General features: G+C 36.5%; 2 long non-coding RNA genes across 2 annotated transcripts; both read right to left on the reverse strand.

Moving 5' to 3' along the window:
- Positions 1-8970: 8970 nt before the first annotated feature.
- LOC137480968 (uncharacterized) lies at positions 8971-55869 on the reverse strand. Its single transcript, XR_011003218.1, has 3 exons — positions 55765-55869; positions 10301-10387; positions 8971-9634 (listed from the first exon to the last, which is right to left on the reverse strand). It is a non-coding gene; the product is annotated as an uncharacterized lncRNA (long non-coding RNA).
- LOC137480966 (uncharacterized) lies at positions 26688-28465 on the reverse strand. The gene is made up of 2 exons (XR_011003217.1): positions 28292-28465; positions 26688-27329 (listed from the first exon to the last, which is right to left on the reverse strand). It is a non-coding gene; the product is annotated as an uncharacterized lncRNA (long non-coding RNA).
- Positions 55870-72089: the final 16220 nt, after the last annotated feature.

Consider the following 72089-nt stretch of genomic DNA (forward strand, 5'->3'; position numbering starts at 1 on the left):
GTGATGTAGCTGGGCTCAGTGAGTGAGTAATAGTAATTCCATTGTTCTCTTTTATTTATGCCTTGGCTGTACCAGGCAGATGAGGTAAGTTGGGGCTTTTTATATGTTATTATTCTGAACTGGCAATACATAAAGGCTGATTACACAAATATCTGTCTGTTTCTGAAGCACTGTTTCACACCTCCTTCCAGCTCATGATCAAAGCGTTTCAACATTTTATTATGAAATCATGAATCCCTGCTTAGTTTGCATATGAATTATAGCCTTTTAAAAAAAACCACACTGGTGTACAACAGTGACAGTGCCTTTTGAACCAAGGAACAAAACAAGGTGTTACACATTACTTCTGGAAGGCAATGACTTGCTGATTAATTCTGTTTGCTGGAGTACAGTCCAACCTCCCTAGTGAATACATAAGCCTTGAGACCAAAGACACTTTTTTTTTTGTGAACAGGCCAGTGATTTTTTCCTCTTGTAAGAAACTGAGCTCTATTAAGAAGTTGAGAAAATGTTGTCATGTAGCTGTAACCAAAACAAAACTATAAGACCTTCCCTCTGCCTTTCTGAAATGCAGTAGCTATTCTAAAAATGGAAAATAATCCAATTGTCTAATTACTAGCATCCCACTCTACAAATTCTGCATTCTGAAAGTTGCTGAGTGGGTTCCACCCATGTGAATAAAGCACATTGAAAGAAGACAGTGAAGGAGAGCTCCCTAAGCCATACACAGGTTATGTTCCAGCAGCTCTTAGGAGAACTGCTACAGAGCTTTAAGATTCACACTTACTAAATTTCAAAGATCAAAAAAACTCTTGATGTTCAATCTTTCTACTTCAGAAAGAGAAGGGGTCAAGGTATCCACTCTGATTTTTTACCTTCTGAGAAACTTGCATTTCAGAGTCACAGGACTGTGAATAGAAGATATAACACTGAGTTTTTTAAGAACAGCATCCAGTTGCTGATGCTTATGCCAAGATGTGGCATTCCTGTATGACCTATACACCTAATAGAATGCCAGTAGTCGATCTTTTACATATACCATGTTTTCCTCACAGTAGTCTGAAAAAGTGCAATTCCTGTAAAATATAAAATATGCTAAGGATTTTCCAAGTTTGTTTTGCATCATACATATATGAACTGTGAATAATCTTATGAATAGAAATAAAATTTTATAAGGCTTTACTGTCAATAATTTGCAACTATTAATTTTGTTGGAAGCCATACCATTTCTGTCACTCCAGTCAAAGCAGGATTTGGCCCATAATTATTGACTTTTTTTTCTTTTTGGCAATGAAATCTTCTCCCTCTGTTTCCTTCTCCGTATTGGAAGATGCAGATCATCTTTATAAATCTGATAATGTCACCAAATCAAAATTTAAGGTAGGACGGCAAAGAGAAACTACTTCTGTTTCATGGCCTGCCAAAAGAATAATCTAAACTCTGATTGCTGCACTTCCCCACAGCTGTACAGTGAAAGATCATGTGGCCAAGGCAACAGCCAAGCCGAGAACACTTGGTTTGTTAAAAGATTTTTCAGATCATCAGTAGGTGGCTGAAGTAATTAAACTTAATACAGCATTTGTTTTCTGAACAGCTAAAGGCTTAGCTTGTCACACTGAATCGTATTTTCCTCTTGGAGTAAAGGCATGGAGGTTATCCAAAAGCAGATTCAACTGAATGGCATCTGTGTAACCTGGCTCTGTCTCACTGCTGGGCTCTGGGGCCATGAACACTCACACATCTTTTGTTATGATATCAGCCAAGGAGTTCTTTTGCTGGCCAATTCAACACATTTGAAACATTCTGTAAAACTAGCTACCACTTCAGATGTTCTCTGTGAAATAACTCTGAATGTGCATCTTTGACCTTATAATCATTTCTTCAGCCCAGTCTAAAATTGGGTGGTTTTAGATTCTGTGCATTAAAGTAATTACATTTTTTACCCTAGCACATTTTAAAGCAGAGCAGAACAGCATTGCAGTGTGTGAGACTAGCAATTATGCTTTTATCAGTATAAATACATTATTATTGAAATGAATTAATTAATATATAAAACCTCCATGTGAAGGCTTAATAAAAGTGCCAGACCAGAGAAGGGGAGATCCCTGTCTGAATGTCAAACTTCAGAAAATAATCCATCTGGTTCTATTCACAGACAGACAGGCCGCATCTCAGAGTACCTTGCAAAATCACTGCTCTCCATGCATGAGACACAAACTCACAAAGGCAAGAATTCAGAGTTGAGCCTTAAGCCCTGTTCATAATTTGTTTCATTGTTCCAGCACATATGAGATATGTAAGACCCCCAGCAGCTTTGAGGCTCCTGTTCTGTTCCTGCACAATAGGGGTGAGTTAAAGATTGCATTGTGTCCATATCCCCTCAGTTCTGGTGCCTGTGTAAACTTTAAAGGAGATATTCAGAATTATCTGAATGAGGCTTTGTGATAATGTTGAAACAACAAAATAATATTTGGGAAAAGTAATAAAATCCTCTCTCAAACTACGATACATTAAAACTGGCTCAGTATATCATGCAACTCATTATGTGGAATTACACCATCCTTCTGAGCTATGAATTTACATAGTACTGGCAGCCATAAGAGATAAGAAAAGACACTTGTAGCCAGTGCTGTAAGAAAAATATTTTTAATATGAGAAAATAAACTTTTTCATATACTTTATATGCTCAACCTAGTAAATGTCTATTTCAAAAACTAATTTTGTGTAACAAAAATTTATCAAAGCTAATGTTATGTAATTTGGTTTTGTCAATTTTTTACGCTATTATCTTAATAATTATTTTGTAGTCTCATGAATCCCTGACTTTATGGGACAGATATTGCATTAGCTAGACTCTAATGGATCACAATGACAACTACTTTTAGAAACACTCCTGTATCACATGCACAGAACTCATCAGCATGGAGAATTTAAATATTAAATACATACAGAAAAATATCACAATTAGATGCAGTTACTACAATAAGATGCATTCAAAAGGCTTAGAAATCCCCATTCTTTACCTATTTTCTACTTAAGTGTATAGAACATAAGAATCTTTCTGTAAAATTTGTAAAAATTATACTTTCATTATTATCAATGCAGAATTGAGCTGCAGGTTGCACAAAAATTTAGTGTGCATCCTGAGGCACTCAGAATTAAAAAGGCTACCCAGGAACACAATGGGACTGCATTATGCTGATGCAATTAGGATATTATACCATTTGCCACTTTGCTGGCCCATGGAGACTTGTATTCTCTGCCTGGAAATATCTGATGGTTTTGCAGGTTAACTAGAGATAAGATTGTTCACAGTTCTAGAGCTCCAGGTCAAGATGACTTCTAGGTCTCCCAAAACTGGAACATGTAGAGAATTTTAGTTAAGTATTGCTGGCTTGAGGACATCTTTAAGAATGAGAAAGGATCCACAAGCTCAGCACAACCAGTAGAAGTCCTAGGGCCCATGTTATTTTCATTTCAGATTTCTGAATTATGAAGGCAAAAGGAGTGTAATGAGATTTTATTACCCAGAAGCGAAGCTGTAAGTAGCAATGGTTTAAGAAAAAATCCTGAAGAAACATAAGGTGGAATAATGTGCTCTTCTGGGAGTAAAACAACCTTCAGCTTCTTTAGGGTAGGTAGATGCTGCTTTCTGAGGGCTCTGGCTGCACTTAACTTGGCTGAACTTCTCAGAAAAGCAGTTGTACTTCTCTTTAGAATACTCCTGCTGCCAGAATGCTGAGGGTACTCTTCTAATTCAGGAAAGTGGACAGGGAAGAACAAAGGAGGAGGATATAAACACTGCCTGATTAACACAAGTGTATCTTACCTTTAAATTTTCTGAGAAATGTTTCGTTTCCTCTTGTTCCCCAGCTGCAGTTGCAATTACTAAATTTCTGCAAAAGTGAATGAGGAAAAACTGTTATTTTAGGGCTCTAACTTGGCATTCAACACTTGAGACTTCTGTTGGTGAGGTAATCTTAGCCTGCTCACACTTGTTGTTGCCATATGGAATTTACAGCAAAATTTGACTCTGGTTTCTTCTCTGTTCCCTATTCTGAGCTACTACTTCCACTATCAACTGCATTTAATACACGTTTCCAAACTGTGCTTACAGTGGCAGCAGTATATCTAGGTCAACTTCTAATCAATTACTGTAAGAGTCTTCCTGACAAACCTGCTGCACTTTTGCTCTCAAAAATGGAGACTCATGGGAACCAGATACTTCCCCAGATTTTCTCATTACTGTGATGTTTGTTACATTTCTTGAATTCATTCATGTATATCACACTGATGGTCAGTTTGCACAGACATTCTGCAATACAGCTAAAAAATGCAGCCATTACTATGATCACAGAAGCATTTGATGATTTTGTAACTTTAAAACAAGCTGTTGTAGCAAGACGGTTCATAGTCTCACAAAAGAATGTACAAAACCAAAAGGTCGGAAGCTCTCTCATGGTACTCCATCCTCAGAGGCATGTAGAAGATCAAACACACATACTCAAAAAAATGTTTTCACTCAGAATTTCAGGTTCTGCTCTTGGGCACACTTGGACCATCATTCACAGAACCAACAATTTAAGCTTTCTTCCTCCTACACCCCATGGTTTGAATGAACTTGCATTTCCAAGCACAGCTGGTCACTCCTCCTTTTCTCCAGTGACTTCACCTCTTTTGCCCAGTATATGAGGGAGCTGGAACAATTCCTAAAGTATTTTTAATGTATTTTTGCTATTTTGTGAATAATTTTGAAAGGAAAAATTGTCTTCTACTGAGGTTACTCTACATTAGCCTAAGGAACTTTGGGATTGTCTCAGAAAACATTTAACAAAGTAACAAGAAAGTTTTGTTCAGATAAATAAGCACTTAAAATTGGGAATAAAGGTACCAAGGTCCCTAATCCCAGTCCCATTCAATGAGATTCTGGTACTTAATTCCCATGGTTTGCACCTTAGAGATTTTGGCACATAGGAAATGAGATGAAAATTGGTTTCCCATGAAACTTCATGTCACGTTTGGTACAGGAATGGTTTGGCAAACATCCAAGCAAAGACACCTGATTGCCACAGGCGGGAGGTGAGCATTAGTTCCGCAGCTTCTGCATCAGCCACATTGCACTGCTGAGCAGAACAATTGACAAATGCTTTTAGAAGCTAGACTCCAAGTGCACAGAAAATGGCTATGGGATTAAGCCATATATGATTTTGAAAGATATTTTTTGTCTCTGAAGCATCTGTTCTCATTATGAACTCATTTTTTTATCTATGCTTGGGTCAATTTCTTAAATCTGAACACAGGACAAATATTTCCACTGGCTTACATGGGTGATTTAGTCTGAAAATAATACTTTCAATATGGTTAATTCATCAGGAAAATAAAAAATACATTTGCAAAATTTTAGTACATGTCTTCCTTTAGTACTTCTCTTACTTAACTATAAATGTAAATTAACATTACTTTGTAAATTATGCTTATAATTATCTATGTAATCTCAGCATCTTTAATAAATTAACAATAAGAAGTATCAATGAAAAACAACTTACATCCACTTGAAATAAATTAAGCTGCTATTTATATCTGATACATATTCTTCCCAGTCATGATGTGACTGATGTAAGACCATCACTTCAGTCAGATATTCCTGTCTCTCAGACATTTCCTCACTCTCTCTTGCCAAAGTCTCTTGCTAAATGTTCATGAAAGGTCTTTCTAGAGACTGCTCTGCTGCATGAGGTCCTTAGCATGACTCTCTTTATTTAAGCTGAGATCATATCTACTGATTTTCTAGCTCTTCTCCTCCAGGTTCTGTGCTGCAGTCTTTCCTTTTTGAAGTTTCTATTTTCATAGATAACCATTACTTTCTTATATTTAATTCCTCCTAAGTGCTGTAATTTCCCAAATGTTTTTAATTCCATAAGCTGTTTCCTGTGATCTTCTCCAGACTACTTCTCAGCATGGTTTTCAGCTTTCTCTGGGGCTATATTTTTTTTATCCACCTCTTCCTCTCTTCTCTCTTCCCTCAGCATACAACAGCACTGGCCTCCTTCAGCCATAGCTCATTTGTCTGTTTAGCATCTGTTTGTCATTCATACCCCTTGATGTTAGAACACTCATCTTTTTCATATTCCCATCTACAGCCCACTGTGAACAGTTGCTCAATGCCTTAGAGTCACCATAAGCATTTAGTGCTATTTCTTCCATTAGGATATTTGTATCCTTATCTCCAATGCTCTCCTTTTTCCCCAGGAAGTTTTAATATTGTCATCACTGGTTTGAATTTACTGTTTCCTGCAGCTGATCTTTAATTAGAAAGCTGTAATGGGACAGTGTACTTGCAGAAGCCTCATTTGTCCAGACTCCATGTATAAGAATCTGTTCCTAAATACAGAGTTTGTCAAAATGCAGGTCTTCCATTGCTTTTATTACAGATAAGGGAGCCCACTGAAAATGTCCTAATTTGTCACGATACTCAGAATTCACAAACACCACAAATAAACTGGCATCACTTCATGAAAATAGCATTGTAGAATTTACTTTGGAGACAACAATTGCTATAATTGGTAGTAGCCATGCTCTTCTAAGCTTTCTCTGTTGTGTTTCTCTATGCAACTGTGAATTAATGCAAGCTAAACAAGGTAGAATTTTTACAGAATGTTCTATCCTGAGGCTAAATGATTTTCCCCCCATTGCCCTGAAACTATTGTAATCAGTATTTATTCTTCAAAAAACTGGAAGGCCATAATCATATATCAAGGCCCTGTTGCGACATGTAAATACACCCATTTTTTATACAACATAAGAGAGCTTGCAAGCCATGCATGTGAGTGATACAGGGAATACAAAACAGATGAGGAAAGCCCAAGGTAACAGTAAGATGATAATGGCTGGTGTAATAAGCAGTGCTACTGCACCTCAACTGCTTGGCTATGATTAAACTAATGTAATAACTGCTACCATGCTAAGAAAAGGCATCAATAGCAGAATGGTGGTTTATTGTCTGCTCTCTTCTGAAATTTACTCAGCACCAAAGTATTTATTAGAAACATATTTATTGTGTACTCACTTTTGGATGTGCCATATGTTCCTCTGCTGATGATGTAATAATTTGTGTTTATTTTTTTTTTAAGTGCTGTATAAAAAGACTAAAGATGAAACTGGAACAAGTCATTAGATATCAGTCCTGAATGTGAGATCAGTTTCATGGAAGACAGTCATGCCTTCAACAAGAAGTTTGCTCTAATGAAATGAAGGAGATCAAAGATGATAGAAAGCAAATCTATGTAATGAAACGGTGATTTAAGAAGCCTGGGACATTTATTTTATTTTATTTTCATTCTAAGATAGGTTACTTGCCTTACAGTTTGGTATTGTTTATTCTGGTGTCTGTACATGGTTTTGATTACATTAATTACATTATTGGCCAAATTCTAAACTGTTGTAAATCAAAATTACTATTCTGACTCCAGTGAATGACAATGACTTATACCAGCTGATAATCTACCCTTCAATGCCTTACAAATGCAGGATAAAGATTTTGCAAGCCTTCTAAAAAGTTTCTTTGTTAATGAAAATGTTACAATTTATTGTCGTTTTGCAAATGGATAGAATTTCTTGCTGTAAATACTTTAATTACCATTATAAAATGAATTGAAATTTAATTAAAGATGAAAAAAAGCACAGTGGAAATTTTTAAAAGGATAAACCCAGCGAGAAACACTCCCAGGTTTGAATGTCATTTTAACAGTAATTTGAACCAACATCTGAAATGTGTTATATAATTTTAAACATATACTAAAAATTATTTTCATCCAGCTTAGAGCAAGTGCAGACTCAATAGCTGTTCCACAGCTTTCAGCTATTCCCCCCCTCAATCTCTAGACATAAACAAACAAGAATGCTAATTTAAAAAGTTACTTCAGGCAATAATCTTGTCAAAGAAGTTAAAGAGGGTTAGACTCAATCATCAGAAGGTAGGACAACATCTAGAGAAAGCATTCATTATATAAACACATTGCATTTATTTAATCAGTGATTCTCCAACAGTTTGAAACACATGCCTTGGATATCATTGAAAAATGTTACTTTTTTTCTTAATAGACAATCAAAGGTGTGTTTGATTCTCTTGAGGTATAAAATGAACATGACACTGTTGTAAAAGGCATTTATGATATTAAATAGGTGAGCAGGTTTTACTGAAGATTTTTGTTCCCTAAATTCCCTAAATTATCCTTGTCTCTCAGAGGCTGTCACCAATGGTACCACATGCTGTTTTTCCACTGTGGCAGTAATTTTACTGGGGTTTATGGAGGGCCCAGTACAAATGGGGAAAGTTAAACCTGATTTCTAAAAGGTCTTCAGACTAGTTTGTGTGCAGGCACTGTCAGCGTGTCAACAGCTCGGCTGTGGGCTTCCTTGGAAAAGGAAAGTAAACTCAGCAGGTTTTATTGGGTACAGCTGAAGGGTTGGACACCAAATGCATCTCTCAGGGTCTAAGCAGGCTACACACACATCACCTCAAAGAAGGTGAGCGAGGCCTTTGAGCAGGCAGAGCTGTGGTGGGGCCATGGACCAGGGATGGCCACAAAATGAGCATTTGTATTGATGGTGCAGTTCAATATGCCAGTCCAAATGAACTTAATGGTCTGTAATTTATGCCTTTCTTTTTAAGACAACATGTCCTCATGTTTTTCCAAGAATAGATGTATAACTTAGTATTTTTGGCACTGATCCACTTTACACATTTCCTGATCTGCCCTTGTGTTACTGGAAATCATTTTCCAGGATGAAAGCTCATCCTGGTTTGTGCAAGCAATAAAATCAGTTCAATTGAACAGAGATGATGGTGCCACAAATGTGTATGTTGTGTTGAACACAAATGTTGACATTTATCAATATGATTTAGAACCAACCAGATAAATTTCTTCTAGTAGACCAAACTTGTAATAGTATATTTGTGTAACACTTGCATTGAACTTAGAACAGTCTGTGTTCTGCATAATGTTTCAAAGAGGAGACCAAAACGGTACATTTCTTTCCCATTGAACAAAGATTTTATGTTTCTGGCAATGGTTTTGTAAGATAATGTATTTGTTAGCCAAAAAAACCACTCAGAAAATAACCCTACTCCTACTTTGATGTACAACTATAACAACAGGTTTTTTTTAGGTATGGATATGACCCATCTTCTTTTTACACATTATATTATTTCATTTTCTCAAATGTCAAAGATACTTATCTTAGTGAAGGGCTTCTTCATAGATCACGTTTCCCTATTTTTTTCTAGGCTACCCTCAAGATGAATGAACTTTATGTTTCCAGGAAGTTAATTTTTTTATTTAAAATGTGAAATCTTGTTGAGTTCCAGGGTTAAGTGCATGGCTTCAAAACATATGGCTCTCTTATTTCTAGCTATATTTAACATTCTTTTATCTTGAACCATTTTACACAATTTCTCAGAAATGCCATTTGTTTAAAAATAAAAATAAATTTCTGAGAATAAAGTCTCCAGCAGGACCTCTATTTGAATACAGGACACAACCCTGGCAGCAATTTAATTCCAGCTAGTTGGAGAAATTCCACCTGGACTAAGTGTCCCACAATCAAACTGGTGTGTGCTCCAGAAGATGGTCCACTATCAGATGACAACTGAGAGTTTGTTGCATTTCTCTATGCATCAAGAGAAATATAATCATTTATGCAGGAATTTTACATAGGCAAGTGGGCCTAAATTATTCCACTTTGTGCTGGGCCTTGTTGTCAGGGCACTTCATGGGGCAACTTTTACAAAGGCCCAGGTCAGACTGGGTTTCCCACTGAATCTGGCAAGAGTGCACTAACTTCTAGACTATATGCATTTCATTAATAAACCACTCCCAGATGTTTCCCTGTTAAATATTTCAGCTGGAGAGTCAGGACCTCCAAGATATAAAACTAAATAAACAGAAAGTATTTGAGTGTTTCAGAGTTACTCATAAGAGGAAAGCTAAGACATGCTTTTGGGAGCTATGTTACTTCTATTATCATTAGGAAAGAGCCAGTCCTGAATAAACACAAAGAATTTGAGAGCTACAATAATTAACACACGAATACAGCTGACTTTGTAATGGCCAGTGCTGTTTCATTAATGAAAGTGTTCTGTTAAACAATCTGGATAAGATCCAGAGTGTTCCCACCACAGAATAAGTGATACCTCTTGCACTACCTTGCATCAGGTGCATAGCAATGGCATTACACAGCAAGATAAGGCTATTTGATCTATTAAAATTGCAAGAAATAAATAATTACTGAGGATACTTACAATTAGGATACTCTTTAAAAGGCAGAATTGAGTGCCACTTCCCTCTTATCCATTGTGTCTCACATCCAGTCAGTTCTGCCTTTATACCTGCACAAGAGAAAAAGGAATGGTTTAAGGTTTTAACAAAAAAACAACTATGTAATATGGCCTAATCAGTCATAGAGATATGACAGCATCCTCCTGCCTTGCAGATTCTCAGTGAATATTCTAACCACCTCCTAGACACCTTCTGTACCAATTTTCTCAACTACTCCTATTAAGATTTTAATGTAGAATTTCTACCGTTCTTTAGAGATAACATAACACTATAATATAACATAATAATTCTATTCTGCAATAGATTTATTGAAGAAATATTTCTACAGTACTGTAGAAATATTAACTGGAGCTGAAATTCAAAATGTGCTTTCACATAGGAGGGCATAATCCCAACATTTCACATTCTAGAGCAGAAACAGCTCCATTAGACCAATCACCATAATCTAGATGCAACTATCTTTGTTTTTCCTCAAAAAGTTCTATTTTTATAACTTAAGACTGTTGTATGAACCTTTCTGTTTTTAACGAGATTTTATTTTCTGTCAAAAGACATCTTTTTCTCAAATGATTCTTAATATTGCCTTACAAAACATGGATTTGTCATGAGAAAAGGTAGCTAAAGTGCATTGCACAGCCTCTTGTTTCCCGTAATGTTCCACTGAATTTCATAGAAATAATCTACTGGAGAACTACTACTCCCTGTGAATAATTGTGAGACTCTGCCTGCCACGTATCTATCATGATCATCTAAGATAGCTATAGCCCACAGTATTCAAAATGGGGAAAATGGCATAAAACTGCACAACATCTACAAAAAAACAACTAAGATTGATTTTCTAGTACCATTAGTTCTACTGCATTCAAGTATGCTAAAAGTGAATAATAATAATAATAATCTTTAAAATTACAAATAGAAGTCTAACTAAGGCTACGAGGACATAAAAAAACAATGATGACAGACTACCGTGAGGACAGTTCAAAAGGGATATAATGTATTTGTGAGATTTAAGTATGTGCTACTAATACTTTTATTAAATGGTAAACCTATACTTTGGAGATTTTTGATCATGACATATATTGGAATTTACATTAAGGAGAGATGGCTACTCATACACATTACTGTTTATAAATAATACCTCTTTTATGTAACATGCAAACTACCAGAATTATTTAAAGGAGTGCTGATACTGAAAAATGAGTATTGATTAAAAGACAAAAACAACCCCCAAGAAAATTAAGCATTGAAATCAGAAAAAAACATTAAATAAAAGAATGAGCAGTACCCGTAACTTGGAGTGCCACTTCCTAAGAAACACATACAGTAGCAAAATCTATTTTAATTGCATATGGGGACTTTGCCTGGATTATGCCCAGGCACATGACAAACCATTACCAAGTCCCCTGTTGGGAGTAAAGGACAAAAAGGGCTTTTACTTGGCTTGTTGCCACTCTTCTCAGGAACAATAAGTCAGTCACTAGTCACAAAACAAGAGTCCCCTGCATCAAGCCAGCCACCCCCAGGGAGGCTCTGGCTGGCAGCAGTTCCAGGCAGCTCCAGCTTCCCAGTGCTGGGGGCTGCCAGCCCCTCTCATTGGCACCAACTAAACTGGGCTCTCCAGTCATCCCCTCTCTTTAAAACTCTTCCTCATTGCTCTGGATCACATTCTTTTCAAAAGTAATTGCACAGCAAAGAGAGGCAGTTTAAGACTCCAAGCCATGTAATATTCTCCTGATTAAGGAGTAGTCACATTCTATATTTCCAAATGGGACGAGTTTCGTTGCCTCTGGCAAGAGCAATATGTACAAGGCTACTGCATCATGAGTAGGCTCAGAGTGATCAATGGTTAACTGGCCAAATAAAGGACAAACACTACCACTGGGGCCCCAGCAAGGGTCATGATAAAGGATCTGGAAGGATTCTGATTCCTTAAGAGCCTAGAAGGCATAGAGGTCCTCTGAAAAGTGAGTTACACAGTCCCTGTAAGCACCCAACGAGTGCATTTTGAAGATCCCACAGACGTCAGCAAAGGCTGACCACAAAATCAAGGGATCTTCTCAGCCTGGTGAAACAATCTCAGCCACCCAGAAGCTCTGTTTTAATGAAAAACGGGGGAACAAGATACAAAAAGAGCTCATTTGCAGTACACATTTTAAAAAATATTTTTGGTAAGTATCTTTAAAGACAAGGGAAGGAGTCCCTTGTCTTTCCCATTGTGTAATTTGTTCTCATGATACTACCATAAGGACTTAGCCTCCCTCCACCTTCTGAATTCCTAATCTGGTGATGCTATTGCTCAAAATGACATTTTATTTCCCCAAGAACTGCACATGAGTCGAACTAATGCCTGATAAGGAAGATTCATTGTGAATTTATTCAACATTTTGAATCATTGCACTAGAACATGTTCTTTTATTTTCCAGTGCAAATCTAAATTTTTTTTTGCATGGAATAGATAATCTTATCTGTGGACTGGTATTGTAGGTGAATATTTTTCCATTAATACTTTATAAGTTTTTTAACTAATCTCAGAACAATCATATTTGCTTTTCTTATAGCATGGTATCATGCTATATAGTTTTATATCTTTTAGGATTTGTAATTCTCCATCAGATATAGTAAGATCATCTTACTATAGATATAAAGATTAAAAAAAGGAAAATTATTATATGACTTTAAATACATCAGAAAAAAACACAAATCAAGACCGCAAAAATTCTCATGGTTATGATTTCCCTATTTTTATAATAGTATGTCAAATATTTTACATTTTACATACCATTGCACAATGAGAAAACGGCTGAATTGGTACTTTCCCTTAGAATTACATCTGAAATGTAAATGTAAATGGTTGATTCCCACCTTTTCAAAGTTCCTTGAAAATGCAATGTGCATTAGTTAGCACACAATGCACTAATTAGCACAACGAATGCAGGTTTATATTTGTAATCCTACCTAGAATCTATCTCTGCATTAGTTTCAGATAAGAAACAGATAATAGAAAAGCTGTACATTGGATTTCTCTGCTGAAGTTAATAGCACACACAACAATATGAGCAATTTAACTCTTTTAAGCAACTTTGATCCCCCCATTGTGTTTCATACCTTTGTTAAAAAAGCGACAACAACAATTTCAGTACCAATAATAAACCATAAAAACAAAAGTTAAGAATAAAACCAGACATCCTAAGTGCTAAGTCTTTCATGGAAAGAAGGATGAGGAACCAAGGAAAAGGCCCCCACATTTGCTCAAACACCACCTGGTAAATTGTTTTTCACACAACTTCAGAGTAAACATTCTTTGGTCACGAATTAGTTCCAGGTCTTATGCAGAAATGTTAATGCAACATATCTCAGATATGTCCATTTAATTTTTTTAAAATTATATATCCTGACACTGAAAACAACACTAGGTCCAAATAAATGTGCACAATTTTGGGCAGTTACTTTTGGAGAACTTCTTTGTTTTGCCAGTTTCTCTGATTTTGTTCTTCAAATGGTATCCAGTCCCCAAGGCAACTTTGATAAAGTCAATGAAATTATACAGGTAGAAGGGACAAAAATGCAGTCTCTGGATTTCAAATAGTGACAACACCAGTCTCACCATTAAGCCTGACACAAGAACCTTTTAATTTAAATGTAATCTCCAAAAGACCAAATTACCAGCAACATGTTCTCATTAATTCCTGTAAGGGATGCTCAAGCTTTGACCCCACATTGTTCTCCTTATCGAGAAGTGGCTGAGTCATAGTATTAATAAGCCATCACTCCTTTAAGTGGTCATTCACTGCTGGGCGGGGAAAAGATAGGCTCATCCTTTTGAAGTGGGAATGGGCAAGCAAGGCTGCTGTAATAGGCTGTGATTATTTTCACTATGAATGCTCTCCCAGCTTTCAAAAATTAAAAGGAGCACTCATTTTCCTGCTTGAGTATTTCTCACACTGGCAAAAAAATGAACCCTTTGAAATGTAAATGATTTAATCTTTGCAAACCCCTGCTTCAGAGGGAGGTACAGCTTCATTTACAAAATGAAGACATTTTAGGAAATGATTATCATTGTAAAATTGAGGTCAGCAGGGAGTCCGAGTTCAAACTCTTAGAATATCAGCAGTGTAACAAGTTTGATCTTCCTTACTGCATTGCTTGCATTTGCTTCTCTGGGTTCCAGCAGAGAGCCATTGTCAGTTGGAACTTGTTCCCACTCATTTCCCCTGGTTAAATAAAATAGTTATGCTTATTACATAGAGTTAGTCAGCCCAATAAAATTTAGGGCAAAAGTAAAAATAAAAAAGGCAATTTGAAATTTATTTTGATTAATGTATGCACTATGTGCATGTTCAACTTAGAACATTTAAAGTATGACAGCACTGTGGATATTTTTTTAATGTTTAGTTCAGGCAGTAGTGTTGGGCAGTGTTACTATACTGTAACTGAAGGAGACCACCCATAATGGTGAGAGACCATTTCATTTAAAATGTAAACATTAAATCCTTAATCTCTCTTCTACAACATCCAAGTAGAATGACAATTATTGTTGCTGGCACTATAGGGTTTTATGGTATCAGTCAGACTTATTATGAACTGATGGAGATGATAAATTTGTATAACAAAGTGCAAATGATAACAGCTGCCATATGACAACAGCCATAATGGAGAGCTTCCCTGCACTGGTGGGCATTTCAGCTGGAAGGGAAATCTGTCAGAAATGAGGATGAATCTGAGCTAAACACAAAGTGAGAAGTTATAGACTTTTATGGGTGATCTTGAGATATAAGTTCATAATAATTTAATGGGTGTTATATACTTATTTCCATGGAATTATTAATCTTTCTGCCATTCCTGAAGAGCGACTTCTGTCTCCCAGCCTGATACATTGAAAGGGATAGCTAAAATTAGAATGGCAAAATGTCATCTGCCTAACAAAGATCCTTGATATTACACCCTTGAAGTTATGCTTCAATAGGACCAATGAAATGCTGTTACTGTATGAAAGAAATACACCCATATATCTACAACATGCAAGAGAAAAATATCAAATTAAACAGAAATCAGCACCTGTCCAATACCTCGAAAAAGGATAGGTAAGAATGAAAGGCTGCCTGTCAAAGTGATACAATTTGAAGTGAGTCTAAAAGCTGGGTAGCCAGGCTTGCAGGACACTTACCCAAACCAAACTTAAGGAGGTTTGTCTTTGCTAATGACAAAATCCAAAATATTAGTAGTGGTTTTTAACATCTTTCAAAAAGAGAAGAAAAAATTGATTCTATAAACAAAACTGCACAATTTTTCAAAATGACCACAATGCTGAAAAATATGTAATAACATTTCCAAATAGATAAAAGAGAAAGTCTGAACACCATCCACCACATATCCAGTCTCAGTGCTTACTGGTTTTTCTGGTTCGAGCAGGTGTTTTGTTTGTGTGCACTGGAGTGTGAGGCAGCTGTAGCTGTTCTCTCGAGGTATGAAGGGCTCCATTATGAGCACCACCCCTCTCCCTTTCCAAGGCAAGTTCACAAGCTGGGCAATTACTGCAGTGGAGAAAGCTCCACACCCTGGCTTTTGGGTCAGGACTTCTTTTTCTTAGAGGAACTATACACCTGACAAGTCGTGCAGGTGCAAAATAAAGGAGTGTGATCAGAAACAAACATAGAAAAAAGTTATGCACAGTAAATTGAGGTTTCAAAGCATATGGCCAAGTGTGTCTTGCTGACTCCTGGAAACTTTACATGAGTTCTGGATAGCACTGGCCTGAAATACAGCTGTTCAGCAGAAGACTGACTTTTTTCTGCCAATATTACTCCTTTAACTATTTAAAGGTATCTAGGAAGTTTTAGACTTGATGCTCATAACAGAAGCCAGAATGCAAGAGGCTCTAGAGCTGGATGAACTTAAACTTTAGAATATCTAAGTTTGGATGAACTGATGCTGAAACAGATAATTAAAAGCTGTTCCAGACTGTAAACTCCCTGGGAGAAAGACTACTCCTTTCATTTGTATAAAAACATCCACACACAGCATGGGCAGTGAGATCCCTCAGCCTTCCCCCATCTCACCCTCTCCAGCAGAGGAGTCAGGTCACAGGAGGGAGCAGGATTCAATGTAGGCAAACTTTACTGAGCTGGAAATGAAATCCAGGAAATTCACAAAGATTCTGAAATCAGAATTCTAAGCAGACTATGACTTTAACCAGAAGATTTCTTATTTATTTAATTATTATTATGAACTCTTTTTTATTGCCAACAATACTTAAGATTGTGCCTCCCAGTTATTTTTTTCAGAACGTTCAGATCAAAGGTAGGAGCACGAATACTGCATTAACTCAGGGCAAGATGTACCAGTGGAACTCTTTAGATTATGCTTCTTTAGCTCCACATTCTGGGCAACTGATGCAATATTTTATACAATATTTTACCATGGAGAAGTTGAAATCAATTCTGTATGACATCTTCTGAAATTATGAAGCAGGGAGCTTAGCTACTTGCCTGGAACTCTTTAGGAATGATCTGCCCTGAACTTTTTAACAAATGCTGTACTTCATCATTAATTCATTCCTTCTGAATTTCTCCAAAATGCTCCCAAGTAATTTTCTTAATATTCTCTTCAGTGACAAACATTTTGCACATTAAATCTATTTTTCATATTAGCCCAATGATCAAGAAGGCTGGTGTAATCCACTGGGGGAACATTTATTCCAGTTTTCATTCATGCTTTAGAGTATTGTCACAGCCCAGCACAAAAGAATAATCTGATTGTTTCTCATAAAGCAAGAACAAATCATGATTGAAGGATTTCTTCTATTTAAAGCTAGGCTTTGCAAAGACTATTGAACTTGCTAGAAGAGTCACCTCCAATGCCTACACTAACTACACAAAGCTGCTGCACAGTTGCCATTCAAGGGCTAATTTAGTACCAAAAGGCCAATATTGCTGACTTGCAGATTACAAATATCACGAGATATTAATTTATTTATATTTAAATTAGGCTAAAAGATTAAGAGAACTTTCAGTAGATCCATTTACAATTAAAATGAGGGTAAATTTGAATTACTTTTTTATAATCTGGCTACAGCTGGGGTTTAAAAGAGTTGCCGCCAGAATGATGCAAGGCATTTGTCTTTGACAAAGTAACGCAAAATTTGTGTAAGTGGGTGAAACAGCATTAGATGATATCACCTCGTAGGTCAGCTGGAAAATACAATATGTATTCTGATTATGAGCAAGCAGAGCGAAAGGCAGAAAGCAGGTGCTGAGGGCTCGGCTTTGGGGCCGATGGCGGGCCGGGCCGCGCTGCCAGCCCCGGCCCCCGGGCAGAGGCGCCGCTCCCACAGCCGCGCTCCACTCTGCACCCTGCGTCCAGCCCGCCGCTGGAAATGTAAAACCAGCACACAGAGCACACTGCTTTGGAGGTCTGCCACTTGCATTCAGGCAACCATTTGTACTTTTGCAGGCGTAATCAATCTCCTGTTGCTATCAGCGGGGAGTGGGGCTTTGCTGCTTTATGGCTTAAAAGTAGTTTTGTGCAAATTCTGCTTCCCTCCCCCCTCCCTTTAGCTCCACCACTCACAGGATTTCCAGGGACATGGGCTAGAGCTGAGAAAAGAAGCTTGTTTGATTTAAGCACAGAGGGGTTTTTTGTGTGTGTGTTTATATTTTCTCTGCATCTATTAAGGGGTGAGGGGGAGAGACTTCATTTATATGTTAATATTAGCCGGCACCCTGACTAAACTGACAGAACTATTTCATGGGAAGCTGACAAATTTTGTCAGCTAGGCTATCTTTCCACATCTCAATAGTGGCAATAATCTTGATTAGCAAAACAATTGGGGGCCAAAGAAGTCCTGCTGTTCCAAAGACCCTCTTCTCAGGTTACAGTTTGCTAATGTGATGAATCCAGAGAGTCCTTCAAGCTTGAAAAAATTCCCCAAAGCAGCTGAATTTAGGCAAATGAAGGGAACCATTTTGGAGGCTGGACAAAAGGGGTTAATTTGATCGACCATGTCTCCATAGTCTTATAACAATCATTTACTTAACAAGCATATAGAGAGTCATTCCATGGAAACTGGTGGAGTTAACAGAGGAAGTTCGAATAGAATATCTGTTTATCCCAGATGTGTGGGAATTTTAGCCAAAAAACAACACCACATAATTGCTGCCTGTGGTATTGATTCTTACACAAGAACAACAGCAGAACTAAAGGGCTCTGAGCACGTCAGGAAGGCCTGGGCTATGAAGTAGTACAAGCTTCCATTTTCATTAGCTTGTTGCATTGCTAATAAAATAATTAGAAATTAACTCTTTCAGGGAAACTAAATGAATTCAAAAGGTTTGTGCAGTCCTGTTAGCAGTGCAATTTAAGGCAACCACTTCTGTTTATAAAAATAAAGTGGTTTTCTAATATTTTTGATGCATATTCATTATCCTTTTAAACATTGTATTGTTGCTTGTTATTGTATTACTACATAACAAGCTATGTTCTGAATTATATTTATGCAACTCAAATCCAGTGTATTTTTTCTAGAGCAATCAGGCTGCATTTGTCTCGAGAACAGGACCAAATAGTTACTAGAACTGTAAGCAGATGGAAATATACTTGGTCCATGTCAGCATAAATATATAATCACCACATAAAATAGCCCTCTTACTTTTGGGTCCTATCTCCTACTTATTTATGAATGCTTTTAATTTGCAAATCTGTCCTAAACTGATCTAAAATAATGAGATTCTATTTTACTCTCTGATGCAAATTTTAAACTTACATTGAAAACTTTATTTTAAAAGTACTAACTAAAGCTTCCTCTCTTTTCACACACTTGTTCCCTCCTGCCCAGCAACATCTTTGGAATAATTTCTAATTCTGTTACTGAAATAAAAATTACCATTCATGTCATGTTTTGTAAGACTTAGGGATTTGACCTGGTGTGTACACACTGGTGAATATTAACGTAAATATACATTTTACCAGACATCAAATACAGGGTTCTTAAAAACTGGTGAACTCATCTGTCTTCAATGAGTTTCAGAACCAAACCTTACTTATAAATTATGCAAGTATGAAAGAAGAGAGAAAGAGAAACTCTGGCCTTTTTTTCTTCTTGTTCTTTTGCATATTTGTGGTGCTGTACACACCATCTAGAGGGAGTCCATTCTTTAAAAGGTGCCAGTTATGATTAGGAGTATTTTGAAGCAGTCATCAAACTTCCTCACTTCAAGTTATTTTCTTGGTAACTTACAATGAAGGAAGTCTACAACTTTATTAACTTTAATGTAAGTAAATTTTTAAAATTTTCCCTCAATTTTGTGATAGGATGTGAATGGGAACATGTTTCTAAAACTGATTGCTTGCACACTTGAAGATGAATACATGGACAGAAGGATTTATCCAAACAGAATTGGTCCACAGTCTTTCACAATGACAAAGATAGGGAAAAAGTATGTGCAGAATTTCTACCCATATAGAACCTTCAACACTTACATTGGCATAGATTAATGCTCATTTATAGTCAATTTCTAGGATGGGTATCTGAACTGTAGCATCAGAAATTCCTCGCTTCCTTTCAATGCAATGCCTTTAAAGATCAGGTAACAGAGATTACTCAGAAAAACTCTGCTTGATGGCAGGTGAAATTTTGCCCAAGTTAAAAAGGTTACCAATAGCATGGCACACTTGCAGCCAATGAAGCAGACATACAAGAATGTATCTGTCCCCACAACTGCTTGAAAACTCTGCACAAAGCCTCTATTTTTTCAGCATTCTCTGCTTCCAGATGTTCAAAACTGGGTTAATTTTTTAGGAAGCTGAGGTGCTCTGTTTTATACCATCTGCCACACACTATCATAGTGAGAAAGAGAAGGGGAAAAACTATGCCACAGACATCAAACTGTTACATGATCATTAAGAATCTTATATTTTTTCATCATATAGATCTCTATGTATACACAAAAATCCATCCTGTAACTGTCTCATTTGAGGCTGCTTTTAACAATAACACAGGTTGCAATGACTGACAGCAGAGAAGCTATGCAGCCCTCAGGCCATGAAGCTGATAGGGAACTCAATCCACCTCTGATAAGAATTTTTTCATTTTCATTTGTTCAGTCTTTCAGAACATCTAAATCTGAAGTTTTGACCCAAACAAAAGCTTCCTTATGGCCTCAAGCTTGGTTAGTTTCCTTTTAGGTTAAGGTTTAGGTTAGGTTAGGTTTCCTTTTAGATTAAGGTTAAACTTTCAAGCAACTCCTAAGACTGAAATTTTTTGTATGACTCGAGTGGATCAAACCTGTGGTCATGACCATGCACAACTTGGACTCTGGCAATGACTCTGGGGAAAGTTTTCCCTGGAAGAAGGATTCTCCCCCTCCAGCCAGCCATTGGCACAGACTGGAAGGCAAAGTGCTTCAGGCTGTGTGACTGTGCTGAAGTGCCTCCTCTGAGGGACCTGGACATGGCACAGTGCCTTTGGGTCACTTCCCCAGCAGTTCCTGTGGGACAGGATATTTCCTTAGGAAAGTTTGTTGGTATTTACACAGTGAGATCAGACAGTGACTGGCCATATCTCCTGTTAAACCATAATTGTTCAAGTGACAGTTCAGATCCTCTGCCTCATACACTGGCATTGAGAGAGACAGACAGAATTCCCATTAAGGCTTGGTTTAGGCAGGATATCTGAGGCCTCTGGCTGTAAAAAGATGGAACTAGCATAGGTATTAATACTACTCTGTGCTAATATTTCCCCCTTGTGATCCTTTAATCCCCAAAATATGATAAGTGAAGAAGAAAGTGACAATAAACATGCTTTGCACAATTTAAGGAAAAGAGCTTTGGTCTGATTCCAGATATCGTCAGCAGGATGAACACAAAGGACAACATTTAGTTATAGATTAATAATCCAAGTACAAATAGTTCTGAACAAATAGAAAAAACATAAACCCACAATATTAAGCAAACCATGGGACAAAGATCACTCAATTCTCAAAGCTATATTATTTTTAAGTGGGGAAACAAACCATACAGAAGGCATTGAACTCTGTGATGTCAACATCAAGGTGAATCAGCCTGAATGAAATGTGCCACAAAGAGTTATGAAATGTAAAATCCAAGTAAAGCATGTGGAGGTTACATGAACAGCAGAGAACTCACTGAACCAGAAAACAGGCATTTTTTTTCAAAAGTTCTCAAACTTCTTTAAGTTGGAAAGTATAATGCAAAGTTATGCATCAAATAATCAAGACAATTTCACACAAGACTTTACCTAAAATAAAGAATTAATTGCCAACTTTTCTAACAGTAAATGAAGAAAACAAAAGACAGAAATATTTCTTCCACTAGGAAAACAGCAACACTTTTCTCTAGAGTGACACATTTTGAACCATTGCATAAACTTCCACTCACCTTGCATAGTCTGGTTTTGCATTGTGTTTTTCAACTGGTCATCCTGTAGCTCATGCACCATTACCACCAAAGAATTATTCTAAGAAAGTTAAATGCAGTACAGGGCCAGAACTAACATGTAAAACCTGCTCACTCACTCTTCATTAGAGAACTAGAGATAAATATGAATTGAGAGTTGAATTTTGCCCTGAATTTTGCATTAATACTTGGACAATAGTTCTCTTATGTCACTATTCTAGGGCATAAACCATTTTCTGTCATCCACTGATAACAGCAGAATGCTCATCTGTCTGTCATTGTGATAGAGCCATTTAGTCAGAAAAGTTTGTTAGATGCAATGAATGCTAGGCTATCAAACTAACCATAATCTATCCACCCCAGACAATCTTCAGACTGTGTTCCTCCTCTAAAAATTATAAGATACAACATTGTAGATCCAAGGTCACTGGCACATGAAAACCTTCCCATTTTATCAGGTTTTTTAATAAATAATTCTTCCTGCAACTTTACCTGCTCACCCTCCAATATGGATCTTTACAAAATAATCCTTATTTTGTGAGTAGAAAAAACCCAACACATTAACATTGATAAACTTATAACACAGAGACAAATAATTTTGTGCTCTGGACTTAAACAGAGATACTTTCCTTAGTGTTGTAGTTTACTTCAGATCTTTCCTAAGATCTGTTACCTAGTAATATTTTATGTAGGTGAAGTGTCACAGAAATGGCTATACCCCTAGTGAAATATAAACTGAAACTTGCACAATTGTGCATTTTCTTTTGACAAAAGAAACTTGGTCACATTTCTAGCTGTTTTTCTTTATGAATGTATTTCATTTTGCCTTATAAATGCATTGAAAATAAACTGAAAAAAATCCACATATTTAAATTTTTAGTTCAGCTGCATAAGTCAACATTTATGATAAAATACAGTAGAGAAAAAAAAAATCATACTTTAAATTATCCAAATTTATGCAAGAAGATTTCTGAACAGTATGAAGTCTGATAACACTTGTCATAACTGAAGCTTTCCCAAGTACTCTTAGCTTCAATTCTCAGTATTTGGCTAAATTTGTAGTACTAGGTAAGACACAAAGCAGCTTTCTTTTATTTTCTAAACAGATGATTTCTTAATGAGATATGAATGAAACTTTGATCTTCAAGGTGAATCATTCATTAATCATAAAAAAACATGATTAAATCAGGGACACATCAGCACATATTGTAAAAATAAAAGCTTGCACAAGCCTTTTACTTAATATTAACTTCATTTTGTTTTTATGTGAATTCTTGGAAGTTGGTTATCCCAGCTTAAAGTTAATATTTCCTTAGGAAAAAAACTGTATCATGTGATTATAGTCTTCATGTAGTTAGGTGGCTTTATACATGTGTTAATGTTAATGGTTAAACCACTTCAGAAATGACATTAAACCAGAGAGCAGTGCAGAGAGTTTCCACTCATTCCGTTGTGTCTTTGAATTCTCTGACACGTAATACAGACCAAAATACATAATAGGAAGCACAAAGAAAATACATTCAGAGAAGCATATGCTGCTTTATGGAACTGCACATGATAGAGAAGGAAAAGAGAGAACTATTTGCTGTTCTCTTAGGAAGATCTGTTAGCCAGTCTAGTTCCTGCTCACAATTTAGAGTAATTCTCTAAATAGATCATCTTTCTGTTTTTACTGTTTAATCTGTTTTTAATAAATTCATTCAAAAATATTCAAGCTGCAACTATTCATGAGAGAGGAGGAGGAGGAGTTCTACCTTTGGTAGTTATCACCATTTTCACTAATAACCAGTAGGATTTTTTTGCAGGGGACAGGAAAAAATAATAAAGGAATTAATCAGTAAAGAAAAAGTTTGTATTCTGAGAACAGTACCTATAGGTAGTACCTATCTCCTTCATACCTATTTTATATTCACTTTAAATTTAATAAGCCTCAAGTTCTCACACTTGGAGGATTTCCCTCCCACCAGAACAAGCATAAGGTCTAGTAAAGGCAGCTTTGAGAGGAGTTCCCTCATCTGTCTGGAAAAACAACAGCTGAAATGTGAATGCATTAGCAGGAAAACTTCAGCTGACAGAAGCCAGCATCCACCCCCAGGAATGCACCAAAGTAGCAAACCTGCCATTTGGACAAGAATGTCTTTCCTTTTCTTTATTCTCTGAAGGAGCTGCAGTTTAAAAGTTTGGAAAGCACACACAGAAAACCACAGAACACCTGTATCTCTGCGAGCACTAACCTTTCAGGAAACCCTGACAGTCATAGCTACTAATGAAATATAGTTCAGTGATTTTTTTTTCCTGCAAGGATATATATGTTATGTATAAAATACATTCAACAGTAGGTCTTCACCTGCTATCAACAGGTCATGCATGCAACAAAGAGCCATGTCTAATTCTGGCAGAGACTTTGCATCTGTAAGACCTCAGAGGCTGCAGGAGATACTGTCAGGCTCAGGAGAAACAAAACATCAGCCTGAGGAAGCACCTGAGTCCCCCAGCACCACAGACTCCTGTTTCAGGAAAGGTGTAGAGGGAAATAGAAAAGAATGGAAAAAACAGGAAAAGCTTCAAGAGGGTGGATAATAAAAATCAGTATAACCAGATAAACCTCACTGTTTTATCACCCAGGTATTGCATACTAAATGTCATGCAGTGGTAAGTTATGCTGAAAGGTGACATCCAGCAGTCAAAAAAATCTTCCTCAGCAAAGAAGCTCCTAGATTCAAGAAAACCAGTGAGAACACTCAGGTTTGCAAGTAGGAAGGCAGGTTTTAAGGAAACATCCTGGCTAATCATATAGGAAAGAGCAGAACTGAAAATCCAAACCAAGAAAGCAATCTGCACCCACAGGAAACTTTGGTCCCAGGTGACCACTAAAGAGTCGAGACAATCATGTCCTTACTTTCAAAGGTTTCTAAGAACTGCTCCAGTGAAACACATGAATGAAATGGAATGGAAAAAAAACCCCAAAACTTCAAAAGACAGTCACTTTGTGTCACAAAATCCATCTCCAAGTTTTCTACAATTTACGTGAAGAAGTGACAAGTCCTGGAGGGCTGCTACAGTGCCTTTCCCCATCTTCTCCCCTCAACCTCAATAATGGTCTACGTTATCCACATTGTCATGTGATACAGTCATCAAAAAGTGATGTACCTGCACACAACACATACAAAACAATATAAGATATTTTAAAGAAGAAGAGAGAACCTTAAACATTAATAAGTAGCAAATCTGTGAAATCAAAGCATTTTCCTCCTTTTTTTATAATGCCCTTTCATTCTTTTTATGATTTGTCTTTGAAAGCTCTTAAGCTCTTCCTGTGGATGACAGTAGATATTGTTCTTCCATCCTGCTGCAGACAGCACAAGGGAGGGAGGGAAAAGGAAAAAAAACCCTATTGTACAGCTTTTCGTCTCTGAAACATGATTTTTATAATTAATATATACAACTGAGAAGAGAAAGGTACGTTATAATGAAGTGCAATTAAGAGGTGTTTGTTCCTGTCCCACACATAAGATGACTATAATTTCCTTGGCTGTTTAGAAGTCAACCATTATCATTACATTTCACACATCTTTTCTACTTTTTTTTTGCACTTCTGATTTTGTTTATTTTCAATTAAAAACTCCAAATAAACATACATACAGAAAATCTGATATTCAAGTAACATCATCTTTTAATTATATTGTGCAGTGATTGTTAAACCTAGTGGTTATACTAACCTTTTTGGATTTAATTTCATAGGCATGAATGGATCTGTCAATTTTGCATTAGACTTAAATTCATGCAAGGGAGATTAGAATGTGCATTTACGCAGCCTATATTGCATGTAACCACAGATGTATTATTAGAAGAGTAATTTAAAGCTATTCTTTTGGCATATTTGTTTTTAAATTCCCCAAATCCATATCACAGCATAGTTTTCTACTTTAAATTTTGCATTAATATTAATTGCATTACTGCAGTGACTACCCTTTTAAATCTCACATACACCCACACAAAGAAGCAATCACTGCCTGGGAGACCTTATAGAGTGAAGACATTAAAGGGACAAACTGTGAAGAACAAGACATATTCTCACTGATGTGATGGTGACATTTTTGTTAGCCTTAAATGCAGCTTCCTTAAGAGGGTTCCTTCCCATTTATGTCCTGGCTGAAGTTGGGACTAGTCCAGCTGAAGCCACAGTAGATCAAAGCTGGGAGTCTTGGCTGCCCTAACCCAGCAAGGAGCCCTGCAATGACTGTGGAAGTTCAGACTGACAGCTGAGTCTGTGTTTTGAGCTGAACTGCCATTAAACAAATGCTTTCTTTCCAGTTTAGATCTGTAAAACCTTTACAAAGTGAGCTCAGAAGGAGCTACAAAGGACTGGTCACTGACAGACAAACAGATGCAGACAGACAAATTGAAAACTCAGGCCTGATTAAAGCCCACAGAAACATATGGAAAGATTAACATTGAGCACAGTGGGCTCCTGCACAGAGGCAATTTACCTCAATTGGAAGTATGTGTTACCTTATCTTCAAATAAGAAAATAATTTTTCTGTTTAAGTACTTCTATTGCTGAAAACATTCTTTGACACTAAAATTACTTGATTTTTTTCCCCCAGTTTTGCTCATGTGCTACTATTTCTGCTGAAAATTTCGATAGACATAATTGTATTTCTTTATGTGCACGTGTGCCAATTAAGCTAAATAACTCAATTGTTCTTGCAATGAGTATGAACTCATTCACCAGAGCAAATATTTTCTTTCAATTGTTTTTGTATGTTTTTATTTCTACAGAATACTTCCTGAGAAAAATAGTTCAGCTTTAGTTGTAACATACTACTTCCACTCTATGAAAGACACAGTTGTGGTTGCTACTGCTGTTGTTTGTTTTTTTTTTTTTTTTGGTGGCCCTAGTTCTAAAAATATCTGAAGAGATAAATGTATTATATTTCCATATTGGAAAAATACATATAGTCCTTTTACCACTTTAGTTGATTAGCTTATCTTCATGTTTGTGCATTTTCCCTCTCTTAATTTACTGCTCCAACAAGTGATCAGCATTATTAGATTGACATGGAGTTGAATAAGTTAGGAGATGGATTCCTATACATTACATTCCTCAGAAGAATTTACCCACATTATTGTCCATTTGCTGTCTATTTTAAGTGCACTGACTTGTAGTCGACATTTTCCTGACTTTAATACTGCTTTCTTAAAATATAAATTGATGGGGAGGCATTTTGAATAGTCTGAAATATTGCTTGAAACTATGCAATAGAATACATTATCAGGTTAACATTATCTGCCATCGATACATTATTTTGTATTGTTTCCCCTTTATCTTCTGTTTTATATTAGAAGAAGTCATAAAAACTTGTATTGCAAAAAGCCAACAATTCAATTGACTCTATTCCAGCAGTTAAAAAAACTTCAGTTTGCCAAAGCACGGAGCATATCCCAGCTGCTCTCTGGTAAGATGTGTTAGAGTGACCATACAGATTTCTCACTTGCTTGATGAAAGACAGACTTGGTGGTATTTGTACTTTATTCACTGATTAGAAGCAAGGAGCCAGCCAGAGCCACATCTTTCAACAGCTACAGAAGATTAAAAGTTATATTTTAAATGTGAGAATACAGCACCAGTTGAAAAAGTTTCCAGTCTTGCTAATTTTATCCTTTGGGTTGCATAAAAATAGTAAAAAAAACCCCAAAACCTTCCTATCTTGGTCTCCTTTCTAGACTTCCCAACCCCCTTATTAGCCCTTCCTTCCATCTCCTTTCCCATTTTATTAGGAATAATCTATAAAGCATCTAGAAGCTGTTGAAAGGAAAAAACTGAGTCTGCATGAGCTAACCAGCAGCTGCCCAGTGAAGCTGCATTCAGCCTGTACACAAAACTTCAATTACTAGCTCTGCTGAGTTCAAAGGGATTATTTCTGGGAATAAATGTTCTGGTGCTCTAGCATGGACACAACCTGATCTATATGGAGCAGTGAAAGGGGCTTTGCTCCTCCTCTCTCTTGCCCTTTTTGGTAAAATCTCTTAACATTTACGTGCTACCAGATTATTTCCCTACTTCTCTTAAATCCCACTCACTTTTATAACAGTATGGTTTACACTTCCAATTATCCTGTTAATCAGCCTTATAACATCTTAACACTTGTGCTATAATACGGAAAATACTGAGAATTTAACATTTCAGGACAATGAGCAGTGTAAATCATACAATTCCAATGAAAATCATAACTTGGAGTGTTCCATTGGTATAATCGTATTGTTCTAAAGGAGGGATTTCACACCCCTCCTCCTTCCAAGGTAGTCTTTAAATTCAGGCACAACCCACAGCTCAAGTTTGCTTTGCTCAGAAAGGCTCTGAATGTTCCCTGCAGCACAGCAGGAGGCTGCTCTAAGGCAGTTGAGATTGGTGGGTGGATAGAGAAGGTATGAGACCACAATTACACCCCATTCCAGTGATGTGTCTGGAGCTGCAGTGACTCCAGACAAAGAATTTGAAGTGTATGGGAGCTGATATCACTTCAAGACAGACCTAAAAATACCTGTCAGGGCTGCAGATTTGAAGCAATTACCAGGAACAATTCAGAGTTTTCCTGCTGGGAGCCAAAGATGCTGCAGAATCATTTAGAACAGGCTGTGTGGAGTATCTGGTTGTGAGAGAAGTGAAGCACAAATGTTTCTGAAGTGCACTGGAGGGGATTCATCAGCACCAAGACAAGATCTGAAAGTCTGGAATAGTATTTAGAAGTGGACAGGATCTGACCCACTCAGGATACCCAACGTGTAAACTCAAAGTAGCTAAACTCTGCCATTTCCATGAAGCTAGGAAAAGTCTCTTAAATTCACATGCCAGCCTCCTGGAAAGACAAAAAGCATAGTCATGTCCTAGTCACCATGAAAGGAATTTGCTTTTATGCCCTGGGAGTTATTTGGACTCTTCTGAAACTAAGCATCATTGAGATTAGCTCAAAAATTCAAGACAAACAGGAAGTTTATTAGATGCACACCATTAATTTCTGATTTTGGCTAAAGCACTAGGTACAAAATTAATCTGTTATATAGGAAACCGAGTCAAAACAACAATCTAAACAACTACTGAGTGCCTGAAACTGCTTCTTGCTCCTATTTTTTTTCTAGTGGAAATGTCAAACACAAGACCTTGCAAAGAACACGAGAGAAAGATTTATTGAGAAATCATCTCTGGCTAAGCCCAAATTAAAAACTCAGTCCTTTCCCTGAATTGAGAGGGACTCCAGTTTCTGCTAGAAAAAGGAGTAAACCAGTGTTTGCTGATCTACCAGGGCATAACACTAAGGGCTCAGTCCTGGAAACAGAAAAAAAAATCCCATTTGACTTCCCCATATTTATTTCTTGATCAAAATATGAAACATGTTAAACCCCAGAAAAAACATCTCAGAACATATGATATTATTACGTACACATGATAGGCATACTGGACCATATGGACATGTCATGTGATGGACATGAGTTTATCAGCTTACCACTGAAAGACATAAATGAAGTATTGATTTGAGCACTATTTGGACTACCCTGACATTTAGAGATAATTCTGTGTGATTCCTAAATAATAACAAAAAATCCTTTCCATTTTCTCTTTGCATTAAGGCTCAATGTAGACCTAACTATTCAACAAAATGTGTCCATGTCTCCCAGAGTCGCCTTTATTTTCTGAAGTGTATCTGACTTTTCTATGAGCTACCTTAGAATAAAACCATGCAGTAACTCAGAGATTAATATACACAGTGAGATGCATTTCACACAAATGTCTGTCTCCCAACACGTTTCTACACCAAACAAATGTCTCTGGAGGCCAATGAGATAATCCCTGAGTCCAGCGATCATGTGCAACTTGCTTTTGCAGTTATTTAATTTGAAGTTACTTTCTTCTGGCAAATCCTCACACCAAACTTCCTCTCTCCCTGAGTTACCAACACCTGCTGTACCAGAGCACCCGTCAGGTTTCAATGCCTGAGCTGCTCAATAAGCTTCACAACCTTCCTGTGTGAAGGAAGTACCAATTTATTATCTCCCCCTGAAGAGGAAGAAAATGTTTACACCACGGAAAAGCTGGTTGCAATGTTTTTCTTTGAAGTCTGCAGCACAGACCTGTGACTTAGGTATTTGTGGTTTGAGAAATTTGTAACTTAAGTATTTTTACCATCTGTTTATTTACACTGGAAGCTTTTCAGTACTCATTAGGAGCACATCACTCATCGTACACTCTCATTTGCTCTGAAAATTAGGTGCTTTTTATTTATTTATAAAAGCTTTATTGCTGAGCTGCTTCCACTGTTTTCTCCTAATTTGTACATTCTCCTAATCTCTACATGAAGAATTATAAGTCTGAAATGTTTCATTTTTTATTCAGTGATCTGGAATGCACACAAATACTGCACCCATTGAAGCAAATGAGGAGTTTTTCATTTCAGTGACAGAATATCACTTGGAAATATTTTGAGCAATAATATCCTCACAAGCTGGTTGCACCACTACTATGAAGTTTTCTGTAAACACCTTTGCCTATCCTCATACTCTCCAATTTTACTTGTCAGAAGAAATACCACAGCTTTTGTATTAGCTGAATTATGGAGAATATGAAATTATGGAAAAACTGGTTAAACTGAAATAAGCTTTTTTTTACTACCATCAGTGAAGGTAGGATTTCTTGATGGCAAGGAAAAAACTGCTGAAAGCTTATAATCATCCAGAATCTGACCCTTATTATGGGAATCCAGTGACTCTGATGAAGTCAGGTTTCTACAATGAAATTTCCACTGGTCCCTAAAGATGGGGAGAGTAGAATCCTAATTCTACTCTTTTCTTTTATTAGCAGCTAGAAAAACATTAAGAAGTACTCAGAATTAAGACAGATACAGACACCAGAAAAATACAAGTACAGATGTTGATGTCAGCTTTGACAGCTACACTGCTGACTGGCATATGCATGTTGACAGCTGAAGATGAAGGGCTAAAGTAGGAGGAGAAAAATATTCCAATTCAATTTAATTGCTGTAAGTGACTAAGACATAAGTAAACTATAACATGAGCTATGAAACAAGAACACCAGATGCACACAAATTTAAGTAGTTTGTGAATTTTTATATTAAATATATACCAGTAAGTAATCAAAGGCATCCTCTCTAACTGCAGATATATTTTTTAAATCAATCTAAGGAAAAATACTGCATTTACCACGATGAAAATGAAAGAACTAAGTTCATACACAGAAACAGTTAATTACATAATGGATTGTTTCAGTAAATGCTGATAGCCCAAAAACTCTTTAGCCTAGAAATTATCTGGGTAATACATTCAAGAACAGCTATTTTGCTATACTTCAGGGAGCAGCACACATTTCCTAGATTTATCCCTCTGCTCCCCATTATCCCTTGTTCATAAAATATTCCCAGTTCAATATTTTATGAATAAAACCACAAAAGATAGATTTCTGTTTCTCATGAACATTAGTTTTTCTTAATTTGATTTGCCGTGTTCTTCTTGATGCACCCTTCTGGCTAAGGAAAGTGCTTGGAGATCTTGCAGAACTTTGGCAAAAATATTAAAGTTTCTGGAAGGTTTTTCTGAAATCACTGCCAAACTTGTTCAGCAGTTACCATATTTGTGACTATAAGTGAGTATATAATTTCATAATGGAGCTTCATTGATGCCTATTCAAAATTACTTATACATTAAGACTACCAAAATAAATAAAGATCAAGCTTTCCAAAACATTAGTTCTATTCCACCATCAAATTAAACTACAATTTCAAATACATTTTTGAATTCTTTTAGCTGCAGCTGTCCTGCTTGACACTTAAAACAATTTTAAAAATACAGAAAAAGTTTAGGATTTGTGTAATTTTTTTTTACTCTCCAGGTTAAAAAAAGTTTCTTCTCTGACAAAATAAACAAAAAGAAATCAAAATAAAAATATCTGTTTGGCACAAAATTAAATGTCTTCTTTAGAGCATTTTAGCTATTTATAAAAATAAAGGCTTCTGTAGGTTGGAAATATAGGGATATATACATGCAAAGAGTGTGGGAGGCAGATTCAGCATTTTGATATTTCAACATGTCTTTTTTTTTTAATTGAGTATGTTCACCAAATTTAACCTGAATTCATCATTACTTTTACTGCCAAGAATCAAAGTGCTCAGTGATCTAGTATCTATCAGGAAAAAAATACTAAGAGATGTCACCCAGATATCTACTGTGACTTTAAGTATCCCAAGAATAGTGCCTGTTGGATTGTGTGTTTTAAAGATTCATCATGGAAGAGCAAAAATAATATTTGCAATAAACTACATTTCTTTTCCCCCCCACCTCATCCACAGAACCATCTTCAAACCAACTGTTCTGGAGCAGATATATTACATACCCACAGGCAAACCACCTGCATGGGCAGACAGCACCTGAAACACACAGTTCAGAGCACAGGCTTTCCTCGTGTCCCTTCTGGTCCGGATCCTGGGCTGCTCCCACACAGGGAGTGCCCGTGGAGTGTGGATGGACGGGGCCACTGCTGCTGAGCACCCTTAGATCCTGTCCCCTCAGGGTCCTGCAGCTGGAGCTGGCTGCTCCCTGACATTCTCTTTGCAAAGCTCCCTCCCAAGGCAAGCTTGGACCATGCACATTGTCCTTGTAAATAAGGGGCAGGCGAGCTCTGAGTTAGGCTGGAGTTGACTCCAACCATGGGACAGTTTGCCCAGGCCACAGCCCACACTCTTGAGAACTTCATGGTAAAGTAAATTGCCAGCCAGACTGAACAGTCCCAACTGGCCATGAGATCTCTACTTCAGGGTGGAGTCAAGTGAGCCCTAAGCCTTGCAAAACCACTGCTGGAATAACACTCCTACAGAGCACTCTGCTCTGTATTTCTCCATAGATCACCAGAGGACTCTGAGCTGCAAGCTGTTTATGCAAAGAGCTGGACCCCACTTAAATCAGAATCCCAAAATCAGTGGACAGGAAAACTAAGGAATATTATCAACTAAATTTTTAAAATATTGGACACACACACATGCACACAAAAGGTCAATCAGGCAAGTCAGGGGGAAGTCTGTTTCATGGGTGCTCCTATTTTGCAGTCTCAGTATTCATGAATGAAACATATTATTTCAGTCCTCAAATCTGTGTACAATTTACTATGAAATGTTGATTCATAATTCTTCTCAAGCTTTTAATGCAGGAATTATATGTATATTTTAAGATAACGATACAGGCCACTTCATAAACACTGTCTTTGATGCAAAAGATCAGACAACTGTTACTGGCTTTTATTAGTGGAGGAGGAAAGTGAGGCTTGGCGTCAGCAGACAGACTATTGTATGTACAATATCTGTGACTTAAGTTTACTCCACGTTGGCTCCTTTGTAAATTCCCCAGGCTCTATGAAATCTAGAGCTGGGGCTGATAAAACACTGAAAAATAAAAACGCATCCAAAAAAGCATTTTATAAATGCAGCATATTTTATAAAAAGCAATTTCAAATCTGCTCCAGGTAGACACATAAAATCTTATGAATAAGTTCAAAGCATGGTTAGAAAACTTTTATGCACTCCCTTAAAATAAAAAAGAATGCATATGCATGTTTGGAGAATCTTTGATATAGGTATGTGTGGGCACACTACTGAGTCTGAATTAGTTGCCTTGGTATGAATATGTAAACGTCAGGTTTTGCTAAATAAATAACTTTTATTTTTGCTCTGACAAACAGATGCTGCAGCAACAGATACCCTAACTCTCTACTTGATTCATGGTGCTGTTCATTTTCTGGGAAGTTCTGTGTGTAATTAGCCAATACAGGGAATTGCCCGAGTAGCAAATTGATGGAACCACCCCTCTGACCCAAGGGACCAGGCTGCCTGGGCCAGGGGTGTAGGTGGTGGAAGCCAGGGGAAAGGCCATGATGTGGGAGATCTGATTCACTTGGCCTCACAGAAAATAACTGTTCATGAGATCCTTACAAATGAAATATAAAGGTGAGTTCTTGTGATGGAATCTCAAAGAAGCAGCTGTGAAATGGTGCTGTTGCTTCTCCTTGACAGTGAAACCCCCACACGTCTGGAGGATCACAAGGGTTTATCATGAGCTGTTGGTAATAACCAATGTATTTTTTATATAATATATCTATAATTATTCCAGTACTACTTATGACATTGAAATAGATTAGCCTTAGTTGATGAAAAAGTACTTCCTTTCATCCTGCTCACCATCTATCAGGAACAGAGACCCCCTTCTGCAAGCCTGCTAAATTCCTTGTTTAAAGGGAGACAGAGGAAGGAGGTGTTAACATGCTAACTCACTCTTACAGAATCAGATTTTGTGTATTCCAATAGATATTTTTTAATCACTGTTACTGCAAACCTGTATATTATTGGCTTAATGCACTTAGTATGTACAGAACAGTATTTTCAGCAGCCTTTTAAGGTATGCTGCCATTAAAGTATGTAATTAACACTAGGATACCCTGATTCAACCACATGACAGTGAGAGCAGAATGTGAGGCAAGGAATCTTCTACTAAATCCTAACCTTGAAACCCACCTAGGAGAGCCATGCAGCGGCTAAAGGAATCAGTTACCCGGAGCTCATCTAAATGAGTCTCATTCTGGTACCCACCACTCCATCACTAGCTCTAAGGAAGTACTGGGGTTTACCCTGTAAAACCTGTGGGGATAGAAGTGAATTTCACATAGAAAAAAGGCAAAGTTTACAAACAATCATCTTTAGAATGAATGACAGTTATTATGCGGTATAACAGAAAGAGCCCAGCCTTAGATAAATAGACATTTCAACTGTTCTGTGAAAAATATTTGAACACTTAATAGGAGTGGAATTTTGGTTAAGATACTTGACTAAAAAGGAGGGAAACTGCATTCTCCTCTATGCTTGGTCCTAGAGTTTCTGAATAATGGTCTATAAATCTTTGATTCAAACCATAAATTCATGCGTTTTTCTAGCAAGAAGCAGTGGCTTAAGCACTTACTACTCAATTCAGTGCTTCTCTTACTGTTGTTTCTGATATTCTCCTGGCAAACTGGAATTGGGTATAATGTTGGTATATTATTTTATATTGGAATAATATTGGTATATAATATTGGTATATAATTATATACTAATTTTATATTGGTATATAATATTGGTATAATATTTTATATTGGGTATAAAATTGGGTATAATGAGGCAAAGATGAACATTTGAAAGATACCTCTGTTTCAATTATCATATTTGATAAAATATCCACTTTTGAGTATGGTATTAACACAAATCTTTTTCTTACTCTGTGTTTATTATCTATCTTCCTACAGTCTGGAACAGGATTTGGAACTGAGAGTGACTCAAAAATATACATTTGGAAAGGCATAAAGTAATATTCTGAATAAAATAATCCCTGACAGTAGCACACGGAGCATTTAAAGAGACAGATGAGCAGATAAAGTGACGTATTATGGGCCAATGTAATTTCATCAATCACAATTGGAACGTGGCACCCTTTGGAGCAGAGCTGGCATGTGGGAGCCTCTTGGAACAGTGCAAAGGGGAAGATGAGGAATCATTCATCTGTGCTTCTGACCTCCAGAGAAAAGCAAAAATATCAGAGGCTAGGAAGTAGCTGTTTAGCATCCCTTTATTTACCCACTTCATTTAGTAAATGTATTAAATTAAACTGCAGATGTTCTGCTGTCAGCACAGCAGGGTAGAGGCAGAGTATTAACAGGCTCTTTCCTGATAGAAACATTTTATGCACTGTAAATAAACAAACACCATTTCGTTAATTACTAAATGAATTATTTTTCAAAAAAGCTCCACTAGGCTCTTTATAGCCCAGGCTACTGTAGTTCCTATTTTTAACAGAGACCTTGCAATCAAAGAGGGAAAACGTTCAAGCTCTTGGAAATCATAGCTCTTTGAACAACTAATTATCACTATTCTAATCATGTTTTAAGCTAAATATTCTATTAGTACTTCTAAAATCAAAATCACAGTAACTAGACTAGGAAACCGGACTGAAAGGAAAATAACTTAAGAAAAATACCAGCAATATCAAGTTCATATAACTAATTTCATTTAAAAAAAATAATTGTTATTAATGATCAGAGGGTGATTTCCTAATAAATTTAAACACAAAAACTCATATCAACCATCCATGTACTCTTATAAGAAATCACAATGAAAGGCTTATAGAAAGAAAGTCCATTTATAGTTGAGAGAAAAAAACACAGAGAAAATCAACCCCAAAGTAAACCTTGTATCTGATAGTTACATTTCATTGCATCATTGTGCTCATTTGTTCCAACTTGCTGGCTCAATAAAGTTTTTTAATAGACAGATGGCTAATTTTATCATTTCAACCCAATTTCTTACTGGACCAACTCCAAAGATCCAGTGTTAGTGTAATGCCATGGATAAAGGTCAACAGAATAAGAGGAGAACATATGCTAATGTCAGCACTTCACGTAGTCTTCTTTAACAGAATATACAGTGCTAAGCTGAGGGATTTGCACTGGCTCAACACTAACACCATATGGGTGGCCTGCTGAAAAGTAATGATGGCCTAAGCACAGAATCTTAATCAGGTACTGATGGCCAATGAATCAAATAGCACCACACAAGTAATCACTAAGTGATTAAAAAAATTACAGAAGATGTATTGCTGAAATTACTCTGCTAACTAGAGAAGTGATTTTGTCTCAGCTAAAGCTTGTCACCTCTTAATCTTAACCCCAATCTTTTATCCTCATACAAATCCTTCACAAATAAAAGGAACTCAATTTTTGGTTGTTATGAACATTCATGTGCATAAGGAAAATGTACTTGCAATTTAGTAATGCTGCATTATCGATTTTAAGAATTTATGAAAGGTGCACATCAAGGGCTGTATTCCTCTCTGTTAACTGCCAGTAAGTAATAGGAAAAGTTCTTGCAAATTTCATAGACAAGCCTTTATTTATTTTCAAAGAAATTATTTTACGTGATGGAATTACTTGATTTTATTAGGTAAGCAAGGCTTGGCTCTGTAGTCTGTGCCTAATAATTGTACCACACATTACTGCTGCACACGTTAAAATGCTGCTCACTACACACGGCAGGCTGCACCACCTCACAGAGACCTGTGCTCTGTGGAGACACGAGGGTACCTGCACATCCTTCATTTTCTTTAGGAAAAGAAACGCTGCCTGCTTAAGATAGGCTTGAATATAATGGGAGGTTATCAGAGGCAAGGCCATAAGATCAATGATTCAATTTCCCAAATAAATAAATAAATAATCTCTTAGTTGAGGAGTTGCAGACAGTTTCCTCGAAGGAGGGGTTACAGAAATGCCTGAGAAGTTGCAGCATTACATCTATAAACCCAGAAAATGAGTTCACTTACCCCATCTTCAATTCCACAATGTATTTCACAGGGAACACACAGCTAAAGCAATCTGCGTAATCTAATCTCAAAAGGAGCAGTCTCTTCCCTTTCCATCGTGTCAGATGGCTATTTTCATTTTTTCCTCCTCCATTTGGTTCAGCAGAATATAGAAAATTTTCTATTGCTGATATGAAAAATAGAATAGCTTTACATAGGATCAGCAAGAAGAGAGGTTTACATCGAAATTAAATGGAGGGTAGGAGGGAAGAGGTTTCTAGAACTGCCTCCTTCACTCTCACATTAGATGTTTTGTGAAGAAAGACACTGAAACTTATCTGCTTCAATCTGCAAAGAGATGAGATGATTCCAGTTTTGAGCACACAGATGTTTGGTTTGGGTACAGTTGATTTACATGCATTTAACTGGGGGACTAGGGGCCTGGGGACAGGATGTACAGAAAAGAACTCAGACCAGAATGCTTTTTCTTCAAAATCTTCTGTAATCTTTTAAAAATGAGCAGTTACACTTGAAAGAAATAGTTTCAAATAATTGACCTTAGTTCTGAAGAAGTGGGTACAATGTTAACTGATATGAACACAAGATATTTTTTTAAATAGAGGTTTTGCATTAAAGTTGTATCCTTCTTTTCATGGGGGACAGTTTACACTAAGAAACACTTCACCATGTAGATGGGCTACACTCACAAAAGGAGAAAAGAGATTTTAGAAGTGTTTCAAATCCTCTTTTATAAAACCTTGATCAATTCTAAACCCAAAGTCCCTGCAAAGAACTTTGTTCCTTAAATTTCACTTCCTGAAAATGACTACCAACCCTTTCAGGCATGCCCACAGGAATTTATTCAAAACAAAACGAGTAAGTGGAACAAAGCCTAAGATTCTATCTATAGAAACCAGCCTTCAATAATGCCAGGAAAATACTGTCAGAACACAACATTTGTAAATAAATGCTTCTATCATACTACTTTGAAGAGTTTATTTAAATATCCATAAAGTATTGCATTTTATTTTTATCCAATAAGTACTGAAAGCAGATTCCTTTATAGTGGAAGAGTTGTCTGATTTATATTTAAAATTAATCTGGGAAAATGAGAGACTCATACTCTAGAGTAAAACTTCTGCTTAAAGCTTAGAATCAATACAAATAGAAAACTGTTTTCAAGAGATAAAAGTGATTTGCAACAGAAAAATCTCAAGGTAACTCAAAGATTTTTTGAAGCTAGCCAAGGAATTAAATCTTACAGGCTTTTTAATATTCAAACCTGAATAACTATAGTCTTTATTTTTGCTGCTAATATGAAATGTTCTCACTAAATTTAAATATTGTGAAAAAACATTCAGACTAAAAACAAAACACAGCTTAAAGAAATGTCAGACATGTACAAAATTACTGTGAAAGAGGAAAAAGAAGAAAGAAAGCCCCCCAGAAATTAGGCCAGTTTTTAGGCTACAAGCCAACTGTTTGCTCTACTTTGCTTTATTTATTAGTTCTTAAGGTATTTAAAACTTCGGCATTAAAACTGGAGAATGATTTGCAAATGAATGCAGTTGCAGTTGTGAAAATATAACTCACAGCTGAATGTGGGTTATTCAGACAAATGGCTGCTTTGTTAGAGGAGGGGAAGTGAAGTTCTGTGTTAATTTATTACAAACTGCAGCATTTCAACCCTGATGTCCAGGCAACAATGTTTTTTATTTCAAGTAATTTATAAGTACTTCCCATAGCACTTAACAGTGATGTCTTTGGCTGTTTCACCATGGTACTAGAGCGTATATGTATTTACTGTGGGAATTTGTTTTTAATAAAAGTGTTGTAAGGCATTTTTATTCCTTCTCTTTGTTACATTAGAAACATTCTCTGCATAAGTAATGTATTTTTTCCAATTTGAAAGGCAGCAGATTATGGCCAGCACTGTTTTTGGTTGTGTAAAATGATGACAGGCTAAGTGATTTCTCAACCAAAGCAAGTTGTTTCACTTGTCATGATTTAATTCCCCCCCTCCACTTTAATACTGGTGATGGTGCATGACTTCTTTAAGGTCCCTGTGTTGGTGTTATCTTGTCAGTGCCCAGATAAAATCTGGTCATTATGAAAATGAGAAAACGGAAAAAGAAGTGACTTACCAAAAGTAACTGTGGCATCTTTGAAGAAGTGATGACAAACCTGTCATGTCAAGAGCTAAAATTGCTTCAACAGTTCATGATAAAAGAAAAAAAATTACAGGTAATCTTCATTTAACTTCAGTTTAGAAGAATATTCAAACAATGGATATTGCTGCACTCTTGTTAGGTCCTAAAAATCTAGACATCAGAAATGCCTTCATTCATTTAGGTAATGTATCACTCAAAATAGTCCTGGAATATTTATCCTTAAACTCCTATACCACTTGTTTCAAAGGGTTAAGTTGTTGCAACTCTTATGGAAAATATAATAATTTTAATGTAACTTAGTTTTGAATGTCATGGTCCAGAGGCTTTTGCAGAATTACTACAGCAGTAGAAAAAATTACAGGCCAAATACATCCTCATTGAAGTCCCTTAACACTGGTTAGTACATGTAAATATGTGACATTTGATTTCTTTTAGTCCTAGATTATGTTGCTTTAACAAGAAGGATATTTATAAATAATATTATAATAAAGTTTCTGTAAGAGTTTTTTTACACTTATAAAGTAAAAGTGTTGATAGATATTGGAACATATAAGAAACCTGCAGGTAACAAATTTGTTTCCTTGGACAAATGTAAAACTATCAACTTTCTGAGCCTCTGCTCTAAGGTTCAGACTCCTGCTTAAACACTGAGGGTGGGATTCTTGGCAACGTTAGCTATTTTTTAGTTTTCCTTTTAACTTTTTAGAAAAAACCCTCAAAACAAAAAGATTGCTGAAGTGAAAACCTCAATTCCTCAGTTAGCAGACTCATGCCTGGAATTTTATTGGCCAAATCCTAACATCCAGTCCACTGTCAGCTACTTTATATCTACCGCAAGCCACTTTGACATTATTTATCAGAAACATTCTTGAGCAATTCTTGCATAAAAATTCTGCAGAATGCTTCTCACCTTTGGTAAAGAAATATTGTTTAATAATTTTGTTTTATGTATTTATTTTATCCTCTTCCAAGCAGAGAGAGGAAAAAATAAAAAAAAGTTCTCATAAAAATGCTCTAAAGATGTAATGCTGGGAAATATGAAATTTCACCTCAGAATCTAAGTGCATATTTGGCATTGTTTTAGAATAATTTCCATAAAGCTAAGCAAACACCTAAAAGTTCTCTCCCCAGTGGAAACTTGAGACTGTCACATTTTCTGTTACCTTAGTGCTTTTCAGTAAAAGGAGATGGAGTTTTTGGTTTGGCTCAGCAGTTTATCTCAACCTGTTTTTTTCTTCTCTTGTACAAAGCCAAATATATTTATATCCTACTTCTGAATTATTCTAATATATTATGTATGACCAGATCATAAACCCTGACAGTAGCTTTTCACATTTAAAATGGCAAAACAGACTTCTCTGCTCTCAATCTGAGTATCCATCCCCACAAACACCACACAGAAACAATGTGGAGAAGAAAACCCTGCAGAACCACCTGTGTTCCCCAGGGATGCAACTGAGTTACCACCCAGTGGGCAGGGAGTGCCAAGGGAGAAGCAAAAATACATGGGGCAAAGTTAAAACAGCAGACAGCAAATTTCTGTGCATTTGTGAGGCTGGTTCCCAGTGTTACATCACGAACTAGAAGGACTGTGAAATTTGGTTTATAGATAATTTGTTTATCTACAGAGCTGGAGAAATTGGAAAGCAAAATACCAGCTTGTGGTTGCTCCAAATGTTCTCAGCTCTCTAGCTGAAGCTGGAGTCAATGGACATCCCTTACAACGCAATGTTTCCAGTGAAACTTCTGTACATTAAAGTTGATTACAAAGGAAATACCCCAACAACTTCTAGAACATGTCAAAATCATATGAATTTCATTAACACTAAGGGAGTTTATTAATTTTGTGCACATCCACTGAAGTCCTTCAAAACACAAAACCAATAGGGTATATCAGAAATTAGTGAGACGCAAAAAGAGGCATTTGGATGATAATGGAACTCACGAAAGAAGCACTCCTCCTTAACAGCAGGACTCAGTGGGGGACAAGGCATCTGTTTCATGAAAAATTAAGACTGGATTATGCTGCTTTTCAATGAGAAACAAAACTAATACCTGCTGTCATTTACCATGAAAAAAATTGTCAGAAAGTACCACATCTCACTGACTCAACAGCTTGGTGATCAGAGGTATTCATCAAACTTTTAGAAACATCACATCCTGAATGAAAAACCAAACCAAACAACCCCGGTGCCAACCATGATGATTTTCCACGCCGTCAGTGCACCCTCTCCACTTTTCTAGATGGTTCCTAAAATACATAAAGAATTCCTCTGGGGAAACTTCAGCTGCCTGAAAAGGTACCTGGCATTTATGCAACTTTATGCCTCTTTCCTCTCATTCTTGGATTTTTGTTTGCCTGCTATTAGTATTTTTGCAAATGGAAAGGTGTTTACAGATAATTCTTCCTCACAGTCTCTAAGAATTGCATTCAATAAATATTTTAGGAGCACAGCTACTGAATAATTTTAAAAGTGGTAAAGAATAGTGTTTAAATAACCATCCTTCAGCCATTGTCACGTCTCCAGCTTCAAATGGTTCTTTGTGGAACCACTTTATCGTTTTTAAGCCTGTGCATGCTTTGAGGTTTTTTTTTAGGAGTGGGTAAAGGAGACAGATGAAACCAGTGAAGAGAAAATAACCTACTTGCAGAGTGTGCTTTTGGCAGATAAATAAGCTTATGTTAAGTTACATCTTATACTCCACTTAGGTTGCTTCAAGACAGTCTAGACAGTCACACAAGAAGTTATCCAAAGAAACTCTGAATCATGCTAAGTAGGGCACACACAGTGTGGGATACACCCGCATTAAACTGTCTCCACATACTTCAGCTGCCTTGCATGCATGCATGCAGATACAATTTTAAATACTACCAGAGTTTTTGTTCTCCTTGTTGTGCAATGCAGTTCTTATTGCCACAACCTCTGTAACATACCGGGGAAGGTTCCAGGAATTATGAAATAGGCTGTAACATCAGAAAGTCTTGATCTGTCTTTTGGGATCTCCAGTGTTCAGGTAGTGTCCAGATTATTTCCAGACATTTCATCATACCATGGTGATTGGAAGTATTGGTTTTATTCTGCATAATTCAATTGTCATTTTTTCTCTCTACAGAGCACTGAAAATACCTGGTACCTTATTCTACTCCCAAGGCACAACTCATAACTGCTGGGATCATCACCACCAAACTGCAGACTCACACTAAACTGCTTCGATGCATCTCCTGGGCAAAAAAAAAAAAAAAAGAAAGTAGAAAGGGTCTATTCCATGACATTGACACACAAGTAAAACATGAATTTGCAAGGCAGTGCTTTTTTTCCTTCCTGTCATAGCTGACAAGTCCCAAGGTTGAGAAATTCAGGACTAGAATCATGAGCAGCTGTATTTTTAACTCCCCTGTCATATAAATTGGACATCAGAACTACACCATTTTGAAGGAATTTGGAGCTCTCAATTTTGAACATGCATTTAAATCACTGGGATTAAAGGAGACCCCTCAGAGACCCCATGAACAAACCAGCAGGATTCCTATTTGAAGACAAATAGAGCTCATTCTTGTTCTAATAAGCATGCTCACAATAACTGGGCACTGCATTAAAATTGTTACAGATAAATGACACTAGAGTTTGAATGAATCAGGATGAACAAGTACATTTCTAAACACTAATTCTTCAAGATCCAGTGGTCCAAATCCAAGCTTATATCAGAACACTCACTGATAGAACCAAAAAGTCCTAGAAATACAAGCAAAAGCAGAAACATGTACACTACAGTCTATATTTGTAGTGCAGATGACAGTCAAACAAAACTAGACAGAGTGGGAAGAATGAGGAGGGAATCGCAATTTTCTCTTCCAAGACATCTGATGGCTTCTCCTTGACATGGTCACTGATATTTTTAAAGCCTGCAATTATAAGAACTGTGCATTTTTAAGTGTATCTCTAAGACAATTGTAGCTGTACCTCCAAGAGAGATTGTAAATGTCTGTATTCTTCACTTTTATTCAGTTATATACATTCCAGTGAGCCGAAAGAATTACAAGCCTTCTGCAATGGACACTGAGAGGCACTGACACCAAAGTTTTGCTCTTTCTTCCTGTGTACTTTTCTGTAGTCTCATACTGACTTTAAAAAAAAATCAGCTTTCCACAACAACTTATTTCTTATTTTTGAACATACCTTAATGGTAGACTGACATTTCAGGCACTTGACAAATACAACCATACAGAGGAACCAAGGTGAAGGACAGAAATAAAGCTCTTCTCGGCCTCGCTGCTGGGGAAGCCATTTTGAAATTATCTCTAAGCTACAACTGAAAAGCAGGATCTTTTAGACATTTAAATATTCCACATTAGCCTAATCAGCAAGACAAAAAGCTGTGTTTTGACTCTTGCATCTTCACCTGTTTGGTTTCCAACACCTACCAGTCTCCAGGAGCTGCGACAGAGGTACTCCTTGCACATTCTCCTAAAAACCAATTACATGCACTGCAAACTTTTCTGCTCTGCTCTGTGTTGTTCATCAGTTGCTTTAACACCATTTAAAAGCCAACAAATGTACATACACAGATTTCTGTGGTCAGGACATCTGCACTTTCTCAACTGTTTCTAAAGCAGAAAAAAATGCCTATTAGTTTAAAATTTGAAGAAAAATTGCCCACAGGAGGAATGGGCATTAGCCATGCTTCACTTCCCTCCTTTTTGTTGACATATGAAGCACTTTTTTTCTCTTTCTTTCTTTCCAATTCACAGTGAGTCTAAAGAGGTGAATCAGTGCACAGAGAAAAAGAGAGAAAGAGAGGAAAAAAGAAAAAAAAACCCACAACCCTCTTTTTCCAGGGTGGGTATGAAATATGAAGGCCCAACAATTGTCTGAGCTCAGTGCATTGGAATAACATTGGTTAAATTATGGATAGTTTTGAATAGTGTCACTTTTTTTTTCTCTGCAGATGGTTGTTCACACAAGGAGTCTGGCCTGCATAATTGTATCACTAATAAGCAGTAAGGCAATTAGTTGTGTAAGTGTGCTATAATCATTCTAACAGAAGAGATGACGAAGAGACAAAAAAAGGAGGGGGGACAAAAAATGTCTTTTCTCAATTCATCAACTGACAGCCATAATTAGATATATATAATTGAAAATTCCACAGTAGGGGGGCCAGCTTATACAAATGAATTTTCTTTGCTTCTCTTATGCATTTTTTCCTTTTGCCTGAACATTCCCCCCAAGAAAAAGGCAGAAAATTTGTCATTCCAGGGGAGCGTATACTGTATGAACCACAGGCTGCTCATTCAGAGCAATGATGTCAGAATAACATCTTTCCCCCCCACTAAGAAATAGACAGCTTTGAACTGAGCCTTTATTAGCTGTTTTCAGTCAGTAGTGAAATAAAAAAACCCAAAACCAAAAAGCCCACAACACAACAAAAAGAACTCCACACCAACGCAGCCTTGGATGATCTATATCAGTTTGCAGAACATGAAATGTAAAACTCTGAGAGGAGAGGTCACCTTTTTTTCCTATTGACATGAAGACGGCTTGTTTTTGGTGCTGGGGGAAGAGTTCTGAGTTATAATAGAGCATTACATCATCAAGTATTATGGGAAGAAGGGGATTTCTTTTGAGCGAAGCCTGATTATCAAAGGCTATAATTAAATTTGGGCTAAAAATGCCCAAGTGCTTATGAGTTTGTGGAAACTATGCACAGAGCAGCTTTCCACTGAATTAATCAGCTTGCAAGTTTTCATTATTCTGGAGCTTCTCTTTTTAAACTGTAAGCTCACAATCACAGCTTTTTTTTTTTTTTTATCAACAAACTCTTCTAAAATTTAATTGGACAAACCTTAACTGATTTTTTCCCCTTAAAGAAAGAGAATGTTAAGGCTGGAGCTTGTTAATTAAGTTCTTTAAGTGCCCCCAGCTGTGCAATAAATTTTCAAAGCTCCACCACTGCATTTTTTAAAATGTTTGCTCCCGTGTTTTTTAGTTAAAATATTTTTTAAAAAAAGAAAAAGAACAAGCAACAATAACAGAAGACTTCGGAAAATTCCTATACATACAGATGATTCTGGATGTCAAAAACTGAACTAGTAGCAAACTGTGGCTGATTAGAATGTAGCTGCAACTACAGGAATGTTTTCAAGGACTGAAGTTAATTAATGTCTTCTGAAATAACTTAGCACCTCTTTTTATTTATTTTCTTTTTCTTTTTTTTTTTTTAAAGAAGGCTCTGTATTAGATGTGAATAATTTGAAGTACCCAATATAGTTGTTCCACAACAAAATGCTGCTATCTAACATCAGTGAAATGTTTTCTGAAACATTATGCAGAAACTTCCACTAATTCAAGGACCATATGCTTGGCAGCATAAGTCAACATAGTTCTATTATCTTAAAAAATATCAGTGGCCAGAGTTCAAATCTGCAGGCCTCACAATGAGAGGATGAAGAGGACATGAAAACTTGAGTCTTAACATCAGGTCACGTAAATATATATTTTCATGATTTATTAGCTAGCTATATATGTTTAATTTCTTAATGTGCCAAAATATTCAACACCAAATTCTCCTGTACACAAAAATTTAATTTACTAAATCTATACCTGGCAGGGAAAATTTATTGAACATTGTAATCATTATAGCTACAAGTAACAAACTTTTGGCAACTTGGGGCAGCTCAGAAAGTTTGTTTCTGAAGTACGGAAATAGTATTATATGATCCAAGACTAGAAAAATTATTGTCTTCTTGCCTCTTACATACAAAATCACTAATGGTCTAATGGGAGATTATCATGTTCTCCCTGATGAAAAGAGTTGATCCTGGAGAACCTTAGTACTGACTTTTACTTGTTTTAGTAGCCAAATTCACACTATCTCATCCAAATGTTCATTGTTCTGGAAGCCTGACACATCCTACCTGGCATTGAAAAGGCGGGAGAATGCAAATGAAGACAGCAATCTTACAGGCCAGTGATAAAACATGAGACAATACTTTGCCAGCCCTTTAAAAGCCAAATATGTCAAAAAAAATACTTTTGTTTGTGTCAGGTGAGGCCCCGGTCTGCTGAGTTTCCCAGAATCTGTCATCTCCAGACAGAGTGAAGTTCGAGACCTGGTGAGGCCAGGCCACCTCACCAGATGGAGGATGTTCCTCCAGCTTTCCTGCTCACAGGATGTTGTCCAAGCTCTGACAGAGGTGTCCTGTCCCAGGCAGGAGGGGGGACTGCCTTGAGCTCGCACATCCTCCCAGCACTGAGGTCATGGCAGGGCGAGCAGTGCACGGGGAGTTTTGCCTTCCCCTTGGAGGTTTGCCCTCTCAGGCCCACCCTAGGCCTAAGAGCTAGCCAAGTTAAGAGCTTTTGTTTCGCTGTGCTTTTACCCAAAATTTCATATTGCCATTACAGAGCCAGGGGTTGTGTCAAAAACTTGGAATGAAATCACTGAGCACTGGAATCCCAATCAGCCTTCTGGAGATCTGCTGGCGATCACTGCCAGAAGCATCTTTGAATGTTTTTGGCTATTAGGAATCTTCTGATTGATCCCAACACACCCATGGATCTTATTGACTGTGTGAAAAGACCTATCACTGTAAGAGTACATTTCTCAACCTACTGTATCTATCACATTCCAGAGGAGAAAATAAATATTTAGTTAACGTCCTTACTTGTTCATTATTTCAAGCTGCTTCTTCAGCTCGTAAGACAACATTTTTCATTAGCAAAAACAAAATAGGATACACACAAAGAAATGAGACTTACTTGGGAAATGCCATTCTGAAATATAACAACTACATTTTTCCTTTTGTTAGAGCAGCTGCTTCAGGTGTTCTCTTTCTTGCAAACAATATAATTTATCAGATATTCTAAAAATCAATACTTAAGAAGTTCAATGAATGCGCATTCTACCGTATTATTTTTCTTAAAGAATTAAGGGTTTTATTTTATCTTAAAAGATTCTTGGCTGCATTTCCATGGTGCACAATGACACATTTGGCTCTTTGTGTTTCTAACTAAATAATGACATAGTTCCTTTAAACCATGAAAATGGTTGCGTTTGACCAAACAAGAAAGGATGAACTTCTTGGAAATTCTTTTGACTGGATCTTGAATTAGACCCAGAACACTGGGACGAATCCTTTCTTCCTGCAGACCCCTGCTAAACCTGGCTATAGCTGCAGTGGAACTACATTGTTTCCTCCTTATTCACTGGGTACAGTAGTATCAACACAAACTGTACTCAACTGCTGAAAGCTTGATTCTCAAACATATGGATATGTTGAAAATTAAATTGCAGGGTTTATTTGAATTTATAGACAGCTCGGTGAATGTATTTTTGAGATACAGTCTCCATCAAGGAGATAGATGTCACCTGCCATGAGGAACATGATTGTATAATGTTAAAATGCCACATTCTCTTTGTAGGTAATTCTATTCAATTGCTTCCTGCAAAGATTTGGGTAATGAACACTTGAGCATCTGTGGTGTGGCTTTTTTTTTTTCCTTTTCCTACTCCCCTTCTCCCCCTTCTCAGAATCTTTCTCTGGATTTGTATTTTTTCACTGAATATAAACCCTGCCCTGATTCTTTTTACCAAGTCCCATTTTGCATTATGTTACTGTGGTGTTTCTGCTCTTTTATTAAGATTCCCCAGCACTTCTAAACAGAGAAAATGTTGCAGGACAGAGTAAAGAATATCCATGTGAAACTACTGAGCCTGTGAGGCAAATAATTCTCTAGAGTCAGCCAACAATGTGGGAATTTCAATTAAAGAGTTGCATTATCTTGTTTGTTTGCATGCAAAGATTTTCTTTTTTTCTTTTTAAACATCTAGTCAATGGCAATTGTCACTTCATTGTACAACTTAAATCCAAGCAATATTTCTCATATCTAAGTCATTTTCTGGAGAATGGCATCTGATCTGAAATACTGGGCTCTATTATAGCAAACATATGCAAACAGGTTGCAGGAAATAATTTAGTACACACAAATCTTCCCTCCACCTGTAATTTTTTTTCTGCTTTTACCCATTCTCTGATTATTTAGATTTTTACAACATTTTGCACACAGTTTGTAATCTTCAACTAACTGTTGTTTACTATTGGGAATTTTATTTACTCAGATTAGCAGCTCACCAACAGAATGCTAAACTAAATTACACTTGTCTTTGCAGTAAATTGAAATCATATTCATACTTATTCATAACACAATCAAAAGTAAATAATTACACCAAAAATTAAAGTTCAACCAAAACAAGTACCAAATAAATACCAAAATCAATATATACAAGTCATCTGATAACTTTTTATTTTCCAACAGGCTCTCAGGCTAAATTAGAAAATGCTAATTAGAATAATTAAAAAGTACTGAAAAACTAGAGAGTAAGATTACTTGATGTAAACTGAAAATAGAAAGAGGAAAGATTTGGGTTTATCTTCATCTAAATAAACTGCCTGTATTACTTCCATCTACTTAGTGTTGGTTCACAAAGAAGAGATTTCTACTATAGAGAGAAGATTTGAATCTTGTTCATGACAAAAACAGAGGAAGAAACAAGGAAGTAGGTATCTTTCTGAGATACCCTCACTCTCCCATTCCTCAAACCCCATACAAGAGAAACAAAACCCAAAACAGTAGCAGGACGATAGTAGCCAACTATCAGGGCTGAATATGGGAATAATCTAAACTGTAAAGTACAGACTTCCTTAAAAGACATTTTAAAATGGGAAGTACATTAAAGAGAAATAAAATAAATAATGTGGCATGAAAAGCTTTCCAAGATTATGGTAAGATAATTCTGGCCCCAAACATACTTGTAATCCACAGCTCAGCATGGTTTTCATTGTAACACATTAGCTGTGCCAGCATCCACCAAAATTGAGAAACTGTAATGAAGAAGGAGTCAGTCAGTGCCACCTCTAGAATGAGAGAAAATGGGCTGGGGAAATGTGATACAGGAAGGTACATCAGGAAACCTTCTTCTACCCCACTGGTTAATTTTTATTAGCAAATCTCTTGAAAAGCACTGTACTGTATCAAGGGCCTTGATGTTTTTAAAACAAAGAATTTATGGGCACTAGAAATGTAACCTACCTTCCTTTGTTCCCTGAAATACATCATCATTTTGTGTCCTATGGTAGCAAAAGTAATTTAGAGGGTCCTGACAGAAATAATATATATATCATTAAATCTGTCCATTAATATACTCGTGGTATTATAAACATAGCAGTTTGTGGATGACAGAATCTAAAACCAACTCATTTGTTTCTGTCAGTGTTAAAATGTAATACATTTTCTTTTCAGATTCAAGCCAAGTGAGGAGAGCCTTCTTAGAAAGTTATCTCTAAATAAGGCACAAAGAACTCAGAGATTAAAATGTAACCTTTGAACATAATTTCCAATTTGCTGCAGCTCTTCTCTATATTGAGAACAATGGTCTCAGCTCAGGTCCGAGATCAAGCTGCTCACAAACAAACAATACTCATTATCATAACTAACATTACTCCTTGCATGGGAGTAATAAACTGTAAACCCAAGGATTTTAGGGGCCTAATCTAACATAATTAGACACTGCAATTATTAATATCCTTTTGTTGTAAAGAACTCTAAGATGATTTATCAGGATGGTAAGATCAAAATGAATACTGAGCTATACAGAATCCATATAAATGATTCTTCAGAATTTCTACCTGCATAACTTAATACTGCACACATTAGTACCCTTCCATGCATACATCAAACATCAGTGCCTATTGAAGTACTGAAGGACAAGTGTCAAGTTACAGGAAAAAGGTAACTTTTGCTACTAGACTGAACATGTACAGTTCTGCTAAGTAGGATGGGGCAGCCAAGTCAGATGATCATGGGGCACCTCAAAGATTAAACACACCTGCAGGACTTTACCCTAAGACAGAGCAGCACCACACAAATGGCTGGTTACACGTAGGACAGGGCATATGAAGCTGCCACAGGTCTCCTGAAATCCAAAGTCTACTATTACTAGATAGATATTTTTAGAATATCATAATATACAGTAACTATAATACATAACAAACATAGCAGCAACACCTGCCAGGAGAGGAATCAAACATACTACATTATTTATACAAACATGCCTGGAAAAAGTCTTCCATCACTTCCTTGGGGAAAACACTGGCAAAGTCTGTGCTTTCTAAAGCTTTCCAACTATAAAAGAAAAAATTACAAAGTCACAAATGTGGCAAGACCAGCATAAATAACCCCTAAGAATCCTACAGAAAACAATAATATATCATGCCTGGAAAGACCACTGAATTTCACAATGGGTATACATGTAATGCCTACAAAATGGGAGCAAACTTCCCCACTTTTCTATCTCCTTTGTTTTATTTCTCAATGGGCATGTCCAGAGAAGGGCAATGGAGCTAGGGAAGGGTTTATTTATATTCCACTACAGTAAAAAGGGGTCGTTTGAAAGATTCTAATGGTTACACTGAATGTCTGAATTATCAGTTATGAGAATGAACCTCTTTATTAAGGTCTAAGATGCTGCTATAGCTTCCCACACAATACTAGGACACACAAGGCAGCTCTAAGGAAGCCCTTTGAATAACAGTCCACATTAAGGTAATTTATTGCATTAGCATGACTTCAGTTAGCTGGTTTTCACCAGACATTCTTTACTTTTCCAGTGTCAACAAATGGACATTAGGACTTTTGTCTAATTTTTAATACATGAAAAGAAGTCTCAGCCTCAGAAATACTACATCAGAGCAGGAGTGCCTATGCCAGCAAATCTCTGAGAGCAAGAGGAGTAATAACCATAATAAGTTCAATACAAGGAGTATGGTTAAAAAGGAGCAGAGGCACAGCATTGACTAATGCAGGTGTTACGCCTTTACCAAGGTTACTGGCAGAGCACAGAGATAAAGCAGCCAAACCATTCAATGTGACAGGATTTGTGCTAAGATCTCCTGCAGAGATCTGGAAGAACAGCTGATACATAACACGAAGACAACTGCTGTGCTTTTCTTGCTTCTGCACATGCTCCGGCACTGGAATTTGAATGGCTGAAGAAATTAATTCAGACAGTAAGGAATTCCCCAGAAAACTAAGCAATAAATGTTCAACAGGCACTTTACTGTTCAAATATTTTGTGCCTACTGCAAAGGATGCTAATGAAGTTGTTGACAGTGCTCTCATTTATGCTAGTAAAGTGAAATATCTACAATATCTGGTGAGGCACCATGTGTCATTTCCTACTGATAAAGGGACTTGAAAAATAAGTTCTGATCAGTAGCAACAGTTTTATGGGAAAAGAGCTACTGAAGAAGCGAGGCCACAATGTGGGGTAACATGGTCCAGGGTAGTTGAAAACTGCCCAAGCTTTTTGTTTCCCTGAAATGGTGTCACTACCAGATCTGACTAGAGGACAGCAAACACTGTTTGTGACTGATGTCCAAGTTTCACACACACTGCTTTGAACAGCTCCATAGAAAAACAATTGTTTCCTGGTTCCCATTTTTATTGTATGTGCACAAATGCATGTACCAAACAGCAGGGATGCTTCCTGCATCGCAAGAGCCAGGTCATGTTATTTTTCTGCCTGATTCAAAGCAGAGATTCTCATCCCTGATCACCCTATCTCAAGCAGAGTAGAGATGTGAACATCCTTCTGCATCCTGGAGTGACTGCTAAATTATTTCACACAAAAAAGCATCAGACATTTTCTGTTCATATTCTGCTTCATATAGCTAATTAAAACTAAATTATTTTACTGTAGTATGTTAAGCTGCAGTTAAAGTTTCTTTACCTGTGGAGTACTGAAATCTGTCTGCAATTCACATTCCATTTTAATTCTTTTTTTTCGCTTGTTTAGTTTTACATTTAAAAAGATAAAGCCTACTGTCAAAACTTCATCTTGATTAGGTGGATTTTCAGAATTTTTTCCAGGAGTTCCTGAAAGATCACTTAAACAATAGCATCCACCTCCACAAACTATATGAAAAAATTCCCTAACAAATTTAAATTACTCCTAATGAATAAGTTATCGCAGATATGCTTAAAAATACGGATTTGATTCAGCTGCTGAGCATTAACTGGATTATTAGTCATTATTACCACTTTACAAATATCTGGTTTCTAAAAAAAAAGAAAAAAAAGGGCATTTATCTTACATTTCTCCAAGACATTCACTCTTCCAATAATAGAGCAAGAAATCTGGGTGAACAAGAAGTAGTTTATTTAATATTATTTCTATTCCTCTACAGGTCTATTTCTGGAGACCAGTTATCAGAAGTTGCAACACAGCAAAAATTTAATCAGGTAAAATGGACAAGGCAGAGGAAATACTGCCCTGAGCCTGTCGTGAGGATCAGCCAGCTCTGCTCCCAAGAAACTTCTCCTGATGCACACATCCTCTGACTGCTAAGAACAACAGAGCTATAAAAGGCATCGTTACACCAAGCTCATACCCAGAATTACTGCACTCTGTGGTGTATGACTGCAGGCCTCCCAGAGAATGCTTGCCAAAACCAGAGAGGTTTATCTGGAAACAGGATTGGCTTTTCTATTAGCCTATAAACAAAACATCAGCATGACTTAGGAACAAATTTATAGTGTGCAGTCTCTCTTTCTGAACTCAGATTTGGTTTCAAACTGTATTCTTCCCCATGCTTATATATGTGTATTTAAACACATCTATATATACACACACATAAATATACACATCATACCAAGAAAAAGTAGACTCGTACACAAATTTATGAAATTGTTTTGCCATTTGATTAGAAGAACATGGGTGAAATTCTATTCTCACTGCAACATAACTAACACACTCCATCAGTCTCAATATTAGGCATCTTGGTCATTTTCTCATATTTATTTACAAAGCAAAAAATCCTTTTTGCCATTCCCTCCCCCCTTCCCCCCAAAAAAGGGGACTTTTCCCCCTTGTGATCAATTTCATGCCATTTACTTTAAACAGAGATATCAAATTGTTTAACATTTTAACCACACTATGTCCTGGTAATTCAATCCTTTGGATTTGCTTGGGTGTCCCAGTGTGTTTTGAGTTCAAACAGCAGAAAGAAACTGCAGCACTGGTCAGTCCCCTCTTAAATCTTCTTATGGATTTCATTTGCTGTGTGGCCTGAGAGAGGTCAAAAGGTTTTCTCACAGAAGTAGAATTTGAGAAATAATCACCTTATAGACCCACTAAATCAATCATAATTAATGCACTTGCCTAGTTCTGTCAGAGAATTGCTGCTAGAGGGCAAAATAAAGAGGCCCCTTCTAATACAATTTGAAAAGAGATCAGATCTGTCATTTCATCTAATAATTGAGCCAAATGAGAAAAGAGAAGGGTCAGAGTTCATCTGGTGACCTTATGTAAACCCAATACTACATAATTCATTTTCATTTTATGGAATTTATAAGATGCTGTAAACTGTCAAGATACAGACTCATCTGCTTCAGCTTCGAACAAAACCTTCTTGCTCATCACACAACACACACTGAGCTGCCAAAACTTTTAAGTGGTATATTCTGGCAGAATAATCCAAAAGCCTTCAACAAGGACTGGTATTTAATTCATTCTTCCAAGCGTGTGAAGTTAATAACTGAATAAATCACTCGCAGCTCTTTCTGAATGATATAAAACCTGTAATTTATTTACTGAGTGTTACAAATACAGTTAAAACATGTTTTCATGCAAAATGGTTTCTTTTCTTTTTTATTATTGTTATAAAACATTTTTTGTGAACATAGAACATAAATACATATGTCCTCAGAAAAGAATACTTCATTCCAAGTGTTAACTGACCATATTCAGTAGAAAACTCTTTTCCATTATTAGCTACAAATCAAAAGTAATCTGGAGACCTATTAAGGAAATATTTCTCTAGTAGGGAAGTTGCCCTTAAAGCTGAATATTAATTGAAAATATCAAAGAGTTACCTTTCCAGTCTGACTTAGCCTTTTTAGTTCCTGTGCTGGGCTACATTCTTTACTCACTCACACTGCCACAACTGAGTTAGAGCTGTCTCTAAGTAATAAAGGTGAATTGATGGTTTATGAGTTATTCCTCAGTGCTTTGTCTCCTTTACTGTCAATACAACCAACATGTAGCAGAGCATCTGGGCATTCATGACAGAATTTCCTAAGGCGAGTCTGGGCTTTTGGGGAGAAGAGATTTTTTTATTGAATCAGTCAGCAACATAGGAGGTGGGGAATCAGCAGGGATGCTTTTGACTAATTCCTAAGTTTGAAACAGAAGTAACAAACTTGGAAAGAATATGAAAGCTGAGAATAAATCTAAGTTGATATGCTAATAAATAAGAAATGGTACTATAACCCAGCACAAAATTTGATTTAGTGGTGTCTTTGGACTATCACAGCTAGGACAGCAGTTCTATTATGAAAGTTTATAAACTACTTCCAATACTTGGATTGTTTAGAGATGAGGGGGTTTCATATTGCTTTTTGTGCCATTTGGTAAATACTCAGGGCTGCAGATAAGAAAAAATGTTAAATAACTGGGCCAAGATACTCTAGACTATACTGTCCACTACAAATTCTGCTGAATAGAAACCATACCAAAGACACTGCACTGTCTGCTTGATGCTTCATTGGCTCAAAACACTTAAGCTTCAAACTCCTGCCCTACATTGAATGGGTTTGTAAAGCTGAGACTATAAAGCTGCCATAAAGGACAACAGATGATTCTCCTTGACATAAAGCATTTCTGTACTAATCTCAAGGCCTTGTAGAAGGTTGGGTAAGGAAGTACTGAGCAGATTTCATACCATGGTTGGGAAAAATCAAACAGTCCCCTGACAGGTTCCCAGCACATTCAGCCAGTGTAACTTAGAGCTGCCTCAAATTATTTCAAAGTCTGTTGTGTTACCTGGCCACTCAGCGTAATGGAAGCACAGATTTGTATTGTCCTCTTTCTTAGCTGTAACAGGCTGAAGACTGAGCCTTTTTCTTTCTGTAATACAACTCCACAGAGATCAATTTAACAATTGAGAAAAATAAAATTCCATACTAAACCACCATATGGTGTCATGTTTCCAGTAAAATGGATAATATATGAAACAGCTCCTCATCAGCAGCACTGATAGCAACACTGCATTGCCCTCCTGCACTACCATGAGTGCTTGATTTTTGAACAGCTTCACCAAGGACCCTATTCTGTAATATTTCTAGAGAGGAAAATGAAGGCCCAGAAATAACAGGTTGTTTTACATCAAACACTAAAACTGAAACTAAATCTTGTGTTCTTTGTGTCATGTACCTTTCCAACAATCTCTCCCCCCTGGATCTTTGACCTCATATAGCAAGCCATACATGACTCGCTATTTAATGGCAAAAGTCCATATGTATACATAAAACCTGCAAGAAATAAGTATGTCACTCTCAAGTTACCCTTTATCTATTTACCCTTTTTTAGTTTGAAATGACAACATCCTTGTATTTGTCATATTGTTAAAATCTGACCTTTGATCCTGGGGTCATTGCACTCCCTGAGGTCATCTGCCCATCTGATTAATGCATTCCATAATTTTGGAGGTGGCCAGTTTAGTCGTCTATCCCATTAATCATGGCACTAGAAGCAGCATGAAAAAACCACTAAGGTTATCAAATCCCCACAGGAGATTAGGAAGTTAGATAAGCACATGAAGTTTAACAAACAAAAAGTACATGGACAAACCAAAAGGCATTCAAGGCCTGAAACCTGACACAAGGAAAGCAGCATGAGAAAAACAAACACCAGAAACTTTTCCTACTTCTTGTTTTTCTCCTGGTAGATTTCATAAAGCTCTGATATTACCTTTCGTAGGTAAAAGGCATTTTAGGTCACAGGAAAATGAGAAATTATTTTCGGTTTTAACACTCTCCAAACTCACAGTACCATACAGAGCTCAGAAACAGCTCACATGAGAGGAGTCACCAGCATGGGATACCACTGACAGAATAGCATCAAACAACAATCAACATGTGCAGTTATCTAGGAAATTATTAGAAATGTTGAAGCTTGGTCAGCTTGTGAATTAGCAGCCAAGAGGAAAAAATACATTTCTCATTATGGGCCTTTGTATATTATATTTTACAGAGTAAAAAAAAAATAGGCAAAAATAAACTATGATCAGCCTCATATAATAGAATACTATCCTGAGAATAAGTAAAATTTTGGATCTGGCCACTTTGCTGTCTAGGACAGCTGTTCAGCATTTTCAACTCTTCCCTGGTCTTTCCTTTACTCATTTTGAGACAGCATGTCCCGTTGCTATCAAAGTGAGATTTTGTTTAACACCTTGAACAAATACAGCAGCTGGATTTGAAGAGACACTGTGGTAACTGTCCTTACATGGTTGGTCTTTGTTTGCATTTCTTAATCTAATACAAAAATGAAATTCCCATCCTAGTTCCCAGAATAGCCACTTCCAAAACTGGAATTTCTGTTTTAAATTAAACACTCCATTTATGAAAATGTATTGATTTTTCATGAAGAATTATATTCTTCATGAATAAAAATAGTATTTTTAAAAAATTCCCATTAAATTAATTTTCAAAATTATCTGGTTTGTAATCAATCAAATCCTGGTATTCTCTTTCAGGGAGCAATAACACATACTTTCACTGTATACATTTATCCTTAATTTTATATATTATAGGAATAATGTAAAGGATAAAATATTACTATGGGCACATTATAGCTAAATATGTCATTTGACATACATTGAAATGTGTGACATTAGGTAATATTAGCCTGTCATAATTCTACTGCCTGTGAAATGTTACTGGATGACAATGAACAGATTGCAATTTTTTAGATTTAAACTAGTTTGAAGATTTAGTTATTTAGTTCTTGTTTGAACTACTTTATCAACATTTCCAAATGAGAAGCACAATTTGTCTGTAATAATGAAATAAATTCTCACCTTGTATTCATTATGCATCATAATTTTGTTTTGTGGTGAAATTTAAAACTCAATAAAGTAAAAAAAGCAAAAAAAATTAATAGTTAAAGAATTATTTCTCAAAATGCAATATTTAGCTTTTAAGAATTATTTCTAAAACCACAATATTTAAATTGTGTCATTTTAATATTTAAGTGCATAAAATTAATATAATGCTAAGAAATGAGTTTGTGGAAACAGCTTTTGTCAATGGAAAATTACTACCTTGAGATTGTCTAGTTCTTTTACCTAGACTTTCAGTTGTTAATATGATAGAAATAAGCATGGAATAGTAAGAAAAATGACTCTATTTCTACAGGAAAACAGGGTTTTTTTCTTACTTTCCAATATGGACTTTGCATTTTCCAAATTGTAAATTTTTATACAAGGAATGTCCAGAGGCATGATAATTCAACTCAAAGGTGGCTAACTGGTTTTGGGGGAAAAAACAATGACAAAACAACCAAAAAAATCTATCCAAATCTCCAAAACTTCAAACCTCAAAGCAAACCTAAAAAACTCTGTATTTATCTCTGTTTCTATTTAGCACAGTTGTGTTTCCCACCTCTTAATCCATTCTGATTGAAAGCTAATGAATACAAGGTTTTAACAAAAAGGAGATTTAAATTTGTGCTGCCATTTTTGAATGTTTAACTGTTAGCACTCATAGAAATGAGTGGGAATTTATCAGAACAGATAGAGGTTGAACAGAAAATTTCCACCTACTTTTTTTATCATCTCAGTTTACTGTTCAAGGCATGAGCACTGGCCAAGACTTGTGTGAAACACATCCCTCATCTGTGGCTAAACATTTAATTGAAGTTTACAAAGAGGTTTAGGATCTGGGTCACCTGACAGTCAGAAGAGATAGAAACCACTGTAGACAGAAGCAACAGCAAATAGTTCCATTTCTCTTATAAGATTAGGAGGAGGTTTAAGCTGCTTGAAAGTATGCTTGCAAACTCTATGTGACATGGGAGGAGGGGGCAGTTACAAGCAGGATTCTTTAGAGAGTCGCAGGATTCTTCAGCCTGGTCTGAAATGCCCTCTACTCCCCCTGCACTAGCAGCCAGCTATGACTGCCTTCCAAAGACACCTTTTTCTGATTTGCAAGTGGGAAACTAAAACCAAGCTCCTCCTAAGCTCTCTGTCCACCTAATGGCAGATCACAGCTTTAAATCAGAGTGACAGGGTAGTAAGAAATGAGCAGGATCTGCTCTGTGGTTCAGGTACAAGGCAGCGCACACCGTGAAGAGCCTTTACTTTCCTTCTACCTGAGCAGCTAAGACAGAGACCCAGTCCCATCCCACTTGAACATCTGTGTGCACTGAAAATCTTTCAGTGGACAAACACTTGTGGGATCAGACAAATGATCAGTGCAGCCTTGACTGCCAGGATCTCAAGTAGCTCACTTTATTCTTGGTACTCCTTCCGTGCTGTTTTCTAATAACTCATCTGGAATTTGCAAGTTCTGCCCTCCAAACCCCAGTGAAAGGGCACAAGCCACTTCTCAAAGTCAGATGCACAAATTTTCTGGAGTTGTTTTCTACATGAAATATAGAATCATTATACTACCTTTAAGCACTTTGGCCATGCTTCAAAGTATAAAATCTACTAGTCTAAAAAATTTATAATTCTCTGTGCTTCAGAGAAGTACATTGTTACGGCTGTTATAAACAAAATGCATGGAAAACATTAAAATGACCACGATTTGGCCACTTAATCCACTTAATTTGTGCACTCATTTCCTTGACTTTGGTCTAAAGATGTTGTTGGGATGGATCAGGCATATGACCTGGGAAAACCAAACCAATTTCTGCTGAATTAGTACTGAAGCAATTATGGAAATGGTGCTAGAGATAGTAAATAGCACCTCTGATACGCGAGTCACGGCCCAAGGAGAGGCAGCACGGAGCACTTCAAACAAATGGGCATGGGGTGCCTCAGGGGAGCATGGTGGATATGGGAGGGGAAGAAACCCACAAACTCATGGAGTACAAATATAATTTGGTGGGGTATTTGCACTCACGTCCCTGAATTTCAAATTTCACGCACATGGAAAAACTTCCACATTATGTGACAGAAGTTGATCACTAATTTAAGCACATACTTGCCTTTTAAGACAGTGAGATTCAGGCCATTGAGGCTTTATCTCCACAAGTATACATTTTTTCCATGATTTTTCAAGAATGAGAGAAATAAGTTGTTGGCCTTTGAAAATTAAATTTTAAAGGGTTTTCTTACTTTTCACCTGGAGGCTATGAAGAACTTGAACAGGACTTGCCTGCTTTAGCATGGAAGTAGAGAAAACCTGTTTCCCAGCTGCCACAGTACGTTATGAATGGCAAGAAGGTGCACAAGGCCACAGATGAAGGAAGAGTGTGATATTTCTCAAAATTTATTATTCCTGTTATTCTGCAACACTGTCAAAGACGCTCCTGAGAAATGAGGGTGCTGCTGAGAGAGATGCAGTTCCCAAGTCCAACAGACAATGAGCAATCTCAAAGCTCAGTGTAAATGACATTAAACACTCTCTTCATATTTTGATGGATGCTGCATTATCTGTAAAATACTGTCCTGCTACTCCTAAGCCTTTTATTCAGGTCTCTTTTTACTGCTACTTAAATATTTTTGACTGCTTCTCTGCAAGGGTAGAACATGACAGACATGTCACTGTTGTCTGCCTAGATTCTACTGAGACATTGCTTTGCCTGGTTTAATTAATTTGGACTTCAAATCCTTTTACAACAGTTTCATCTTAAACTCCACCCAGAAGGCCAGCTCTCAATGAAATGCAGAAGTTAACAATTAATATGAAATATGTGTGGTCACAAGTTGATTAGAAAGGACAAAGGAAACTACAAATAGCTTTTCTACAGGTGAAGTGAAGCTCTACAGTGGAGGTGGTATGAATAAGAGCATAAGCTAAGATTTGGATTCAGAATGTTTGGATTGTATTGGTTCAGATAAAAAGACAAGAAAGCAAAAATTAAGATTTTTTTTTTTTTAATTGTTGTCCTCTGCATAATATTCAAACACAGTACCACCATTGCTCTCTACTTATAACCATGTCTAACTCATCCCTGAGTCCTTGGCTGTTTTTAAGGACTTTATGTATCTACAACAGTGAGATAATGAAGTGACACAGTCATTTTGTTGGTTCAGGAACTCAATGCATGCTTAAATCATTCAGAGGATCTAGCTAATAAAATTTAGGGTCTCCAGTTCCTGACTCCCAGCTGTCTGTCTGGGAATGAATCCAGAACAGTGAAGGTACTTCAGCACAGTACAATGAGAAGATCTGCTTTCAGGAGTCTCAGCCCAGCTTTTTTAGATGTCTTTCTGTTTGACAAGTATTAGATCCTACTGAAATCCATGAACTTTCTACCAAGACTGAGCACATGTTCCTCCCTGCCCTAGATTTGTGTTTGTTCTGAAAGCACAGCTAGGGCAGCAGAGTTTGTGGAAGAGCAAGAACAGAAGTGAAGCTTCAAGTACTTGCACCCTGAACTGACCCTCATTGTGAATCTCATCTATTCTCAGACCTATAGGTAAATAAAGTAGATTACCCCACAAATCCCCACACTACTATTAAATCTTTCTTTATAAAAATATGGTTGACAAAAGTAGTTTTCTCCTTAATTAAGTAGATATCTGTCAGATATTAAGGAGGGATAAGGCAATTTAAACAAAACCACTTCATCAGAAGTTTTGTATGATACTTCTGTGATATCTTAAAACAACTGGCAATGGTTCTCCCTTTCCCATGCTGAGGAGATGCTCATATTTAACAGTGCAAATGGAGAATTATGATTGTTATCTAAAGTAGGGGCACAATTAAAGAAAATGAGAGTTGTTTATGGAACAACACTGGCTTGGTTTTTTCTTAGTTACTAATCATGAGTTTAATTTTTAATGGAAAAGCATTGCTAACACAATTAGCACTCAATTTACATGTGCATCCATAGACCCAATTAATTAAATTTTATTGATGCCTAGTTGCTCTTTAAAATGCTTTCCAAATGCCTTCAAATTGATTTTAAATGGTTGATAGTGAAAGTCAGTATGTTCCTGATAGTAACCCTACTGATTTTCATACACATGTACCTTCCATACTGTAAGCATTTGCTGCTTTCCACTTGGTGTCTGAGAATGCATTCGCTGCTGGGTAACAGTATTTGGGAAAAAGTTATACAATGAAATGCAAAACATCAGATTTAGAGTTTCTGATGAGGATTTTCTTTTCTCCCCTTTTTAAACAATGTGTTATTTATTTTTTATCATACTATAACAGATATGCTTGTGTCACTGCAGTGTTTTCCCAGCTAAGGAATGAATGAGCTCATCCTTGTCGACACCCTTGTGAGCCCTTCAAGACAAAAAATTGTTATGCCTTCTGTTTTGTGTTTGAGGAACTGAACCGCTGATATCAAGAAAGTTATTTTAGATTTTTGGACCACAGTAGCAATTTGTAGTAGATTTTAGCATCAAGTGACTTTCCTAAAGCCACAGAGTAGGTCCCAAATGTGACTGCTTAAATTTAAGCACAGCATTCTTGTCAAAAGCCCTTGACTGTGTTTTTTATTAAATTAACTTTGTCAATTTTCTCTTTCTATTTTAGCTACTTTTAAAATATTTTACTATTATTTCTGTTAATCTGCCCTTCATAGTTCTTTGGGTGGTGGAAAGTTTCTGCTTTATTTTCCAGCTGGGGGGCTGGGTATTTCTGTCATGCATCATTATGACAAGACCCAATAGTTGTAAAACCTTCTCTTGAGGCTCTGTGGGAGGCTGATTTCCATGACATACTTTATCCTCTGAGTAAGCACCTGCTTAACCTGATTATTACCTTGATGTTTCTTACCTAGATTATATCTAATGTGAAATGCCACTTCAGCTACAATATAAAAAAATAACTGCCTGTCTCATAAATGTTTTTAGCAATTATATTTGTTACAAATATTTTTAACACATACTGAGTTTCACTGGATTATAAATTAATCTAAAAGTCTAGCGTTTAGTCATACTTAATAATTAGCTTTTATTCGTACAGTTTATGTATTTTTAAAAAGCCAGGAAAACATATGAATGTGAATTCATATATATATATATCTTGAATAAATGTAATATTACCAAGAGACAATTTAAATGTTATAAACCTACATTCACAATTTAATGAAAATACATTTTTCTAAATTGAGTATAACATTAAAGCCTCTAACAAATACTATCCAGAGGATTCTACACTATGATTTTTCATTCACTTAACATTGTGATTTAAACAATATTAACTATCATATCATTTCATGTTAACAGAAAGACAATTGAGATGAAATCTTAATTACTAAAGAACTGTCAAGAGACATTAACAATTTAATACTGAATTTTATAAAAGTAATGATTGTCCTATTACATATGCTGTAATTTCCCTTTCCTGACTGCTCTAATAGTTTCCTCAGTCATTAAACACTTATTTTCTCACTACTTGCCAGCAGTTTCATAGGTGGTCTCATTTAGGGAAACTGAAAGAATATGAAAGAAGATAATATGAAGGAAAAATTACAGTTGAAAAGAATTACAATTGTAAAATATAAATCGAGGTTACTTTGTAAAATAGAATACATATGCATAGTACAGCTGCATTTGAGAAATGTTTAAAGGGGTAATGAATTAAGGAAAAAGCTGATAAAGTAATATACAGAAAATTTTTCCAAGAAATATAACTTTTATGTGTGCATTTGATCTGTTCCTTGAGATAAAAAAATTAACACTAACTTGCCACAACAATGTGAATATAAAATAAAGAAAAGATAAAATGTAGTACGGTTTTCCTGTCAACAGCTAGTATAAATGTAAAAGGGATCACTTAGACAATTAATTGGTTTCCAGATTAGGTTTACACACTATTCAGAAAGTCTGAAATGACTCCCCAAATATCACAGTCCAAACTTGTTTCACAGTGACATATGTGAATGTCTGGTGGAACCAGGAATATGAATCCTTTCATGAACAGCACCTTGGGAACAGAAAGCATTAATTCTTTAAAATGAGATATTAATTTCAGCGTTGTCAATAATTTTCTTAATAAAACATTTTTCCCTCCCCAAGGGAAAATCAGGAAATGCTTGCCTTTTCAGACCAAACAAAATTTTAATCAAGGAAGGTCTCTTCGCATGCCCTGAAGTCTAGTCAAATGCAAACAGCTTCCAAAGCAATGAGGACCATCCAGGGTAATTACCTACACTGGGAGGAATACCTTTGAATAATTACCCTGCTCCATTCAGAACAGAGACTTGGATATGTTTACCCTGCAAATACAGGGAGTGCTGGAGCACAGAACCCACATGCACACATCCACAAGACCGAAAGTTTTCATTTCATCACAATAAAACCAGCAGCATGTTTTAAAACATTGATTTTATCAAACAGGCAGCAAAATCCCATTATAGTGCAGGTTTTAATTTTAATATTTTTTAAAGGAAAACTGATAACAAATATTTATGGAATCTTGAAAAAAAACCTACCCAAAAAAACCCAATATTGAAGTTCATTAATTTTCAGGGGTTTCTTTCAGCAGTACGTATAGATAAAGACAAAAATTCCTAAAAGTGTCACAGCTACAGAAAAAAGAAGGGAAATTCATACAATTTTTTTCCTAAACTTAGCATAAAGAATGATTGCTAGCTTTACAACATCCTAGAAATCTACGTATAGGTTTTATAAAAATTCTGTTTATCTACTCAAAGAAAAATTATCTGTAACATTAAATTTTTTTTCATCTTTATCTGCCATCATTTTTACTTAACCTTGATCCAATATTTCTTAAGGTCACTGAATTAAAAGTCTCAAGACTTCAGCAATGTTCTGCTCAGAATCAACAACCTTAAAGATCCTTTGTGTGGGCTAGTGACCAGGTAACTGCTCTTAGGAATGCATTTGCTAAGGTTGAGTCTATTTCTTACCCACTCTTCCAGTGCAGGAGATAAAGTGTAAATCAATGTGCTCACAGCTGACACCAGCCAAACACACCACGTGCATGTGTGAATTGCACAGCAGTGTCACACACAGGACCCAATTCTGCCTGCCTTGGGAAGCTGAATTTGCAGATCCCATTTCCAGACAAGATTACGTTAGAGACTAGGAAACAGAAATGCATGAGAGATGCTGAAAAACCCCAGACACAATGCTGTAAGTATGCCCAAGAGAAACCTAAAGCTGGAAGACCTGCTTGGAATTCATATGGTGTAAGCTGAGAGTTTAAGATCTAGGTCATCAGATAATCATCAAGGTAGAATCTAACTGGCTTTTAGGGTTTAGGAAAGATTTTCCTTTTTTCCATATGGAGATTATGGCACTGTCATGATGTAAGAGGGCTTGTGCATTTCATTCACCTACTTCTGGAGCCTCTGGTCAGACAGAAGGTACTGGATCAGAAACACACTGGGTTTAATTTAGCACGCTGGATAAGCACTCTAAAATTTCTGCAGACTTGTCAACAGACATCCTCTACAGATGCTATATTCTGTTACCTTTAATCTGCACCAACCTTTTATATTGGCACTTTAAGTAAGTACCAATGCCAGCAGAAATGAGAACAGTGGCTCAAGCTGGAGCCACTCATGGGTTGCAAACCACATCAAGTTGTTTCTGCTTTAAGCAGGGCTTCCAGTACAGTTCATCTCCATTTCTCCACTACTTCCAGGGCTCATGGTGCCAACCTCTCCTCCTCCTAACTGCAGATTGAATCTGAATAGAGTGCCTAGCTGAATCCAAGTATATCTGAAAAGGTGGCATATTTTTTTTAGCAAGACACATGCTCCTTACACAGACAGTTGCAGAACAAAATTAAAGCTCCTCAAACACCTGAGTATTCAGGTCTCATACAGCCTGATGGAAATGCTATGGGCTAGCATGTAGGATAATGTGGAATTGCCTGGCTGTTGTCAAGCACTGTCAAATCCCTAATTCTATTTAAACATGAAGTTTTGGCACCTAATTTCCATCCCAAAATAATAAGAGCCCATAAGATGAACTTGTGAAGTGTTTCAGCACTTAGCACTGCGCAGTAAACTACTTGGCTACACAGCATTTTCAATATGAATGAAAATACTTGTGTTTCTGGATTTTCCTGTTTAGTATTTTTCCTTTAAATTGGGATTTATTGGTATTTCAGTTCCAAGCCAACAGAACAATATTAACATTCTCACAGGGATGTGTGAGTAAAAGTAATCACTATTAACTGAGAAAATATCAGTAACTGTCATTCAGGAAAGTTCTTGCCCTTCCCCCTTGCATCCAGATTTAAATACATCATCCTCTTTAAAGTGGGATTTAAAGCCCATCAATACATCTTTCATCTTAAAGACAGGCCTATGCTGCATGGTGGCATTGTATCTCCCACTGCTTAATATTGCAGCAGTATCACAGCTCCTGGTGATTGGCAAAAGAAAGTTTAAGGATGTTCTCTCATTTCACTGTGCAAGAATTGAATTAATGCAGCATAATAAGCTCTTTGTGCAACCTCATCTTTCTTAAATATTCACAAGAAGTATACTCAAAACCAAAATATTCATAAGATCCTTGCCTGGTATTATACCCTCCCCTTCATTTTGAAATATTGTGCTTCATGCAAGGCTTAGGACCCTTTCACCCCAAAAATGGGGAAAATATGGTAGAGAAAGTGAACAATGCTGTTTTGCAAAAAGTAGCATTTCATCTAAAAATGAGCTGTAACAGAAACAGCCTGCTGTATAGTAAATTCAGCCTTTACTGGGAAAATCTGGGTTTCAGTTTTTAGACTCCATTATTATCCATCTGTTGCACTCAGTTATCATTAACTTATGTCAGGACCCATTAAGGCCAATTAGCACATCAACAAGCACAGATAATACAGTTAAATATCCACCTAAAGCCCCTTCATGCACAGTGTTCTTGAGCACAAACTGAAGGCAGCAGCAGGGACAGGCATGAGTACCTCCACTAGGTACCTGTTTCATTGATGCTGACCTGGAAGTGACATTTATACAAGACACTATTTGAAATTTGGATTATCAATCACTGGAGAAATTCTTGGCTTATGTGGATACTTATGAAGACAAATGACATAACATAAAACCACGGATGACAAGAAATAAGTGCTTCAGTGTTGTTTCAACTATAATATTGAAGGATGTAAGCCAGATGAAATTGGTGAATTAATTAATACCTTTTATTAGAGTGGCCAGCATAGATGGGAAGAAGCAAGGGAGTACCTCAGGAAACTGAAGCTATAAAAAAAGACCTCCAACCACCAACCACCAACTAAAACCACACCCAACCACCAAACCACCCCCAAGCTCCCCAGTTTATAAGACTGGGAAATTTCACATAAGCATAAAGAAGTAATTTCAGTAATATTTTCTGAATCCAGCTAAGTGAGCCACTAAGATCATCCACAAACATGCAATAATACAGTTTATAGTATGTGAAGAAACTTAACCAAGATGACAGCTGCATTTTTTGGATGGCTTCCAGCTAAATTAATTAATACTTTACTTAGTAGAAATGCATTCTATTTAAATTTTCTTTAAACACCTCATATCAATCATTTACCTCCAGTTTTCTCTGTTAACAAGGAATACAGTATATCAGCTAAATCCTGAGGATTTGAATAGATCAGCACAACTTCAGGTGTGATTTTTTTCATTTACAAAAAATGGGTGTCCTCAATTTCAAACCTTATATTGTAATATATTCCTACACTTCCTTGGATCCATTTGAAAAGTATCACTTCATCCTTTCCAAGAAAAAGATAGCATGATGGAAGGCCTTATAGATCAATCAAACCCCTGAAGGACTTGAATTTAGTTTCAGTTTTGGTTTTCTCTCCATCTTAGCAGCACAGTTCCCAGCTTGGACTACATTTACAAGTGGAAGAAAGAGAAAAGGTGGTAAAATCCCTGTAGCTGCTCTTCTTGAATGTGCTGGACCTCAAATGCTTAATACTTTATAGAGCACATTTCTACTACAGTAACAGACCATGTTGGGGAATGTAATACAAAAGTTGCAAATCACAAAAACATTCCACAGTGCTGAATAATTTCTATATTTGCTCTTTTTTTTTTTTCTAGAGTGACTTTTAACTTAATCCAATAGCCCACCCGTGCAGATTTTATTTCCAAGTAGAAAAATTATGCCAAGAACAGGAAAAAACATTTAAGAAGGGAATGAATACTTTGAAATTTTACTGTATGGGCTAAAATTTTATCAGAGTAACTCCTAAGATGTTGGTATTTATACCCAAACCTAAAACCAATTTAACCCGTGGTATATCTTCAAATCTAAGTATCCGATTTTTGCTAAAACTTAAATTTGTACTAAAACACTTTTTGACTGGGCACCTCTCTTCTATTTATGTGCCATTGGATTGCTTTAAAAAGCCTTCTGTTAAAATGGTCTGAAAAAATATAAAAGCTTAAATAAATTATTTCATTAACCTAGCTTTAATTTGCTAGTTTAATTTGCTTGTTACACAGAAATTCTAACAGAAAAACTTGTTTTCTTCCTTCTGAATTTGCATATTATCCACTCTAGGAGAACTAAAGTTAATGGAAATGTAACCAAGGTAGAAAACACACAAAATCTGCCATTTTCCAGAGCAAGAATGACACTTGAGAAGTATTGTATAAACTTATGACTATGACTGAAAGTAGAAAAGTATGTTTTAATTCAGCCTGAATTTATCTGACAAAAAAGAAAATCAGTTATGACATAAAAGGACCAGCAAGAGTTACAAGCGGAAAAATTATTTAGAGCCTCACAAAAAGTATCACTACAAAAGCAATAACCCCAGGTCACACCTGTGGTAGAGCACTCTTTTTTTTCCTTAAAAGCATTTGCCTCCTTTTTTATTTATTTTTTAATGGGGACTTCAGAGGCAGTTGTTAAACTAAAAACATCCCTTTAAGTTTGGGATGCAACTAAAAATCAAAATCTTCCTCACTGTAGAGCAATATTACATTTCCCCCTTGCAGACTTATTTCATAAAAATGTCAGCTATTAAGTTAACATTATTTAAAGGGCTTTAGTTTGTACTTACTGAATGCAACCTAAGCTATATCCATAAAGGTCTGACATTGATCCCTGGTTGTATAAAACATGATACAGAGAGGCACTAAATAAATAATCTGTATACTGCTTCCAAAGCATCTCTATTTATCACTGCATTAATGATAAGGATCTGATTTAAAGTGAACCCTAGCGAGGGTCAAATCCGAGCACAAGTTGTAATATGATCTGCAAGAGTGCTGATAACCTGAAACAATATGAAGAAACCCTGTCAGATAAATAAAACAAACCAGTTGTCCATTAAACAGCTCAGGAAGAGGCCAACAAAGCTAAATATGGACTGAACTATTTTGTTTTTTCTTTTAAAATTTATTTTATTTTAAAGAGGCACAGAAAAGCTACACCTGAAGATTGAGTCAGTCTAAGGCTAAAGAAATAACACTGAAGAGAATAGCAAAGATTGATCTTTAAAAAACATAAAAAAGAAAGTTTAGATGTGTTCCTGCATCTCTCAGAGACCACGAGTATTACCACTAACCCCTAAAAAAATCAAAGGCAATTGGTTCCAAGGCATCATCAAATGTCTGACATGAACATCCCAGATTAAGAAATAAAATTGTATTTTTAGTCTTAAATATATGAATTCTTTTATATCTTATAATGCAAATAAAGATGAAACTATCTCATGACTTACTGAAGGAAATTCTCATTAATCCTTTTTAACAATGCCAAATGAGACAAACTCCTGTGGGAAAATAGGGAAAATGATATTTGATGAGTGTCTGTCATAAATACATGAACAATCCCCAAAGTGTAAGTGGGCAGAGAGCCCTGTTTTAAGCTGCAGGCCCACGTGGAACCCCTGCTCAGCCTCCTGGGGTTCGTTCAGGTTGGTTTCCAATGTCATTTGGGGCACCAAACAAAACAATGACCAGCTCATGACTGAAACTTGGGAAATTCCCGTTCCAGTCCTTTCTGCTGTCCTCAAGCCCCGTTATGCTTCATCATGTGAAACTAAACAGATCTATTCTGATCTTTTGGTCGTTTATGTTATTTTTATTGTTTGCATTTCAGTAAATAAGCAACATTCCACAACTTCAGGCACGGATTGAACAAATAAAATACTTTTTGGCCTGAAAACCACACAGATGATGGGTCAGGGAAGGAAACCAAAGCACTGATAATTTCTCCAGACCTCATGCCCATCTTTACATTTAGAAAGAATCTCAACTAACAGTTAATAGCCTTTACTGACATAAGAACTACTTTCTATAGCTTATTAAAAGCAGTTAACTTAAACAGAAGACACAGCAGAAAAAACTTGCATTACTGGCACTGCATAAGGTTTTGTTCTACTGGACACAAGATAACTGTGCTTAGGTAGGTGCAGAAAACACTCAAATTTCATTCACTTTCTGTACACCACATTTTGCTTTGAGCAAAATTTCTTTCCCCTTCAATTCTATGAGGCTTTACACAAATCAATGAAATAATCATATTTAATTTTTCTGAAATATCATGGAGGGAGGTTACAGGTATGGGAGAATATGTATTTGCTAAGCAAAACTGAACATCCCTGTGAACGTTTTTCTCTCTTCCTACCTCTCCTAATGATAATGAAAGCAATAATTAATATAAAGAGGAAAGAAAGCAGGGGCCTACATAGGAGAAAATATGTGGCTATTAGAAGTTATGAAGTGAGTAGTGAAGAAAGAATTAGGAAACCAAGAAGGCTGTGAGCAATCAAAGCCATTTAGAAGTGAAAGTACAAGAGAGTGATAGAGAAATCAGAAGGGATCAGAGCACAGTGAAGACAAGATGCATGTAATAAATGTTTGGAAAAACAAATGTGTTTACATCTGTGCCTTCTTCTAACATGTGCTTGGTGGGGTTTTTTAATATGTTTATTCCATTCTTGCCTGGATATTTAAGCACAGCGTGAAGAGATGAGAGATGAAAAGTATGAAGAGATGTTCATAGCTAAGATATAAAAATGTTTCTGAAAAGCTGAGTGAAGACTCTGGGCTCCAAGATTTCCATTGCTCAGCTTCAGCTATCGTATACAGAAAATTATATTTCATCAGCACAGTGGCAGTGGTAGAAGCAGCATCTCTAGACAGTATTGCCATGACCCAGACAGTCCCCACTGAGAAAAACAAGAAGATGGAGTATTTAATTGAGTTGGTTTGCTCTTAGGTTTCAAGTAGTTTCAGAATCTTAATAAAAAATAAATAAAAATAAAAATAAATAAATTCATTTAGGACATATGTATGGGGAACAGGATTACAATATGCTAATAATTGCCAACTAGAACTTTGTCTAATGAGATCCTGTACCAAAAAGCCTGGATGGGAGAAGCTGGGCTCTTGTTATAATTATTAAAAATATCACAGAATCCAAGGTTTCATCAATATTACAGTTTTACTAAAACTATTGATAAAACTGTAAAGTAAAACTCTGACACTATTTCAAATTACTTGTATTGAAATGTTTGACCTTGAACTTGCCTGTAATTTTGCTTTAGCCAATATATGCATTTGCTTAAGTTATACACGTTTTAGTAATGGTTCTAATTCCCTCTGAATTCTAACTCCTTTTTGGAACAGTCCCCCCAGGTTTTACAACCAAGACATGTGGGCTGGGCTACTGTCCATTTAAAGTCAGTGACAGTGGAACAGTTACTATGGGACTGGGGGGAACTGAGATTCCTCAAGTGTATGTGCCTAACAGAATATTTTCATTTTTCTAACAATGTATGTTACATTGGAAAGAAAAGGAAATTGTTATTCAGGTACCAAACAATTCACTCCATTCAAAAGAGATAAAAAAAATGGGGGGTTGTATTATTGGAGCAGATAATTCTGTGTTTGTACCATAAAATGTACCAGGAAATTTTACATACAGGTTCTGCCCAGATTTACGCTCTAAGAAATGTGATTTAAGAAAAAAAAAAAACTGTGTGTGAATGTTTCAGGCACATAACTTTTATGAAACCAGTGTTCTGCTGCTGGAGTTGTGGCCTGGCTGTGTGAGACAAGTGCAGTGGGGCAAAGACAAACTGAAGCTTTCCTCCAAGGTCACTATTAATTACCCCTCTGTTCTGCCCACTCCCCATTTATCTTAAGTAAAATCATGTTAACGAGATGATTATGCACCTATTTAAAGGAATAAAAATATTTATTGTCTGAAACTCCATTAGAATTGCCTGCTCAGGACTCTGACGTGCTCTGCAGACACATGCAATAAGCTGTGAGCAGCAGTTTCACTAACATCTGGTTTTCCAGACTTTGTGCGGAAGCCTCCAACTGCTTCGCTCACAAAACTGTATGCAGTTCATTTTACTTCTATGAAATAGGAATAATTTCATTAAAATATCCAAAATAAATTTAATGAAAAAGTTTTCATTTTAAAAACCTGAAAAAATATTAGAATAGAGCATTTTTAAGGCAGCTACCATAAAAGTCAATATCTGTACATTATTTATGATCTTTTGGGCATAACTTTTTTTGCATTTTAGAAGACTGCATCTCTAGGCAATTGCCTAGCTCTGATTTTGCAAATTGCTTTTAGTATGTATTTAGGCAGAACACACTGAATATTCTTGATTGTCTTAGGAAGCCAAAATGTTGACTATTCAGGTCAATTATGTGATCACTCCAAAAATACTAAATATTATTACAAAATCTGAAACAATCAAGGCTGCACGTAATCCCTAGCATATGAGGGATACCTTCACTAATTTATGATTCATCTACCACCTGGAGATTGGAAGCTGTTGCAGGGTAATTTACAATTACAGTGGTAATTGTACTGATA

Source organism: Anomalospiza imberbis, chromosome 12 (assembly GCF_031753505.1).
Source record: "Anomalospiza imberbis isolate Cuckoo-Finch-1a 21T00152 chromosome 12, ASM3175350v1, whole genome shotgun sequence".
Lineage (NCBI taxonomy): Eukaryota > Metazoa > Chordata > Aves > Passeriformes > Viduidae > Anomalospiza > Anomalospiza imberbis.